General features: G+C 41.4%; 1 protein-coding gene across 2 annotated transcripts; it reads right to left on the bottom strand.

The window, feature by feature from the left end:
- Nucleotides 1-8,714: 8,714 nt before the first annotated feature.
- Nucleotides 8,715-47,113, bottom strand: gabra2a (gamma-aminobutyric acid type A receptor subunit alpha2a). 2 transcript variants are annotated; one of them, XM_034110898.2, is made up of 10 exons: nucleotides 46,768-47,113; nucleotides 46,468-46,544; nucleotides 43,129-43,253; nucleotides 32,698-32,765; nucleotides 20,185-20,405; nucleotides 18,657-18,739; nucleotides 17,126-17,269; nucleotides 15,433-15,585; nucleotides 11,431-11,633; nucleotides 8,715-9,561 (listed from the first exon to the last, which is right to left on the bottom strand). In XM_034110898.2, exons 2-10 carry the CDS (start codon nucleotides 46,533-46,535, stop codon nucleotides 9,259-9,261), a joined length of 1,368 nt encoding a protein of 455 aa, XP_033966789.1. In that variant the 5' UTR covers nucleotides 46,536-46,544; nucleotides 46,768-47,113; the 3' UTR covers nucleotides 8,715-9,258. The 2 variants fall into 2 exon arrangements, with proteins under 2 accessions (XP_033966789.1, XP_033966790.1); XM_034110899.2 differs by lacking the exons at nucleotides 43,129-43,253; nucleotides 46,468-46,544; nucleotides 46,768-47,113 and adding an exon at nucleotides 35,173-35,428.
- Between the last annotated feature and the right edge of the window lie 13,835 nt (nucleotides 47,114-60,948).

The following is a 60,948-nucleotide window of genomic DNA, read 5'->3' as shown; positions in this document are numbered from 1 at the left end:
AAGACATCTATCAATATGTGTGTATACTTCCACCATTACACTGTCGTATTTCTTATACTATCTACATACATAAGAGTATAATTAATGTGTATAATATCAGCTAAAATAAGTGCTTCAACATAGTTAACATTGCAGGAAAGTTGATTGTCAAGTTCCAAAACAAACCAGGCTTAATATTTATCTGTAGATAGATACCCCCAAAGGTTTTTTCCTATTTAAAAGAAGACCTTAACCTAAAGTATTCTTTAATGTTTAAATAAAGCCTTATTAGTTAGCACATCCTCCTATCAGGCACTAAACTGTTTTATTCTAGATATCATTTGAGTATCTTCTTGATATTTTCTATTCTATATTTATATCATTGACCTTCTACTTTCCCACTATTTTGTATGTACTCTTAATATTTAAATGTTTTCATAAAATATAACACATTCAAAAGTGCTTTACAAAAATGAAAGACATTAAGAAAAAGGCATTTTAAACAGTCGTTAAAAGCAACACAATCTTGCTGCATTGCAATTACTCTAAACATGCAATAACGTGCTTTAACCAGTAGGTGGTTTGGGTTAAAAAGCTGTAAAGTTTACAGTGTTAACAAAATAAAATATACTGCTGTTTCTGGTTTAGTTTACGTCGAATATTATTTTGTTATTGTTTTGATATTTGTAACACAAAAGCGATGGAAAAAACTCACAGCAACACAGAAAAGATGGTCTTAACATGACCCAGTGGTCTAGTAGTTAATAAAAAACAATAATATCAAAACAGATTATTACTACTAACTTTATTGTGAATAGTGCTGCGTACCTGGACTCACATTCAGGTTCAGGTCCGGACTCAAGTCCAGAGGTTCAGGTTCAGGTCCGGACTTATAAGTCCGGACCTGAACCCATGGCTTGTGTCAAGTGGTGTGAGTAACTAAAGTGAACTTATTGTGAGCTAATTATCAATTGAAAATTAACTCATAATCAACTCAAATTCAAACTCATCAGGTTTATTGTGCTCCCTTCCAACTTGTGTCTACATTTCTCTACAAAGTACAAATGTGCCACTTAGTCTACAAATGACTTATGACAGCAACTACAGTGAACTACTACAAAGTTCAAACATTTATTTCATTTACCAAACTAAAGTAACCAAACAGTCCCTGAGCTGACTGAGCCTAAATCCCTAAAACGTTGCTGAAAGGTAGAGTGTAGAGTAGACTATACGCATCACACTGTTACACACCTAATATACAGTATAGGCTACACTCTAGTGACTGTACAGTCAGAGTGTACTGTACTGTCTGTGCACCATGTATTTTCTACAACTCTACAATACATACTGTTAGAAATTAAAATCAATGTTGATATGGCGTAATTTTGAATTAAAAACACTAATTTAAATCACTTTTATTCTGAAAAAACCGAAAGTTCACACTATTAACTTAAAACTTTTATTCTGAAAATTCTTCACTTCCGGTTAGCATTAGCATGTGGCGAAATTCTACGTTTTCAAACCGTAAATCGAAGGTGAAATGACATGTGATGTTGTACACTGAGCACACTGGGATTAGCACTCATTTATTGACGCTGAATAACGTTTATCAGGGAATGTTTAAATAACCACAGACACCAGAATATACGTAAGTGCTAGTTTTTTTGCGAGTCCAAGTACCGGTTCCTGACGTTCCGGTTTTAACCGGACTTGAACCGAAACTTTTTACAAGTCCAGTACCGGTTCGGCGTACCGGTACGCAGCACTAATTGTGAAATTAAAACAGAACGGTAAAAGAATAGTTTCCGGTCTATTCTGAGCCCGATCTCTGTAGATAAATAAATAGCTACGACAGATGTGTAATATTTAATGCAGCCAAACCATTTATTACAATGCATTCATGTGATGACTTTCAAAGAGTAAAGCAAGCACTGTTGAATAAAGTATGATTTTCTCCTTTACGAAACCTTTTTTATATGGAATGCAGTTGGAGGTCAACTAATCAAAGAGCTTGAGGACTGATCACGGGGTTTGTCAAGCTAAGCACATGGTGTAGTCCAAAACGATAGCTGAGGATTCTGGGTAGTGTAGTGTCTTCTGCCATCCAAAAACTCCGAAAAAATATTTGTTTCTCCGAATTGAAGGGGGAAATTACAAAAGCATTGCACACAATTCAAACCAATCAATGTTGTGTAATTAACAAGGATAATCTGGTGTTTTTTAGTCGATGAGTAGTGCAGATATCACTGTAAAATCAATCGACAGTAAGGAGAATACTTACTTCCGGGTGTAAAATTCTCCGTTATCCAATGGGAATGGACGCTCGTAATACAATACAGGGGACATGATCATTATCTTTTAAATAACGTTAACTAAAGGGAACAATCTATTTGACACAGCTGAAGCTCTGGCCTTCCTTAAAAACTAACTAATTTAATGAAAATCACAGTTGTATTACACACAATGCACTGTTTGTAATGTAATTTTTACATTCTGACGACATTTTTTTTTATTATGAATACAAATAAAATAAAAGAAGCCTCATTCACTTTACATTGGGGTTGTTTGCGTGGTGCCGACACGTAAATGTAACAAAGTTCGTGACTCCACCACGCATTGTGGTGTTAAGGAGTCGTGGTGGAGTCACGCATTCTGGTGAGATCAGGTTGTGACAAACGGTACGCATTTCAGATTTTTGCCGCGCATGCGTACCTGTGTACCATTTATGTGCACCCTGGTCATTGTTATGTGCTCCCCTGTTGTGTTCTCTGTCTCTCTGCTGTGCAGGTACACCTGGTCCGCCCCTGGCTCCGTCTCCCGCAGGTGTCCTAATTCCATGCAGCTGGGGACTTAAAAGGAGAAGCTGGAGGAGAATAGCTCTCTCCCCGATCCTGATGCTGGGAGAAACTGTTCGGGAACAATCTAGCTGGTGTTTCGGATCTGTAGGTTATGTGTGTTATCATGGTGAACTTGTGTGTTCTGGAGGGTCTGATAGCATAGTTTTTTCGCGGCTTTGTTTTTCCCATAGTGACTTGTTAGACTTTTGGGTAGGGACGTCTGGGTCCTACGGTCCGTGGTGTGGCTGGCCCAAGGCCCCCCTCTGTTTTTGTTTGTTTCTACCAGTCCTCCAGACCTCGTTCTTTTGGCCGGTTGGTCTATGTGTATTACGGCTGTAACCCACAAATAAATGGTCGCCGTTAAGTGCTAAATGTTTGGTGTGTTTTCTTTTATGTTGCGGGTCTCCCCTCGAGCCACTACCACTGAGTAGATGGTGGGTCGTAACCAGTGTTGGGACTAACGTGTTACAAAGTAACGCGTTACTGTGACGCCGTTATTTTTGGCAGTACTCTAACGCATTACTTTTTAAATTCAGTAACTCAGTTACCGTTACTACATGGTGCGTTACTCCGTTACTGCGTTAGTTTTTTTATATATTCAACAGCCAGGTGAACAGAGATGAGAACTGTACTTAAGTACAGTACTTGAGTAAATGTACTTAAGTACTTGTACTTCCTGTGTCACATGCGGAGACGGGCTGTGGGCGTGTTTGTGTTGTTTACTAACAAGACTATGATGGCGGCGGCGGAGCTCAAGTCTAGTTTCTCCACCTGGAGATATTCTCACTATTTCACTTTTGTCGAGCACAAAGAAAAGAACGTTTTAGTTAAATGTAAGTCGTGTCCTGGCGGGTCAAAGAGCCTATCTACTGCCCAAACCAGTCATTCAAATCTCTTAAAACATCTGCAGAAACAACATGCTGGGACGAAGCTAGTAGCTAAGACCACAGAGACTCAGCCGACGCCACTCCACCTCCACCTGCACCTAAGCAACAGCGGCTGGATTTTAACCAAGGGACTGCTAGCCAGGGACAAGTCGATAGAGCCATTGCACGGTATGTTGTAGAACACATGCAGGCTATTGCTCCAGTGGAGTCACCCGCTTTCAGGGAGCTAGTTAGCATGATAGCATGTCCGGGCGGCACACGGCATATGGGACGGAAAACTTTTTCCAACTACCTGGAGAAAGAATATACAAAAATGTAAAGCCAGCTAATATCGATGCTATCCAGATTGCATATAATGCATGTCAAGTTGATCAACAGATTGTATTATTCTCCAATGCAATAACAGTACTGAAATGAAGGCTATAAGGGCATTAATATAATGGGAGCCCTTTTTTTAAGTAACTAAAACGTTACTTTTCACAGTAACGCATTACTTTTTGGTGTAAGTAATCAGTAAAGTAACTGAGTTACTTTTGAAATGAAGTAACTAGTAATGGTAACTAGTTACTGGTTTTCAGTAACTAGCACAACACTGGTCGTAACAGAATAGAAGAAAACGGCACACATTTTAAAAACAAAACGCACGTTAAAAAAAGGTGACTTTGAGATGAGGTAACAGGAAGTGCCTAAATCTAATTTCCGGTTTTTAGGACTCATACTACATTTTGGTTTCGCCCAGGTAAAAACAGAACGACACAGATTTGTTCTCAGTGAATTTCACAATCCTGTATTCATGGTCAGAGGAATCAGGAAGAGCTTTTACACTCCAACATTTTAAAGAAACACGGGGTCAAGTTGGAAAACATAATAATCTCTAGAACAATTCTCATCTAAAATATATAGATTTTAAAAATGGGTTAAACAAAGCACAGAATTTACATATACATATATACATATAAATATATCGAAAACGTTTACACATAAAAAAGGACAAAATGTAAAGAATACAGTATAATTGACACAGTTTCTTTTTCCAAGGTTGAGACTTTTAAATGTGTTGGTCCAGTTTTTCTGCTACATTATATATTAAAAGATTACCATAAATCTACATTTAAATACACAGACACTTTGTATTTCTACACGCATTCTCACCCATTTCTATCCAATCATAATCATCTTCCACAGTGTGACACAGTCTAGAGAGCTGTACAAAGAGTACAGAGTAAGCAGTGAAGCACCGTGCAGCCCTGGGTGTGACTGTGGTGAAGCTGCGGTGTGGAATAAGTTCACAGCAAATTGTTTGATGTGGTAAACATGTTAATAGGAGAGATATGAAAGGTACATTTCAACATAGAGACTGAGAAGTGATCAGAAATCAGTGGAGGGGTTGGTTGATGTTCCGTGCTGCTAAACGCCCCACTGTCTCATGATTATAAAAGTTCCATAATGAAAAAACTGTTCAAAAGTAATTGATTGGGGAAATAAACTCAAGAGACATGTTCTTGTAATTATGGCCTATATTATCTATCACTACTGTAACACACAATTACGATTACATTACATTGCATTTAGCTGACGCTTTTATCCAAAGCGACTTACAATAAGTACATTCGACCAGGAAGACACAACCTTGAAGAAAACAGAATCATATAACTACATCAGGTTTCATAGAGCCAAACAAGTGCTACTCAACTGGCTTTAGATAAGCCAGTCCTTTATTAGTATATAAGTGCTCTGTTAGCAGTTCTTTGTTAGTAATTCTATCGCTCGAAGTGGAGTCGAAAGAGATGAGTTTTCAGTCTGCGCCGGAAGGTGTGTAAGCTTTCTGCTGTCCTGATGTCAATGGGGAGCTCATTCCACCATCTTGGAGCCAGGATAGAAAACCCACGTGTTTTTGCTGATGGGAACTTGGGTCCCCCTCGCAGCGAGGGTGCAGCGAGTCGTTTGGCTGATGCAGAGCGTAGAGCATGCGCTGGGGTGTACAGTTTAACAATGTCCTGGATGTAGGAAGGGCCAGATCCATTCGCAGCATGGTACGCAAGTACCAGTGTCTTGAAGTGGATTCTAGCAGTTACCGGAAGCCAGTGGAGGGAGCGGAGGAGCGGCGTGGTGTGGGAACATTTAGGAAGGTTGAAGACCAGACGAGCCGCTGCATTCTGGATGAGCTGCAGAGGTCGGATGGCACATGCAGGTAGACCAGCCAGGAGGGAGTTGCAGTAGTCTAGGCCTGAGGTGACGAAAGCCTGGACCAGAAGCTGGGTCGCTTTCTGGGTCAGCTGGGGACGTCTTCCTGATGTTGTAGAGCGTGTATCTGCAGCAACGGGTTGTAGCAGCGATGTTTGCAGTGAAGGACAGGTTGTTATCTAGGGTCACACCCAGATTCCTTGCAGTCTGAGTCGGGGAAACAACAGAGGGGCCGATGTTGATGGTCAGGTCAAGAGTGGGACAATCTTTTCCCAGAAGGAAAAGCAGTTCAGTTTTGTCAAGGTTGAGCTTGAGGTGATGAGCGGACATCCACTGAGAGATGTCTGCTAGACAGCAGAGATGCGTGCGACGACCTGGGTCTCTGAGCGGGGGAAGGACAGGATTAGTTGGGTGTCGTCAGCGTAGCAGTGGTATGAAAAACCATGCAGGCTAATGACAGATCCGAGCGAGAAGAGGAGGGGACCAAGAACAGAGCCCTGAGGGACCCCTGTAGTTAATTGACAAGGGTCTGACTCAGACCCTCTCCAAGTTACCCTGTAGGTACGGTCTTTGAGGTATGAGGTGAGGAGGGAAAATGCAGAGCCTGAAACTCCAAGTTCTTGGAGAGTGCAAAGGAGGATCTGATGGTTCACCGTGTCGAATGCAGCAGACAGGTCCCACAGGATGATGACAGAGGAGAGGGAGGCTGCTTTAGCAGTGTGCAGTTCCTCAGTGACAGCAATGAGAGCAGTTTCTGTGGAGTGACCTGCCTTGAAACCAGACTGGTGCGGATCCAGAAGGTTGTTCTGATGGAGATAGCAGGAGAGTTGTTTAAAGACAGCACGTTTAAGTGTTTTAGACCGGAACGGGAGGAGAGAGACAGGCCTGTAGTTTATAACATCAGACGGGTTGAGAGTGGGTTTCTTTAGTAGAGGGTTTACTCTTGCCTCCTTGAGAGTGTGTGGAAAGTGACCAGAAGTTAGAGAAGTGTTGATGAAATGGGTGAGAAAAGGTAGAATATCAGGAGCGATAGTCTGAAGGAGGTTTGAAGGGATAGGGTCCAGTTTGGAGGCAGGAGTTGGAACGAGTCAGAGGAAGGGAGGGCTGAGAGCACCGATGAGGCAAAGGTAGAGGGGAGAGGGAACGGAGGTTAAGGCGGACAGGTGCAGGATGAGAAGAGATTAGTTTGTTATGGGGAAAGGATCCTTAGATAATAACTCTTATTGGTGATTATGAACCGTTTCATGGACTGTGTTAAAGGGGCCCTATTGGACTTATTTCCAGGTTCTTATTTGTATGTAGTGTCTCTGCTGTGACATGTCTCCATGCTTTAATGTTCAAAAAGCTCTTTATTTTTCTCATACTGCCTGTGCTGCACCTTTTTTCACCCTCTATCTGAAACCAGAGCCAAGTTTGTTCTAATTGGTTAGCTGGCCGGCTCTGTTGTGATTGGTCAACCGCTTAGAGATGTTCCGTCCCTTAGCCTACCACATACAATCTGTTGGAGCGTTAGCCAATAGTGTGAGTTCAGACTACAACCATATACATTTTGGAACCTGACAAAAATGTTAGCAAAATATGTCCTATTTACACATCTAGTAGGCATAAATGTAATGATGAATGTTGATCCAATATTCTTTTTTGGTTAACTGGTTTAGTCTCCAATTCCTAACAAATCTGTTTCTTTAGCTGCTACGTCTCTAATGTTGTCTTTAGCTGCCAAATGCTAGCCTAAGTATGTTCCCCAGCTAGTCTCTAACTGTGTCCTTAGCTGCCAAATGCTAACTATGTTCCCCAACAAGTCTCTAACTGTGTCTTTAGCTGCCAAATGCTAACTATGTTCCCCAACTAGTCTCTAACTGTGTCTTTAGCTGCCAAATGCTAACTATAGCCGCGTTCACACTGCGGTACTTTTCCCACAAAGGTTCATGCGAACTCTTTAGTTCTGATGAACTAAGTACAGATCGCGTTCACACCAGAAAAAGTCCCTGGGGGAGGATTAAGCAAATGAAGCCGCTGACGTCACTTCTTCTTCTGCTTTGGGTTTACTGGCAGGCCGCAAACCACTTCACGGCGTATACTGCCGCCCAAAGTCTCCGGCCGGAAGTCCCCGGAGTTGGGGACCTTCCGAGTAAATCGCCAGAACGCCGACACCTCCTCATCTCCACCGCTCCCACGTTTTATTTTGTGTTGCCATAAGTTAGTCTCTCTGCGTTTCTGCGCTGGGCTAATGCTAATAATGCTAATGCGAGGATAATAAAATGGCGGCTTCACAAAACTTTTTGGGAGTTTTACGGGGCGTGGTTTGCAATTCGCCCAGCCAATCAGAAATATAGCTCTTTTCTCAAAAAAGAGCCGCTCGAAAGTCCCTGCTCTCTAGCAGGGACTTTCGAGGGGGTAAAAAGGTTCGCATGAACTACTTTTAGTACCGGCTCTTTTTGGTGTGAACGCGATCATGAACTAAGTTCGCATGAACCTTTGTGGGAAAAGTACTGCAGTGTGAACGCGGCTTATGTTCCCCAACTAGTCTCTTGCTCTGATAAATGCTAAGTATGTTCTCCAGTTATTCTCTAACTGTGTCTTTAGCTGCTAAATGCTAAGTATGTTCTCCAGTTACTCTCTAACTGTGCCTTTAGCTGCTAAATGCTAAGTATGTTCCCCAGTTAGTCTCTACTGTGCCTTTAGCTACTTAATGCTAACGATGTTGTCAAGCTATTCTCTCACTGTGCCTGCTGTGTGCTGCTGAGCATTGAACATTGCAGTGGCTTTATCAGAGCCTTTTCACAAACAAACAGTTGCTGCTGAGTAAGATAAGATAAGACAAGATAGTACTTTATTGATCCCAATTTGGGAAATGTTTGTTTCAAAGACAGTTGGTGACAAATCTCTATGGTTCAATCACTATGAGTTTGATCTTTTGGCGATATCAAGTTTTTGATTACTGCAGCTTTAAACATTGTTTTTTTTCTAGTTTTTGCAGTATTGTTTTCTAATGTTACCAGATCACCAGATTTCAGAAATATCACATTTGGAAACGATAATTAGGAGGACATTTCCTTTTTTTTATGCAATGTATATCTTTTTTTAGATCCAAGAGGAAGTATACGTTTCCGTTCCTCTCTGTTTGGGCATCTGGAACTAAAAGTATCCTGACTTTAACCTTGTAAAGATGCCTGGCTTACGGCTGGTATGATCTCTCAGGATTATTGTAACCCAGTTATGATGTTTACCTGCTTCAATCCAAAAATCAGTACGGCAAGAGAGAACAGATTTCTCAATGCATGTATTGTACACAGCTACTGGCTGATAACATGAATACCAACAGATGTATAAGTCCTGAATTGGTGTGTTTGTAGTGAGTCCTGTACGTTTCATTTGGCATGGTCCATGTCTTTAATGACTGGATCTCTGTTCAGGTAGGTGGCCCAGTAGACCAGGTTAAAGCTTGAGAACAGAACGGGGAACAAGATGCGGGAGATGCGGTCGATCTTGCTGACGCTGTTGAAGGTCTTCTTGTTGTGCTCAGGCTTTGTTTCCGCTGCGGTCTTGTTGTTATCGGTCAGACCGCACTTTGAGATGGTGGGCAGCGTAGAGTCTTTTGTGATGTTGGGAGCGTAGTTAGCCACAGCTACAGCATAGGCGTTGTTCTTCTTCATCACTGCTGCTTCCTTTTTCTGTGTGAAAAAAGGCCACAGGGTTAGGGTTAGACATTTAAAGAAAATATTCCGACTTAAACAATATCAATAATTCGCAATAATGGCAAGCATGATACAGTCAGCATAATGTGTATTTTCATTAACTAGAAAAACTGCCCCATTTTCTCTCCTAAGCAAAAATACTGTTTCCTGTATAATTTTATTTTGTAGGGAAAAGCCCATTTATGAATTATACTATACATAGGCAGTGTAACTGTGTTATTACCCATTTAAATGACTATGAGGCAAAACAAATAGGACAACAAAAGGGAAGTAACTTCTGCTGTTCATTTTAACAGTCGTTTCTATCGTGTTAAGGATCCAATAAGGAAATGTGACACCTCTATACAGAAAGTGTGGCTTTTAATTGACAGAAGCTTAATATATAACAAAATAACCAAAGTATAACTACTTGATTGATCAAATTCAAGGCCACCTAACAATACGCTGAATGAGGTTACAATTCACGTAAAGCCCAAGTAAAGACAACGAGAAAACTACTTGAGTCTGGAAGAGAGCCACTGATTCCCAACTAAGGTGCTGTTTTAGGACTACATACTGGGATATGTTTTTGACTCATGCAGACACACCCATGAGCTGACAGACTGTGTCATTACATGCTGTTCATACAATTGTGTTAGGAATGTGTAATCAACACCAAAGAAGTCAAAGTATTCCCTGAATACCATCAATGGCTGTCAAAAGACTTAATTGCAAAAAGGTGGTATTCCTTTTGGGGACAATGAAGGTGTAAAAGACAACAGAAAGGAACTCGTGGTCAAGATGCACAGGGAACCCTAACCAAGCATGGGAGGGACCTTTGTCTGGTGTACCCCTTGAGCTGGCAGCCATTCTATAAGTCCCATGGTGTTTGGTCTTTAATGTGTCTTCACTGGGCTCTCCTAAACCCGGTTTCACAGCGCGGGCACCGGTTGCTGTGCGCCTAACCATGCATTCATTCTTACTGCCACTTTGCAGCTAATGTTAGCTAATTGCTATCCATATACTGCAGTGTGAACGTGATCCACAGAGGTGTTACAATCAACACCATCCCGGAAGGAACTGCAACTATAACACAGAACTAGTCAGGACCCAAGGCTTATGAAAATGTATTAAAAAACGTTACGGACCCCTGAGCCACTGCCATAAAGCACCAGGAATTGATGATCAACTTGTATTGTATGGCAAGTTTTACAGGTTCAAATAGAATTGTAAATGTACAGTATATATGCTACTGTACAGTACCTTGGCTGAATCGAATAGCTGTTTTAACAAAGAAAAGTGTACCTGCAAACAAGAAGCCTTTGAAAGAGATTGAAATCTGATTGCTTGATACACATCCAGCACTACAACCACATACTGTTTGTACTTTTCTCTCAGTGACAGCCCTAAAAGTAGCTGCTGCCAGTGTCTTGCCCCTCTAGTAATGGCAGCTGAATTGACACTGAAACTGGCCCTCTGTCTTCCTGTCAATTTAAGACGGCGTGAAAGCACCTCCAGAGATTGGGGGTGGGGAACCTCCGAAAACCTTAGTTTTCTCCTGAGTTTAATGCATTTCAATAAACTGGGGAGAGAACTGGGTAAAACCGCAGCAGAGTGATGGAATATGGAAATATATGTTGTACAGAATGAAGCAGTGGAGATATTGTAGTAGAGGTGAGAGGTAGAGGTGTGTTGAAGGGTCGTTGACCATTTTTTGAACTTTGAGAATGTCAGCCCGATCCATTTTGCCGCTGATCATATGAAGGTAGTTTTTGAGCCAACATAACCAAATGATGATGATGAAGGAATGAAGACTGTGCTAATGGCCTTACTGATGGACCCAGAAGAGAAACGGGACAGCTCTACCTTCTCGTTGACAATGGTCTTCCCGTCCCAGGCCCACCCCCGCTTGGTGAAGTAGTTGACGGTAGCAAATTCAATGAGTGCAGAGAAGACGAAGGCATAGCAGACGGCGATGAACCAGTCCATGGCTGTAGCATAGGCCACCTTCGGCAGTGAGTTACGGGCACTGATACTCAGGGTGGTCATTGTGAGGACCGTAGTTACACCTGGGAAGAGAGGGCAAAGCATAGAGGACAATTAAGTATTCAGCATCAAAAAATACATTTAGTAAAAGGCACATGTAGATGTATTGTTCATATGAAAGCTCCCTTTGGCGTTAGAATGTGCCGAAGGTTTGTTTTGTTGCGTTCCTGGTCTGGGTGGAGCTCCGGCTAACATTGAACACCTCACTGTTTACTGCAGAGATCTTTTCCAGATGGCGTAGACTAGGACCATGTGTGGGCACAGCCTCTTCTCAGCGTTTCATCAAAAGACGTTCCCAATGCTTTTTTATACCGTATGCTTGTATGAAAACGATGTCTTGACAACCTGACACCTCTTTTGTAAGACAGAATAACTTTGCCCCCTTGACTTTTATTGGCTACTTTGTTGTATTTTCAACATTAGCTCCAACCAGAAGATTCTTGCTCTCACACTTTGAATGATCGAGCTTCACTGTCTGGTATCCGTACAGCGAGAAGAAGCGGAGGATCCGCATACGGAGATAAAAGAGATAAAAGACGCTCTGCAGCAACATCGAGCGTCTATGTTTCTGTCTGACAGCCATTGCCCAAAAACAATCATCTCCTTACAATTCTGCAGTGACATCACCAGCCATTTTCAGAAGAGTTGCAATATTTTCAAGTGCATGTGCATCATGCGCTCACTACTCTTTGGAACCAATTGAAAAAAGACGCTGGCGCTCAGAAAAAGTCCCAATGTGGAGACAGGCAGAGGTGGCAAAAGTACAAACTCTCTTATTAAAGGTAGGGGAAGTAAGAATGGAGAAACCAGCTCGAGTGCGCTAGAATTTGAAATCACACAACCGGAACAAATCTGCCCCTTCCTTCAGACTTCCTCACAGAGCCCCTCCTCCAACACACACAACGCGCACATGACCAATGAGGGCACGAGATAAGTTTGTGCACAGATGGAAGGCTGACAGGCAGGTAGGCCATCCAATTACTTTAGCCGGACCGGCTCGGATGATTGGTCGTGCTTTTTACAGCGCCACGGCTTCCACAGATGACATTTTTAATGTGTTTATTGTCAAAGCATTTTATATATTCATTGCTATCGGGATGTTAAGAGCATTCCATGGAATATAACAAAGAGTGTTTCTGAAGTGAATTACCTACCCCTCCTTTAAGTAGAAGTACAGATACACTGACACAAAAAAAAGACTTGAAAAGTGAAAAGGAGCTTCATTTCAACTTGTATTAATGGCATTCTGAATGTATTCAGCGTGAACAACAAAAACCTGTATTTGCTGTCGCAAACATTGTAGATGGGTTATTTTGCCTTAATATAGGCCTAAACAAATCAAACACAAATGATTATAGTGCATTCACCACGAATCATTTTGCACCCACAACTTCAAACATCTCCCTCAAGTATGGCCATGGATGTGGGATGTCTTGCTGGTGGTCTGATGAATTGCCTCCGTCCATGTTATCTTCACTGTACTAGCGTTACTCATGGACATTACGCTGTTAGACCTTTCTCCCTTAACGTCTCTGCCAAGCTGTTACGTCACCTACGTCTGTTACGTTGTTTTTGTCTGTCGTGCATGATCTGCACATCACGGCACATCTTCTCTACGAGTTATTGTCACATTCATTTAGTTTTAAATTAGTCTTGTTGTCGGGGAAGGCCCACAATGATGCAACATTAAAATAATTGATAATTCACCTCACATGCATTAAAACGTAAGAAGTAGAAAGTACAGATATTTGTATTAAAATGTAGGGAGTAAATGCGTACTTAAGTAAAGTACATACCTCAAAAAGCACCCGCGAGGTGCAATACCGAACCCGCCCCGCTACCCGCACATATTGCCAATTAGTTCCGCAACCCGACCCGACCCGTCGGCACAAGATCCGCAACCCGACCCGAACCCGCATATGAGCAGTGAAAACGTGCAATTATTAACACATGCAGTTGCATATTTGTCTCAAAAAGCGTGGGATGTTGGTTATTTTCTCCATCTAGGAACCAAAAGCCTCCCAGACGCTGGGTTTCGCTCTTGAGGAAGTGTTATTGAAAGTGCTGTATTCTCCATAGAGAGCTTCACCTCAGCCATTTCGAATGTGGCGCGCTCAGCAGCAGATTGATGCGCTGCAGAGGTTATGATTATGCGCGGTCCCGCGGGGGAGAGGTCTGAGGATTTAAACATTAAACTAAATTATCATTATTTTAATATATTTATTATGCAACACCCGCGACCCGACCCGCATCATCTTTGTTTTACCCAGAACCGAACCCGGAAAAAAGCGTTTGAAAAAATACCACCCGCGAATCACCTTTTTTGCGGGTCACCCGCGGGTACCCGACCCGATGCAGGACTCTGGGGCCCAAGCCTTCTACATTGCTTTGTTTCTTTAATCTTGCGTCCAAGTTAGCTGTCAGTTTGTTTTTGCGATAGTTGGTCATAACACCAGCAGTTTGTAGATTCTGGGGGGCAACACTCTGTATGAAACCTTAAAATGATGAGCTGTGAAGGTTGTGTCTCCAAAAAGTAATTAGCATGTATGGAACGCATACAGAAAATAGATAAGACACTGATCAAGGCAGGTGAACTCATTTGTGATTTGATATCTGACGCTAGGACCTTGCAAAATGACCTTAAGTCACAAAATGCCTTCCACACAACCTTTGCTGCTGCCCTGTTCGTCACCATAGATTAGGATTGCAAACCACGCCCCGTAAAACTCCCAACAAGTTTTGTGAAGCCGCCATTTTATTATCCTCGCATTAGCATTATTAGCATTAGCATTAGCCCAGCGCAGAAACGCAGAGAGACTAACTTATGGCAACACAAAAGAAAACATGGGAGCGGTGGAGATGAGGAGGTGTCGGCGTTCTGGCGATTTACTCGGAAGGCTTCAGTAGAAGCTGCTGTGACTCCCAGCAGCTTCTACTGAAGCCTTCCCCAACTCCGGGGACTTCCGGCCGGGGACTTTGGGCGGCAGTATACGCCGTGAAGTGGTTTGCGGCCTGCCAGTAAACCCAAAGCAGAAGAAGAAGAAGTGACGTCAGCGGCTTCATTTGCCTAATCCTCCCCCAGGGACTTTTTCTGGTGTGAACGCGTCTGTACTTAGTTCATGCGAACTAAAGAGTTCCATGAACTAAGTTCGCATGAACCTTTGTGGGAAAAGTACCGCAGTGTGAACGCGGCTTATGGTACGTTTTGTGGAAAAGGGTGAAATGTTTTAACACGGCAAGGTTTATGGAAAGAGATACAATCTGACCTGGGGTTATTAAAACCCCCTTCAGGGTGTCTGTCTGTTCTGATAGTGTTTGATGGCAGGTACCTGGTCCAGGGGTGTTTTAGGACCTGCATGTGTATATAGTGGCTCTCTTGTATCTCCTTCAGAGCTGCTCACTAATCAGAAGGAGCCTTGCTCGCAATCATTTCAGATCTTTAAAAAGGGTATTATATAAATGTGTTGTTTGTAAATCCATGAATCGCTCTCTGAGTTGCTCCAATACTCATCAAATACATGCCTGCATATTCCTGCTGGAATACTTGGTAACATATTTTTGTAATCTTCCTGATTATGACACGAAGTATGTTTGTTTTGGCGCCATACATTGTGCTGCTAGTGTAATAACATGCATTACATTTCATCATTGGCTTCACTATGTTATCTTTCATATTAAGAGTTGTGTGTTACTTACTGTTGGGTTCCAGATGGAATCATGTGACTTCTGAACGAGTATAATGATACATTTACTGTATCCTACAGCCATGTTTAACATGTATTTCCTTTCTCTTTCTATGACATGTGAATATGAGCCGCTCACCAAAGACCGTCCTGGCGGGCACGGACTCTCTGTTGAGCCAGAAGGAGACCTGAGACAGGATGACGGTCATGATGCAGGGCAGATACGTCTGGATCACAAAGTACCCGATCTTCCTCTTCAGATGGAATTGAGCCGTCATCACCGTGTACTCGCCTGCGGAGAGAGCGTCAGCTGAGTGGGGACGCTCACACACATCACACACACCTGGGTAGTGTTAGCACACTGATACAAGGTGGCATACATAAGGTATGCCTGGTGTTATATTCATGACATACATACACATTTATTTGACTGTGTTTATTTGGAAACTTTTAAATGAGTACACTGTGAATACGACAGTAGACATGCATGAGTCTTGGCGGTGTAGCGCTGTCTCAAATAGCACACGGCTCAAAACAGCTAATGTTTGTACAGAAGTTTGCAAATGAGACACTACTGTATGTGCAGTGTAGGAATATAAGAAAGTACATTCAATATTTAAAACAATTATAATCTTGATTTGTTTTGATTTTATGCTACTTTTTACTTCTTCATTTTAGAAGTCAGTGTTGTACTTTTAACTCCACCACATGTAGTACTTTTACTTTTAGTATCATTTGATGCTTTTGATGTATTTTTGATGAATACGTTTGTACTTTCAGTTCAAATTGGGATTGCAGGACAGAGTATTGTTACAATTAGGTTCTGTATTTGAATAAGCATCTGAGAAAACCCCAAGTGTGCTTTAAAGTGGGCTTCCATCACTCCCTGTGTGTCCTTAAGTGTATCTCTGTGTGTTGAAGTCCCTGTGATGCTGTGAGCTAAGCTGCTGCTGCTCTGTGTTCCCTTTCCACTCCTCCACTTCCTCCAGGCTGAGGATAACAACAACTTCCACGAGTAGAGAAGTGAGAGTACTTAATGCCATACAACACATAGAGAAAGATATTCTCTACCTTCACTTCATTGTCTGCTTCTTGCTCTTGATGCTGTCTTTTCTTCCCTAGCTTTAATAACATGTTGTGTTCCCTATGCTCTCTTCCTCATAGCATCCGTGTTCCTATTTGATCTTCAATGTTTCAAGTTCCCTCGACAGCTTTTGCCAGTTCTAGTTCGGCGTGTATGCATCTCCACCTGCACACAGTGAGAGCACCTGGAGATGGCTCTCGGGCCTGAGCTCCATCACTCATATTAAAATGATAATACATTGTACTTACCAAGCGCTTTTACTAGTGCTCTAAGGTGCTTTACAAAGAGTACAAAAGGAAAGGTCACACAACAATATGTAACACTAGGACACGACATTAACCACACATTAAAAGCTCATCTAAAAAGGTGAGTTGTTGTCAACAGTCACTAGTACACTATAGCATGTTTGGTAATGTGAGGTGGATTCATTTAATTTAAGATAAGATGTACTTTATTAATCACAATTTCAGAAACATTTTTAACAATAAAATATAATTATCTTCAAAAGCAGCCAAAGAAGTAGACCGCAGAGCATTGAGCATTAGACTGTCTCTACTACACTGGAGCTCTTCATAGGGGTTGGGAGAGGTGATGTCGCCGCCTGAGGTATGCATGTGCAGTCTGAAGCAGCCACTGAGACGACCACATGGATATCGGCAAGTGAGAAATGTGGGCAGACCTTGTAATGTGTCCAGGCACTGGTATGGTACTCCTGTGTGTCAGACTGAAGTTAGTGCATGCTGCTCACCAGTGCTGGATTTAATGGTATGATTGCCCATCGTCTTGCCCACCAAGTCGTACTGGTTGAGTCTGGATCCATCAGCCGCCACCACCACTGAGTGGGAGGCATTGAGAGTCCAGATGTAAGTCACCTCTGTCTTAGTGTAGGCATCTGCACAGAGCAAGGAGACATTGAACACACCAGTCCTCCAACTCCCGTCGTGTCAGGTATACACCATTTTAAAACGGAGCATAACGTGGCCGAAATCTGATCAGCTCATTTTCAGACAGGTTTTTCCTGAAACGTTCAGAATCTCTTAACGCAGAGGGGACACTTGTTTTGCATAAAAGACAATGAAAAAGTTGATTTTGCATAATAGGAGACCATTTGATAGTAGCTGGTAATGTTTACAGATCAAATAAAGCAGCTCACCATCCTGACTTCAAGAGAGGTATTATTACACAGAGAGTCCCACCTATTATCCAGTCGTATCACTTCATGAACAGTATAGTATTGGGTGGTTGGTTCAGAAGTTGTATTTTTACACATTTTGTCAAAGAATACAAGAAGTGAATTGTTCTTGTTCGTCACAGTTGTTCTCCTGTGCAGCTGTATAATCAGAAGAAACTGTTTAAACCAGGGGTGTCAAACTCAATGTCTTCTCGGGCCACATTAGCATCATGGTTGCACTCAAAGGGCCAGTATAAAAATATATAAAAATACATATATACATTTTTAATATATATAAAATAATGTATTATATTACATTATTGCCTGTGCATTCGATTATTATCACTACGTCTGAAAGCAGAAGTCAAGGGAAATAATTGCAAGTCTCTTGAGTGAGAATGTCACAAAATGATTTAAAAAGAAAAGCCACATTCTGGGAAAAAAGTGAAAAGAAAAAAAAAGAAATGACATTTTGAAAAGAAGTAACATTTTGAAAAAAAGGCAGATTCTGAGAAAAAAATAATATTTTGAAGAAAAAAAGTCTAATTTGAGGTGCATTGTGGGACATGTAGTTTATGGGCAACGTGCTTCTGTAAAGCGGCATGTAACCGTATAATAAACATATTATATTCTTTGCAAGCTCTTCTGGGGCCGCATAAAATGAAGTCACAGGCCGGATTTGGCCCCCGGGCCTCGAGTTTGACACCCCTGGTTTAAACCAAAGTGTGATATTAAAAACGTGATGTTTATTGTAGATTTCTAGAATGGCTTAGGGACGCTTGTGATTTTGAAGCAAACATTGAAATGCTTGGATTCCCACTGTATTGCTGCGTAGTAATCATTACTGCTATAAAGACAAAGGCAGCAGATGAAGCGATATGATGTTTGAACACAGTGTGCATGAGCTACCACCGCCTCTCGACTGGGGACATGTTGTTATGCAACGAGGATGAGGAGATGGTGTGGATTCTGGGCATCTGCAATACACATCCAAAGCGGCAGAGACTGGATGTATTATTAACACTATCTGGCCGTACCCTGCACACTGCTCCTTTTAAATGATGCAACGGTTAAGGATGCACAGTGTGGAGGACGTGCACACACTTACAGCTGCCGAACTTCAGAGGACAGGAGTGGGAGTCCATTGGGAAGTCCTCGAGGTGCATGGGGCACTCAGCTTGAACCGTTAGCCTAAACACACACACACACATGGATACAGAAATAACAGTTGTGATCTGCTTGGTTTATCGCTGCACAGAGGCATAGCGAGACACTGTCTTCCCGACAACACTCGATTCTCTTCCTAACTACAGTACAGGGCCTCAACAGATACAGCTGAGAGGTCTTGACAAATTCTTCCCATAACATGTGAGGTAGCAAGCTTGCTGCGCACGATGGATTTAGTTTTGTATTCTATTTGAAGGCGCTGGTAAAGACACCTCTGCTTGGCTTTGAAGTCCCCTTTATTACCCAATCCTTTTTGTCAACTGTAAGCATGAGTTATTGTGTTGTTGCCGTGGCCTGAACACTGTGACCATAAAGTCCCACCAGGGAGTCACGTGTAGTCTAAAATCCAGAGTAGAATAATAGTATCTCAACAGTTGTATCATAGTTGTGATTTATTAAATAGAGTGTAGTAGATGATGCACTCTGGTTTATAAGTGTCCGCATGTGTATATTGCCACAACCAACTGCTATCCATAGAGTCACGGTATCTCTAGCGATGTCGGTCACTGGAAGACAAACACATCACTACAGCTATTGGATCCATTGCCATGACATTGGGTCTATTACTAGGAGGACATGTAATGACTTCATATCTCTATGTCCATCCGTGTTTCATCAGGAAGGAAAACATACATTGGTCCAACACTGATTTATGTTTTTCATAGTTCACATTAACTGAGAGGGTTAGTTTAAACATGTTTCCATTATAACTAGTAGTTACCTGTAAAAATATGTTTTTGTTACTTTTGTGTTACCTTAATGTCAAATGCTGTGAAATGAAACACAAGAGCAGATACTAAATCAATTAAAATAAATAAATAATAAAATCTGAGCTGACAGGAAATGCTCTGTTTTAGTTGAACACACACAGTTAAGCTCACACACACTATTTGATGAACACACAGGTTCACCTGCTGAATTACAACAGAACGAATGAAGCAAAGAAAGCAGATTCAGGCAGGAGGCGTATCGACTCACTCTGAAAGGGTTATCCTACAGAACCGCTCGAAGAGAAGAGAGAACATCTGGTCCTTTACAACAAACACTATATGCTCTTTTTAGATGACATCATAATCCTGCTAAGGAAGTCTAAAAGTAATTTAATTACATCATGTTTTTGTAACTATAAAGAAACATAGTTACTTTCTTTTTTGTATCCTGATTAAGTAATCCCATTACATGTAATACTTTACTCCCCAAGCCTGGCTGGTTGACTGGTTTAAATGATATTTGCGGATATACTTAAAGACTTAGTTAGTGATCTAAGTTTTTCCCCTTAAACAACAACACATGCTTATACCGATAGAAAATGTATCTTTGCTTGTCTGGATTGCGAATGTTGAACGACTTCATCGTTGTGTTCTAGTTAGCCATCACTATATTATCACTGGATTGTTAGCGCCGCCTACCTCATAGTGTAGAGCAAGGTTCCGTCCTCCATGAGCCTCAGCAGCTTGTTGGGCATGGTCATGTTGTGGGCGACAGATTTCTTGCCGTTGTGGAAGAACGTGTCAGGCGTCCAGATCTTACTGGCCATCAGGTTGTTTAGAGGCAGAGTGTTCATTGGTCCGTGGAACTTCAATCGCTCATCCTTCCAACTCTGGCGGAAGAAAACATCAATGGTGTACTCCTACGGGAGAGAAAGGGAGACAGAGCAGGGTGAGAAGAGGCTGCACAGCTGCATCTCATCAATGACGTCCTGTTTGGTTAGCTTCAAGCCGTTAGCAGGAGACGGGCCACAGGTGTGCCGCCATGACTCTGGCCCTGAAACCAATGCTAACCAACACTCAGAGGTGCAACATGGTCACTAGTATTGCTCTGTATGTTACTATGGAGTAATCTGTATGAGTGAACAACTTTAAATGAAGTATCAAGTCACAGAGCTGGGCATCACTGCGGCTAAGCTAAAGGTGGCTAATGGTCGTTGTGATGACGTCTCATTTAGACAAACAAAGACTTTCAGACAAGGAAAGTTCTGGAATACTAACTCATTTCTGGGTTTCAAGACTCGTTTCTGGACCAATCTATCGACTTAAGTCTTGTTTTTTTAGGACATTTTAAGGAACATTATTTGCCCAATCACTCCCTATGCTTTTTAAGTCATGTGGATGACTTTGTGTTGTATTTTTACTCTTTGAAATAAATATGATATTTATGCCTTTACTCCACACCAATGGAGGCGAGTTGGTGATGTTCACATCATTGAGAATTGACCATAGAAGGCATGAAATATGGACATGGTCTCCGTCACGCCACGTGGACGGCTCTGACTGAACACACCTGCTACTTACTTACTGGCCACACCATCAATGATGCATCTCTTTAAGCCTTAATATCATTTGTTGTGAGAATTAGCTACGCCACCAAAACGGTATTTGTAACAGTCAGTAAACATGTATATTTCTGATTGGAAGTTTTAACATGTCCATTGACCCCATTTTAACATGGGGTCTATGGACATTGACTTCGGAGCGAATTGTCACCATTGAAGGATTGTGGATAGAAAAGGATATTTCAAAAACATTTCAATGAGTCAGTGTGGATCTATTAGAGCAGTACAAGTATCTTGATCACTTTGAAGACTAACATGTCATCCACATGAGTGCAGGTGAATCTTGCTTGCACTCATTTCTGTTTTCTTTGCAGAGTTCTTCACTTTGATTCTTTGTTTTTTCACAGTTCAGAAACTTTAAAATGGTAAAAAGGAGTTTGCTTCTTGCCTTTCAGCTCTTTGTAGATAACACACATACAGCCGCTCCATCTGTCCGAGCCCACAGGACTGCTGATTTACATTTGTATTATTTCGGATTGGCCCTCTTTATTTTCACTCTGATCTCTCTCCTTGCCTCCCTTTCTTACTTCCTCTCCGTTAAGACTTGCAACACAACATAGTATTTCAGAAACACTGTCCTTCCTTGCTTTTCAAAGTTCATTCTTGAACCAGTTTCCAGTGAAATAAATTGTCCCAAAACTTTCTGTATGGGTATATACACCATCTCAATGAACTGTTATCTAACATGTTGCAGGATCATCTCAGTTCCAATAAGTAGTCCATGTCTATTCATTCCTTTGTGAGATCCAAATCTGAGAAATCATACATGTTTGGGGTACATTGTGTTTTGTCCTGTTGTCCCCGTGTGTCGCGGACACACTGCCTGACCTGTGTGTGAGAGCCAGCTGCTTCCTGAGGACCCGAGGCAAAGTGTCAGCCATGATTTAAATCAATACTCTGGAAGCTTCCAACAGTGTGGAAGCATCCTCACTCTGTCTCTCACATTACTTCACATTATATGTTGAAATACCGTCACACCCAATGAGTTAGCCACTTAGACAGCATCACTACCTACTGACTGCACAGACAGAAATGACATGGTTCAGTCAAATATTAATTAATAATTTCAATTATATTATGAGCTAATATGTGGATTTTAAACTGTTTTTATAAAAACAGGTTTTGTATGTCTTTTTGTAGAACCAGGGTTAATCTGGGCAGACCAATAATCAGAGTCACAGACTCATGAAAGTCTTTCCTACAGAGAAAACATGTTGTTGCTTGTTCTAATGAACATTTAAATGATGTTTATGTATAGCAGACATGCAACCTCTAGCTGTGTGTGAATTATTACTTATTAGTACCAGTGTACACAAACCTATATAACAGACTACAGGAAAGGGAAACCAAAAAGCATAATAGGGCCTCTTTAAACTAGGAAATAATGTCTAATACTAAACTTGTATTACACTCTGCCTAAGGATTGAATTGACAATTCAAAATACCTAAATATACGAGGATGTAGGGCTGCTCAATTAATCGTATTTTAATCACAATTACTATTTTGGCTTGCAACTATTACGAAAACAACGTAATCGAAATAAAACGATTTTTTTTTAAATTATTATAATTATAGTTTTTTTTATATCATTTTTTTATTGGTTTTTCAGTTGAATTATACTTAACGTTCAGGGTAATCAACTGTTAAAAACCTACTGTTCACTTTATTTTTTTAAATAATTGTGATATCAATTATTGACCCAAATAATCGAGATTAAGATGTTTGCCATAATCGAGCAGCCCTACGAGGATGTATCAAATTAATCGTATCTGGACGCTTAAATTGACAAATCTAATCTACAGTCTCTGGACAGAAAAAACCCGCAAAACTTCTTCGTAAAGTCATGCAGAAGACACCGCTTTTTGCTAGCCTAAGAAAATAAGTGGTCATATTTTTCTAAAAGATCCAGGCTGCAGAACCGTATTTGAATGTACAGTATGTGGCGCTAATCCCTTTATGTGTTGACAAAGGCTTTAATTGTGACTTTTGTTCAGCAATGTGCTTCAGGAAGTTTCAATGATTTGCACAGATACATAAATATGTCGAATTATGGGCTTTACATGTTGGAAACCCACTGTGGAAAAACAGGGCTTGCTTGGAGCATCCCTGATGTATGGACAATATGTGGGCAAAACTTCAGAGACACACTGACTCTCAGTCAGGGTGGCTGCTTGATACTGGATTTTATATATATAATTACATAAAACTAAAATATGAAAAAGACACCAGCATTCTGATTTCTGATCACTTCTCCTGGAAACAATGGACAAGTAATTTACAGAGAAAATGTGCATGCTGTAGTAGTATACATTTCAGTTACACTTTAGTAGAACAGTTTGTTTCAAACACCAATGGCTTGTAAAATAGACGACTTTAGAATGTTGACACCTGTCAATCACAATGGGGAAAACGTTATACAGAAATAAGCAGGTGTGTTATGTTTCTGAAGAGTGTCGCTGTATTTCTTCTTTCACAGTATTTGAGTGCGACGGACAGACAGGAAATTATACTCAGCAATGAGAAACCTCACAAACAACGAGGCGGAGGGCACAGCAGGGGGCTGTCCAATCTATCAGGGAAAGGGAAAAGGTGCGTGTGCGCTGTGTGTTACCGCAGAGGGGGTATGAGTGTGTATCAGAGCCCAGCTATCAAAGGCAGAGGGAAGATAGACACAGTGGTGGGGTGAAATTATCCGCTGCAAGTTTGATGGAGACATGTTATGAATTAAACATGAGACCATCTCTCTTTTTTCTTTCTTTTGAAGGTGCTGCCTCGATCACGACCACTTCCATCCATCTGCCCCCCTCGCTTCAGTGCCACTTAAATATTTGAGGAGAGGCAGGTGGGGGTGGGGAAGGGGTTGATGGCTGGGATTGTGCTGGAAAACTGAGAAAAGCTTTTAAGGCATTGTGCGTGTGAGTGTGTGTGCTTGAGAGTTGGAGCACTTTGTTTCCTTGTCAACACACTAGAAGTCTGTATTAAAGACATGAGAAAATCCCAACTATCAGAAACAGTATTGCATTTGTACATTCTCCAACCTCTGTCCATTCTGGCAGTGAGACAATCCATTTATAGCATCACTACGGTGTAAAAGATGGTGGACAAAATCCCCATTCTCTGTTCTGTTAAAAAAATTGATCTAAAATGGACCTTTAACCTAGGCCACAGCTGACTTATCATCCAATCATCAGTTCCGGAGCCCCGAGGTTGACCCTCATTTCCTTTGTGGAATCAATGCACTTCACACAACAACGTATGAACAGTACACAAGCAGCAGGAAGCAGAGCAGTAACTCCTTTATGTTCACAGCTCCACAGGTAACACCATTGATTCTACCATCCTGTCTATTTCACTCTTAAGTTAAATTGGGTGCTGCACTACTTTGAAGTCTAATCCAACACATCCTCACTCCCAGGTCGGCCTATGTTGACGTTATGTCAAGTCCCCTGTGTCGGCTTTTTCCAACGCAAGGGGGGGGGGCCTTAGAGTCGATTTTCAACGCAAGTGGGGGGCCCTTAGCGTCCATATGCTTCTATGGACGCTCATGGAAGCACGGCATTCGTTTGTGTCGACTGCCCTTAAAGGCAATGTGAGCGTCCATTCTCATTGGATAACGGAGAATTGTACACCCGGAAGTGTTAATAATGTCACGAGGCTCAGGACCCAAACACCAGAAACAGATCAGAATTAACAAGGTCTTTTAATTAAGGTCAAACACAAAACGCTCACTTGGAGGATCAAAAACTCTAAACCAAAAAACATCTACATGGACTATCAAAAATATACTTCACACGATCAAGGGATGACTGGCAGGCTTGACGAGACAAGACGAACTGACACAAGACAAAGGGAGACGCAGACTATATATACACACTAGGTAAGGGGACACAGGTGGCAACCATTAAGGGAGGGGCTGACAATCACACTGGCGGGAAAAACACACCAGGGCAGGAATGCTCTGAAACGAGAGGGAAAGGTTACTACAAAATAAAACAGGAAATCACAAGACAAGGCAAAAGACAAAAAGGACTGAACTAAATAAATTAACTTAACACAACTGTCTAGACACCACAGGAAGTAAGTATTCTCCTTACTGTCGATTGATTTTACAGTGATATCTGCACTACTCATCGACTAAAAAACACCAGCTTATCCTTGTTAAATACACAACATTGATTGGTTTAAATTGTGTGCAATGTTTTTGTATTTTTCCCCTTCGATTCGGAGAAACAAATATTTTTTCGGAGTAAAGGATGGCAGAAGACACTACACTACCCAGAATCCCCAGCTATCGTTTGGACTACACCATGTGCTCTGTTTGACATCACGTGATCTGCAAAAAAAAAAACATGGCCGAACTTCGTTTTATTCTTGGTGTAAAATGCCTATTTTAAAGTTAGTTTGGCCATTAAAATGCGTTTTGATGTCATTTGATGCGAGAAATATGAGTTGTTATTTCAGATTATGTGTGCAGTGGATGTACATGATCTTTAGTTTGCTAGTTATTACGAAGATTACTTCAGGAAATTGCGTCCATAACGTTTTCATTGTTACCAAGGTGGTTGCTAGGGACGCTGCTATCGATATTATTTCTGTTATGTTGTGTAACTGTTTAATGGTGTTATCTTTATTGCTACCGTCAATGTATAGTGTTGGTCCACAGCGCAAACATATTAGTTTAACAAAATCCGCATCTAAAGATACGTTATTTTCCCCTGTGCAATTCCAGTCTCACAACTCAGAGCACATCGTCATTAACAAATACCGGAAACAGACCGAAAACATTTAAAAAAATAAATAATAATACTTTATTCCGGGTGTGCTTGCTTTTCTCTTTGAAAGTCATCACATAACGGCATTGTAATACACGGTTCGGCTGCATTACATATTACATATCTGCCGTAGTTCTGTATTTATAGAGCCCTGATGAGAAGACTTCTAGACAAACATGAGGAACTGAAAACGTGACGTGGATCATAAATATATCAGCCATTAAACAACATCTTACATTTCTTTTCACACAATACGTCTCCTTGCAGTATCAACACTAATTCGGCTCACTTTTATATTTGATCCAATTGGTAGATAGGCTGTATTTACACCATAAAGGTGCACAGCTGATATAAAGGGACACCTGGTGGTTAAAGCATGTTATTGAATTTCATTATTTTTATTATTAGATATTAATAGGATCCCTATAAAGTATATTCATTACTCGTTATTCTCTACTAATAGTTAATTAAAGACTGTATGTAATGACTATTTTGCACATCCCTTTCAAGATTTCAAGATTTTCTAAGGTTTATTGACATATCATATAGGCCTACACAACTGTGGTGTAGTTCTGCACTGAATGAAAAACTTGGGTCGCAGGTTCCTCAACAGTGCATTACAAGACATCTATCAATATTTGTGCATACCTCCAGCAATGTTAACTATGTTGAAGCACTTATTTTAACTGATATTATGCATATGTATTATACTCTTATAAGATGTATGTAGATATTTCATCTCCGGCCTTGTCAGGTATTGAACAATCAATAAATAAAGAACACAGAATTGTTAAATATAAAACCCAGAATTTATGTGATTATACTAAATGATTTTCAAATAAACACCACTGAATATTTACAACCATACACATGCTGATGTAACGCAAATGTTCCAACTTGGGATAAAGTATCTTATCTTAAGATGATTGATGGCTACTGCCATATTTGCAAAATGTGCCTCTGAACCTTGACAAGTGCATGTTTCAGGCTTATCAATTAATGTAATGTAATGTAATGTAATGTTATCAATTAACAACAGGGGTCACAAACATACGACCAGCTGTTAAATAAAGCTCTTCTGACCTTAGCTGGCATGTGGGTATATATATTAATACTGCCCATTATGGGCACAAGCAATTTTCACCCATTTATTAATTATATGTTTTAAATGTGAGTGTTTCCTGTCCCCTAAACCTCCAGGGATGTACACAGTTTAATACTGGCAACTTCTTATTATGGGAAATACGAAAACGTCTTTTAAAACTACAACTCCCAGTAGAGACGTGCCATAGAGAACATGTTGCGAAACAGAATAGCCAGCATGTGTAGTTCTGGGGACGGGTGGGGGAGGGGGGGACGCGGTGGACCCGTTCAAATCCAGTTTTGGACAGTCCGTGGTTCCATCCCATTTCAAGTGCTGTTCGAGAATCGGCTTAACCCTCGGAGCACACTCTCCAATCACAGAGCTTGAGGACTATCACGAGCACATGGTGTAGTCCAAACGATAGCTGGGGATTCTGGGTAGTGTAGTGTCTTCTGCCATCCTTTACTCCGAAAAAAGATTTGTTTCTCCGAATCGAAGGGGAAAAATACAAAAGCATTGCACACAATTTAAACCAATCAATGTTGTGTAATTAACAAGGATACTCTGGTGTTTTTTAGTCGATGAGTAGTGCAGATATCACTGTAAAATCAATCGTCAGTAAGAGGAATACTTACATCCGGGTGTACAATTCTCCGTTATCCAATGGGAATGGACGCTCACATTGCCTTTAAGGGCAGTCGACACAAACGAATGCCGTGCTTCCATGAGCGTCCATAGAAGCATATGGACATCCCGGAAAGCTGAAAATGGACGCTAAGGGCCCCCCCCTTGCGTTGAAAATGGACTCTAAGGCCCCCCCCCCTTGCGTTGGAAAAAGCCGACACAGGGGACTTGACATAACGTCAACATAGGCCGACCTGGGAGTGAGGATGTGTTGTCTAATCATGTAGCAACCATAGCTACCCCTATGTACTCTGTCAGAGGAAGGAACATATACAGTACATGGTGACTGTAAAGCTATATCCTGCAATGAGACACACTAAAATGTAGTTTGCTGTTGTCGTTCTGTGTTATTATGTTAAAGAGGACGTATTCTGCAGTATTGTGTGTCTCTACTGTGACATGTCTCCATGATTTAATGTTCAAAAAGCTTTTTATTTTTCTCAACCTCTTTTCACCCTCTGTCTGAAACCAGAGCCCGCTCTGCTGTGATTGGTTCACCGCTTAGGGATGTGTCAGAAATGTCCCGCTCCTTACTAATCAAGTACAATGGGTTGGTGGGCTAGCCAATAAAAGCACAAGTGTTACATAGTGAGGGGGGCGGGCTAAAACTCCCTCTGGAGCAGTGCTTCTCAAAGTGTGGTCCGCGGACCACTGGTGGTCCGTGAGCCAGCGTTTCCGCTAGGGGGTGTCTTGCCGTCATTTGACGCCCTTATTCAGCTCGGGACGTCCTGAACTCGAGCCGAGGGCGTCCAACAATATTTATAATTCGAGATAAGATCGAGAGTTTTTATCGCTTGAAATGACGAAAAGGAAAAAGGACAAGGACATCCCTCTGTTGGAGGGGCAAAGGAGTCTGGTGGGATTCTTTTCGGAGTATTGAAGATCGTTTCCCCGACATCGAAGGTGCCTGCTACCGGACAACACGGAACGTGCGCGATTTGGAAGCAATGAGCGGGGGGGGTTTTAGTGGAGCACGCGTGTGAACTGCGAGCGCCGGAGCCTCGCAGCGGCGATACTGAGGCTCCGCGGTAAACTGTGGTGACATGAAGAGCCGTTTGGGAGCCGAAACAGCCGGCGCTTGAAGAGAGCCGAGCCAAATGACCCCCCCCCCCCCTGGCGGAAACACTGCCGTGAGCGCCCTCTAGTGGTCCGTGAGTATATTGGTAACATTTCACATTTGAAATAAATAACTTCCTTCCAGTTTCCGCACTCTCGCGGAAATATCTCTGCAATGGAGCGAGGCAACACCTTCATCACACATGTTGCCACTTGTTTGTACCATTTTCAGGCGATTTGTAATCTGTTCTAGAAAAACAATGTGTTTTTTGATATTTGTGGAGTTAGGTGGTCCGGGAGTGTTTTTTTTATTGGTTAAGTGGTCCTTGGTATGAAAAAGTTTGAGAAACCCTGCTCTGGAGGGAACTTTTATGATTTTAGCCTTTGCAGATGATTTTCATGCACAATAACCTATATAATGCACGACAGGAGAGGAACACCCCTAAAAACAGAATAGGGCCTCTTTAAAAGGGGATGAGGTGCTTGATGGTAATGACCAGCTGATGTAGTATGATGTGATGGGATACTGTTTGCTCAGTTTTTAGCTTTATATTTCGATACACGTTTTAGCCATTAACCAAGATAAATGAACACAGCCTCTATGTAACGAACGCAGGATTTCCATCTCCAAGAAATATTTGACCCTGTGCCCTGCTGGAGGGTGTGAACTCTCATGCCACGGACTTGTTGGTCAGGATGTTTTGCATCAATTATTTACAGAGGCTTCTCATGATAGATTTTCTCTCAAGTAAGGATGTAATGACATGAAACGTTGATAAGCTCACTGTTAGCTTCCCAACTTTGGGTAATATTCTTGTCAAATCCCTTCTCCGTTATCTTTAGGAAAGCCAAGTCTGAAATTGAAGGTGCAAGTGATTGTCCTTCTCAGAAGACTGTTTAATCAAGGCATTCCTCTGTTTGACAATACTTTGCTTTTAGCATATAAAACTAAGCTAAAGACATGTTTATGCAGATTGCACAGAGTTGCCTGAAGTTCTCCTTGATACGGCTGTCCCAAGGAGTAGAATGACTGGGTCAGCAATTCTCAAGTATGCAAGTTTTTCCACGTGCTGACCCATTCAAGATCCAGCTTGGGTGCATCATCAGGACCATTAAACTGCTTAGGAACCTTGTGGGTACATCACATGTTTAGTCCAAGGAGAATCAAGATGTCTTAATAAGTGTCAAGTGTAGGTATTCCAATCGGCTATTACCCCAAGGAGTTAGAATGTATTTGCTATTGTTCGGAGAGGGATACTTGTCTTTCCATTGAGTGACTATACAATGAACTCCTGAACTCTTCTACCTGCTACATCAGCAACTCCTATGGGTATCGTTAAGATTGTAACGGTACTACTCTTACCGATACTGCTAGTCGATCTGGTACTTTAATAGTATTTGTATCGGTTCTTTTGACTAAAGAAATTGGAAACCGAATTACATTTTTTTAATTTCATCTACAGTGCTAGCACACATAACATACCTGCAGTAAGTAACTAAGTAGATTTACTCAAGTACTGTACTTAAGTACAATGTTGAGGTACTTGTACTTTACTTAAGTATTTCAAGTTTTGCTACATTATACTTCTACTCCACTACAATTCAGAGGAAATTGTGTGTACCTTTACTCCACTACATTTATTTAATATCTTTTAGTTACCTCAACAGCGCTCTCTTGCTGCTGTGAATGGACATGTAGTTTCCATAACAAAATGTTCAATTCGAGAGGCAACAAATCCAATAAATGGCCGATTTTCTGAGCCAAACGTTGGCTTTCAGCTGTTTTGGTCATGGTACCAGGCTGACTTTAGCTGATAAAAGCTGTAAAAGTCTTTGATTGACAAGAAACAGCTACAGATCTCCCACAAAAACATTAGCTGTGCCACCTCGGTCAATCTATTCAAATCCACAAAAAAGTAGACGGCGTTCAACCATGTTGTGGTTTAATGAGATGCATTTTGAACATCATTGCAATCTTAACACAACAGGCAGGACTAAACGATGTGCCATCCTATTAAAATGCTGCACTAGAATCATCTTAAGATTTATAACGGACGGCCAATATATGATAATGATCATTAATATGTAAATACATCACACTGCCCTATATCAGAATGGCATGGCAGTGGATGATCAGATCTCATTTTTAATAACACAGGCTGACCCTTGCCATGTCATCACTCTCACGGTTGGAGTGCCTGGGTTTCCAATGGCAACAGGGCAAGCAGAGCTGACAGGCCTCTGTCTGCAAGATATTATCTGCTGGATCTTTGTGATTTTGTCTTAACTGGCCCAGCGAGGCAACCCTGAGATTTCTTAAAGGATCATGTCAGTCTGGTCAAACCCAACAAAGAGTACATGTATCAGAATAGAAAGTATAAATCACATGACCCCTTTTAAAGGTGGGGTAGGTAAGTTTCAGAAACCGGCTCGAGATACACTTTTTGTTATATTCCATGGAATGCTCTTAACATCCCGATAGCAATGAATATCTGAAGTGCTTTGACAAAAAATCCATAAAAAAATGTCATCTGTGGAACCCGCAATACTGTAAAAAGCACGACCATTGCCGCCCTGTCTGTCAGCCTTCCATCTCGTGCACGCACAAATGTATCTCGTGCCCTCATTGGGCGTGCTGTCATTGGGCGTGCATTGCAGCAGTACTTCAATGACTCGCCAGCAACAGGCGGCCACTTTCACCAGTCTGCTGACGTCATGTGCGCGTTCATGTGTGTTGGAGGAGGTGCTCTGTGAGGAAGTCTGAAGGAAGGGGCGGATTCTTTTCGGCTGTGTACTTTCACATTTTAGTACAATCGAGCCGGTTTCTGAAACTTACCTACCCCACCTTTAAATGTTGCAATATGTCTCACTTACACTTGGTTAACTGGAGCGATTCTCTATCAGTGCAACACCCAATTTAGCACAGTATGCTATTTATATGAATAATTTCTAAAATAATATTTCTAAAAATATCTTCCCTATTTCTAGGAATGTCATTGTCTTTTGAAACAAGCTTGTTCTTCCTGATGAATTTACTTTGTCAGAGGCATTTCTAAATTGCCACAAATGACATTTAGCCAGTGTGTCAAGTTCCATGTTTCATACAAAGCAATTTAGCTAGAAGCAGATTCAAAAGTGCTGTGTTTTGAATGGACATTTATTTTGACAGCTTGGAGTGTTGGGGTCAAGGCTTTCAAGGAGCTGAAGCCATTTCCATTTCACACTTTAGCTGCATCCCAGTGACCACAGTCTTCAGAGGACCCAGGCACTGTGGTCAAGTAAGCAGAAACAAGCGGTCTCACAATTGGTACGGTCTAATCTACGGTGGATTTCCTGTTTATGTAACACGTTGTTACTGACTGCACTGACCGTAGCACTGTTCGGTAGCGCTGTTCCCTAGCACTGTTCGGTAGCGCTGTTCCCTAGCACTGTTCGGTAGCGCTGTTCACTATTGCTGTTCCGTAGTGCTGTTCCGTAGCAGTGTTCCGTGGCTCTACTTTCCAGGTTTCCAGCCGTCAGATACAGCACCACATAACTTTGCTTCGGAACTCGGCTACAGAACAGTGCTACGGAACACTGCTATAGAACAGTGCTACAGAACAGTGCTACTAACAAGCTAACTAAGATGAAATTGAGCCTCAAACTTTCTTTTTTGTTTCTTTCTTGAACCATTTATTGAAGATCCTTTACTGTTTGCGATTGACATTGCAGGCTAAGTAAAGACCATGGCCAGGTAAATTCAAAAGGATTAGTCTGTTCTTTTAGCCAAAAGTGTTGTAACATTAGTTGGGTGGCAACAGTAAATGAGGGTAGTTAAAATGCTTTGTTTCAATTGTCCGCATTTGTAGAAATGGGACAGCCTTGTTCGCGGAAGCTGTGAAGTAATTGGTCTACAAAACTAGACTTTGAAGGCTGCTTAATTGGGACAAAGCTTTTGTATATGTTGTCTTGGATACGGATAAAATGCATTCAGAGGATAGATGTGAGACTTACCATATCGGTGTCAGAAACTGGACCAAAACTGGTTACATAGATGTCAGTCTTCACTTCCGTTACTCTATCTGCAAAGACAAACAGCCAAATTAAAGGTAGAAAAGCACAACCTTAATGAGACAGGACAAATAAGTAGACTGAGTTTTTCTTATGCATCTATATTAATATGGGTTAATTCCGACTTTTATATCTAAAACACTGTTTAAATGCAGTCTATTTACAATGTATCCAAAATAATATTTGTTTCGCCCAAAAAAGCATGTTTGATTCCTTCTTCATACCTGTGGTAGTGTCCAGTACTATGACCAGGGCTGCACAGAACTGGTGCGCAGGTGCGCATGCGCACCTCCGCCAAAAAAAGAGCACCGGGTCATTTGAAAAAAGGTGCATTTGCGTACCAACATTGAGAGAGAGAGAGAGAAGAGAGAGAAGGGAGAAGAGAAAAGAGAGAAGAGAGGAGAGAGAGATATTTGCGAGTTGCATATGAACCCAGGGCCGGCCCGTAGCACTGGTGTTATAGATGTTCGCCTAGGGCGCCAGATAGGGAGGCGCTGCGCTGGCAGTTCTGGGAGGGAAAAAAACATTTTTGACCGTTGGGGCTCATCCTAATCTTCGGTCTTGATGTAACAACATTCATAATTAAGTAAATGAAACACCCTTTTCACACCGGTTACACGTTTCATTCGCCCTGTACGATGGGCGCTGTAAGTGATGTAAATGGGGGATGTTGGCTTATCTGGCGCCCGCAGCTCACAGCCAAAATGCGAGTGAGAGAGAGAGGGTGCACCGGTACCGGCGCTATTGTTATTAGCATCTGGTGCTAGCTGCTCTAACGGAAGAAGAAGATGTTTCTACAATGATGTGGAGGGAGAGTCCTCTCCAGTCAGACTGAGGCTGATAACTACAGCTCAGTGAGGTAAAGGACTCTGAGTGTTTAGATAGTTCACTTTAGTCTAAGTTATCTCAGTGGGTCTCAAACGGTTTGATCACAATTTATGTAAACACATATTTCCAAGGCACTCCTTTATAATTATTGGGATAAACAGGTGTGAAATCATTCCAATGGATACTATAGGACAGTAACCAAAAATATCCTTTAAAACTGGAGAGATAAAAAAAAATGCATAAATATATAAATGTTAAGGTAAAATAAGATATGAATGAACACAAATAAAAGAAGTTACATTAATTTGGTATTGGCTATGGTAGGTTATTGGTTATGTTCACATACTTATGCACGTGTGTTCAGTGTTCACCTCTGCATGTGTGTTCTGTGTTCACCTCTGCATGTGTGTTCAGTGCCGTGTGTCTGGCAAATAAAGTCAAGACCCCCTCAAAAGTTACGGTTTATTTCATGTTAAGGATGAGCACCAAGCAACATCTCCAGGTGCTCCTTTCAGAACCAGGGTAAAAAAGTGATGTGCACCCCTGACTATGACGTATTTCCATTGTTGCGCACACCTACAAAAGCCCAACTTTTGAGGTCAGACCCTCACCCTACTGTCAAATACAGTCTCTTAACAATCCTGAACACTTGTTTTTAAACTATGGTGACAGAAGGAAACAGGAACACCACTTGAAAGACTCATTGCATAGACAACGTGCACTTATGTTCATCCATGAATCATACATCAGTGTTGTGAGAACATGCAGACAGAAAGAGGTGAACCGTGTGATCCCTCTATTTGATCTCGTTTGGACAGAATGTGAAGCCACCAAACATAGATTACGCTTTGAGTGATTCAAGATGTATACAGTATGCAGGCATCTAGAATGATGCATGAACATGACAGTCCTGCACTGCCTCGGGTGCTGTTGGTGACACTGACATCATTTACACTACATCGCACACAAAAAAATGAACTCCACGAGAAAAAACATATTTCATTTCATTTCAGTTGCATGACTCTTAATGTCACCTGAGCTGTAGATTGAGCACAGCCCATACCACTGCATATCTTATAAAGGCCACTGTACACACCACCCTGAACCAAGGTGAGTTTCCCTAACAGTACTATACTGTACTGACATAGATAACGTATAGCATATGATGAATAATCAGGCTGGTTCTAAAGAAACAAATTCATAACCAAAACTATATTAAATAGTATTATATAAAATATGTTTAGATTGTACAATCTTTTTTTTCTGTTTGTGTGTTTTCTCGCCTGTCTTGTATTCATATTATTACTCAATTGAAACAATTATAATAATCAAGCTGGTTCAAAAGGAAGAAAGAAATAGCTGAAACTAACAAATCAAAAGCAATAGTATATGTTAGTATTATTCATGTATTCGAATATGAGTTATGAATATTTGTATTAATTTTTTTTTTTTTTTATTAATTTTTTTTTTGGGAGTGATGCCTAAGTTGATTACATATTATCAAATTGAATAATTCAATGTATATATATACGACTATGCCATAGCTAAATGTGTTAGGTGACGTCTAAAGGTGTGTTTTGCTCCGCTCACCGGTCCCTCACAGCGGGCAGAGCTGCAGGTGCTGATCTCTCTCTCGTGTCCGGTTATACTTCACTCGCGTTTATGTCCAAATCCATCAGATCTAGCTAGTTCTAGCCAAAGATACGGCTGCTGCCCCTCCCTACACGCAGATCACGCAGACTCAAACCTCATCTTAGGCCCAAATGTGGCGCAAATGAGCTCCGCAGCCGTTGCGAGGTTCCGGCGCTAACAGTTCATGAGCGTGCTCCCCCGCCCCCTGTCAACACTCGCGACACATGAGTGGCCAGCCTAAACAACAATAAGCGCTGCTTGGCAACCGTGTGTGGTGGCAAAGTACATAGACATTTTGACATTTAGTTTTGCCGGTATTCAACATTTTACCAGTCATAGTCCGGTAATTATTTACACTCTAAGAAGAGTCCTACACAACAGACATGGCGTCAAAAAGGAGTAATGTGTGGAAATATTTCGACCAGGTAAGTGAGTGCGGTGTAGAGGTCAACCTATGCCAAATTAAACGTATATACATGCTATACCTTGCTATACCCGCAACCTCTGTTCCAGCTGAGGGTCTTCTCTACAGCTAGGCTGATTGTGAATCGCCTCCACACATGAAAGCTGTAGGCCTATAGCTGTCAAACTGTGATCACCAGTTCAATACATTAGACAAATTCGACTTGGTTTCTACACTTATTTGAACATGTATGTATTTGTAAAAAAATATTGGAAAAAAAATGGGTAAAAAAAAAAATGTTACCCAATTTTTTTTTTATAGGATATGTACATTTCGGTTAACCGGTTAACCGTTTTTTGGGGGGTCGAATATTCGAATATACATTTGCTTTCAAATTCCCATCCCTAGTTAGCGTTATTGATTTTTCAGTTTAAAGAAATCCTCCCTTCAGTGAAAGAAATCTGCAAAAAGCATGCTTTTTCTTTACTAAAGGTAGAACACATGACTGTTTAGACAAAATATAATATATCTGTAGTGGCTATTAGGGCTGCACGATTTTGGGAAAAAATCTAATTGCGACTTTTCTGACAAATATTGCGATTCGAATTGCGATATTTGTTTTTAAGCGACCCAACGGAAGTTTATTGTAAAATGCGGCCAGAACTCCGGCTAGGAAGGTCGTATCAACGTGCTCCCGTCTGTAGCACCCCCGCAGCCCGAGCTACGAGTGAAAGAACTAAACTTACATGAAACTTCTGTTGGGTTGCTTTAAAGTCAAGCTTCAGTTTAAGATTCACCCTGTAATAGAAACACGTGATGGAGCAGTGCTAACCTGACTCAGAAACCATCTAAAGCTCCATTGGAAGCCATCTGGAAAGGGCAGGCACTTTCAAAAGCACTTGGCAGGTGATTGGATCAATCTGTCTATCACCTTCTATCATGGGCCACTTCTGATTGATTAACAAATGGCTGGTACATGTGGAGCACAGCACTTCTGATTGGTGTGGATGACTGACACACAATAAAAAATAAAAAATAAATGTTAAAACATTTTGATAATCGCATCATTTCAAATCGCGATTTCGATTTAAAATCGATTAATCGTTCAGCCCTAGTGGCTATACACAGTATAAATTGGTATTTTCCACGAGGTAGGCTACTTTTTAATTGTGAATCAAAAGCCATGTCACATTTTACAAGCACTTTTGTAATAAAATAAATAATCTCGTAGGACATGGTTAATCTACATACAAATAACTGAAGAATGCTATACTTTGATACATTTAACCCAGTGGTTCTCAAACTTTTTCTGTCAGGCCTCCCCTTTGGAGAAAAAAAAAAGTCGGGCCCCCCCAACACAAGTCAGGCTCAGTGGCGGCGCCAGAGATTTATTTTGGGGGTGCTGTGGGGTAGCTTGACGTTTCATAGAGGGTGCTCAGACATTTAGGGTTTCCCATTAATGTACCGGGCGCTACAGTGGAATGTTCTACTGCAACACTCCCCACGCATATACAGAATGTTCCCGCGACTGTTACAATGAAGGCTCGATAATCAGCTCAGAGCATGTAGGTGTAAGCAGGGGTAAAGTGCTATTTTTATAGGTATACAATCTTGAAGTTAAAAGCATCAATCTGGTGCACTTTGAGAGCAACATTGAGAGATCTATGGATACCTCTCTCAACACCCATTTGAAACAGAACTGGAAACAGATTTACTTTTTCTTTATGGATATTTTACAAATCACTTCCCTTTTAAACTTTATTCTTGTTTTACTGTCATATAGTATTTCATACCTGTTTTTAATCTATTCTCTTATTTTTTTATAACTATAATGATCATATAAATGTGTGCCTCGGAAATAATTGTTTACATTAATGGTGACCAAAACGTTTGAGACCCACTGAGATAACACTGAGAGAGTCCTTTAGCTCACTGAGTCTCTCAGTCTGACAGGAGAGGACTCTCCTCCACTGTGTTGTTGAAACAACTCCTTATATCCGTTAGCGTAGCTCGCTAGCACCAGAAGCTAACATCAACGATCTCCGGTACCGGTGTGCTCTCTCTCTCTCTCTCGCTCGCGCACAAAATGGCTCGTTCCGCACACACACAGAGCCGAGCTTTAATGAAACACAGAGACCCAGATGTAATAGTACCGTACTGTATCATATTATTTTCGAATCAATCATTTTTGAAATTATGATTTTTTAATAACCATTTTTCCTCCTGGTCTACCGTGCCTGTCATGCCTCTGCGCCCCCCCATTTTGGGAACCACTGATTTAATCATAAAATGGTGCCATTTAAAATCATTTGTTGGTTCAGAATAATCGGTAATGTAATCTGTAGGGATGTCATGAGAACTGATACTTTGGAACCAAGTCAATGCAAAATGACTGTTATGAACACACACCCAGCCTTGTGTTTTTCATACACAAGCTTAACAATGCATTTTATTCCACGTGACAACTTTACTGCTTGTTTCTCCTCCGCTATGATTGCAGTTGCTGTCACACCTGACTGCACCACACCTCTGTCCTCCAGACAGACAGCTGCGCCTATATTTTACTCTTGCAGTCAACTCCTGCGATTTAACCAAGAACTACAGAAACAACATCCGTATTACAGCTGATTGATTGCAGAGGCAGGCAGAAATACTGGCTAGATTGCAGCCAACTCAATTTAGAATGATGTAAAATGTTCTTTTCACAAAGAAACCACAGATTCACCTTGCTTTGCTGCGCTTCAGACAGAACAAGAACAAGAACAGAACAAGCAAGCCAGAGGACCTACATCTCGGCGCTATGCACAGCAATGATTGTCAACTGGAGGCACAAAGGCCACATCTGGCCCGCAGAAGCTTCCCAACCAGCAGTATACAGTATTACTGTACTTGATTCACAAAATGTGACACAATGCCTCCACTACCACATTTACTACTTGCTATTTCTTTTAGGTTTGTGCAGCACAGCAGTTGTTTTCTATGAGCTGTGGCTGTGGTTGATTCATGATAGAATCACCTGAATCTATTCATTCATACCAAAAAAACACCATGAAGTTTAGTAGATAATACTAATACAGTGAAACAAAACTATTCTCGATACAAAATGTGTTACTTTAATAGACAACTAAAGAAAAACATAAAATCCCAATGACTTTATTATACATTATCTTATTACTGTTTGTTAGGAAGTTAAATATGTCATAATTCCCTCTCCAATATCTATGTTGTAATGCTGTGTAAAACATCTCCTTCAAACAACTTTATTTACTCAAGTTTCTCGCCAAAACTACATTAGAAAAAACACATAATGGAATTATGTTTAACAACATCAGGATAACGCTACAATTTACCAACACGCACGTTTTTGTACTGATTGGAGCTTGAAGCATTATGTGTATCTATAAAACCTTTCTCTGTAGCCTACTGGTAATGTTAGCTGTTAGCTCAGTTATTTAGACTAGCAGGACTGTGATGCTAACAGCCAGAGGTGGGAGTAAGTCCTACATGTGCAAGTCTCAAGTCTTGACCTACAGGTCTCAAGCAAGTCCCAAGTCACTGTGGTGAGAGTCAAGCAAGTCATTGCTCAGGTCAAGAACATCACAAGTCAAGTCATAGGAAATGCTGATGAATAGCCCAGTGTCCAGTTCAAATATTGTGGTTATGAAAATGTTAGTTTTATTTTCAACATAAACAGCAATGGAGAGTGGGGCGCTGAAATGATAACCCCATACGTTCTAAAGGGCTCTAAAGTGAAAACACACGTGGTACATCAACGTGTTGCGCCTCCTGCCCGGCTGGGTCCCAGCACTCCTCCATGGTCTGTCTAAGGGCTCCATATGCCACTGTCTCGTTGTGTTCCTAACTGTGTCTGTGTCAAAGAAATATTGCATCAAATACAACGGAATAGTGCATGTACCAGGGCGCATGATATGTGTGCGTGTGTTTGTATGCAGACATTAAGATTAAACACATTTCTTTCATTTGGGAACACCCACATATGCATATGGAGTTGGCCAGATGTGTGTAAATTACTGTTCATGGTCATTTGAAATCAAATGCCGTTGTCGGACACACACAAACACACCGAACACACACACACACACACACACAGAGCAGAGCACACACACATCATGCGCCTTAGTGACCGGACATCTCCTTCACAAAACGAGTAATAGGGGGATTAATCGGGCAGTTGGATGTGTGTAGAGGTGTGTGTGTGTGTGTGTGTGTGTGTGTGTGGTTAACACGTAGCAGCCTGCGGTCGCTCTTTAGCTGTTCTAATGAAGGTAAACACAGTGAAGGCGTTGCGTAAAAGGCACAGCTCTTTGCGCGCTGGCGCTGCACTTCTCAGAGGCGGAGTTGCACGTCCCGCTGCCTCCTGGTGCTGTAGCGATCTCATGAAGTGAATGAGGGTCCGAATTCGAAATATATCTCAAATGTAATGTATGCACTGCCATTTCCCAACATAAACATTACAGTCTGCAATGAAACGGCTGTCTCCTGTGCGCTCCACTTCCTACTTAGCACTCCGGTAACTTTCTCGTGCGAACGAGATACAGTATCTTTTTTTTTTTCATTGCCCTTTAGGGGCTCCGTACGATACAAAAACAAATATTCCATTTGAAAAAGTCAAGTCCTTTCAAGTCATCTGTCTCAAGTCATGAATACCTCCTATCTCCTCCTATGTGAGAGCTCCTCCTTCTCTCACCTCCCAGGCAGGGACGTGCACAGACATTTGGAGGGGCTATTGCTCTAAACTGGAAAAAGGCACCCCCCCCTTTCATCTCTACCCCTGAAAGCCTTGTCTTGCAAGATATAATGTGATCTTTATTAACCGGAAGATGATCTCTGTTTTGCTGCCTCTCCCTTTCTTTTGCTGCATGCATCCGCAAATCTGCTTCTGCAAAAGCCACGTCCAATGGCTTTATCTTATATTTATCATGCCAATCGTGTGCGATTCACTGCAGCAGTGCTCCTTCATTCTTACTTCCGCCTGCCTCCGCCTGCCCCCACCTGCCTCCACCTGCCTCCACCTGCCCCCACCTGCCTCCACCTGCCTCCACCTGCCCCCACCTGCCTCCACTTGCCTCCACCTGCCTCCAGACTTCCATGTAGACCTACTCTTGTACTTATCGTCATTCAGAAACATGCGACAGCTGAAGCAGTACATAGCATCATTCTGTGGAGAATACTCCAGCCAGGGGTTTTCATCAAACCAGTGGCCCTGAAAAGACCGCCCATCTTGATTTGTTGGGAACTGGACCAGAGGACGACAGGGTCCAATTGAGTTTGAACATTTGACGAAGGCCTCATTGTACTTGATATTGTTCTTCTGAACATGGGCTTGATCGGTGGGGTTTGGAAGCTGTCGCAAAAAAACTAATTCTGAAGAAGCTTTCACTCTTGTGGACTCTGATGGTACTGCCTCATTCTCCATCTCTTCCCTCTCAATCTCCATATCCTCCCCTTCCATCTTGTCATTCTCAATTCCCGTCTCTTCACTCTCAATTCCCGTCTCTTCATTCTCAATTCCCGTCTCTTCATTCTCAATTCCCGTCTCTTCATTCTCAATTCCCGTCTCTTCATTCTCAATTCCCGTCTCTTCATTCTCAATTCCCGTCTCTTCATTCTCAATTCCCGTCTCTTCACTCTCAATTCCCGTCTCTTCATTCTCAATTCCCGTCTCTTCATTCTCAATTCCCGTCTCTTCATTCTCAATTCCTGTCTCTTTCTCCTTATTTTCAGATTCTGTCTCTTTCCTTTCTTCATTCTCTGAGTCTGAACTGCTCTGGCATCATTGTGTTTTGTCTCAGGCTCACCATCTATCAAATACAATTAAGAGAATGTTCTAGAGCTCTTTATAAGGCATTGTTGCCAAGTGTTCAAATAATGAAAGCATTATTACTGTTGTGATCTCCTTTTCACACTATCAAGGAGTTCAAAGATGGAGCTATCTCCAAAAGAAACATTTTACATATATTCATATTCTTAAACAGAATTATTAGTATCAGAATTAAGTAACTTAATTCTTTACTGCTATAAAAACATACAAAGACAACTGAATACTAGTGCTGTCAGTTACATTTTAGATTGGAGAAGGTGATATAGTCATTCATGTGAAAATAAATATGTTGCCTACTTGTATAGAATATGTACAACCTGTTGTAAAGCCTTTGTGAACCAGTTATCTGGCCGTCTTATCCACATTACACTACAGCTAGTAGTATTTCACTAGATCACCAAGCTCTCCAATGCGCTCTGAACTGGAGGCTTGGGTTTAGCCCCAGCAGAGAAATATTAACTTCACTCAGCACAAATAGAGGCTTTGCATTTATCACTGATTTAAATATTTGTTTTAATGAGTTATTAGTGTACTCCAACTTATGTCGTGGCTTCACATAATCACAGTGCTTCACCTGCAGCTGCCCTGCTGGCACCTTTTATCCAGCTCTGCAAAGTTGCAGTCCTTTTAGCTGCCTCCTTCAGATCTCTCTCTCTCTGCCTCAGTCTCCGCTCTCTGTCTTGAAGGCATTCTTAAGCACAGAAATGTAACATTAGGCTATGCATAAAATAACCTAACGACTATTACATGAACTAATTTGAACAGTAATTCATCGTCTCATAACAAAATAAGCTAAGGCGACTACTTGCATTCAGTGACTTAATTTTAAAAATGAAAATAAGGAATATTTTTAGTTTTTTATCATTAAGATATTTAATGTTATAACTATTAAAGAAAATATGGGGACAATTCTGTTTCAATGTAGTTTGACGATTGTAACTGCTGTGCAGACATACTGATAATAATATAGCCCCTCCAAATGTCTGTGCACGTCCGTGGGTCTTTAACGCACCGGCACCAATACAATATGTAAAACATGTAATCACACACATAGCGATATAGAACATAAATAATAAAAACGTACCTGGTTTAAAACCCGTTTGTGGTCATACTGTGGAATGAGTTAACACTGAAACGAGATATTCATTCAAAAGTGTGTGGGCAAGAAGGAGAAGAAGTAAAAATAAGTAGTAGAAGAAGAATAAGGCTGCTAACGCTAAATGCTAACGTTACAATAATTGTATTGCTGTGAACAAGCACCACGCCATTGAAACATCAACTTTGTTACCATTTTATTTCACCTTGCTATGTGTTTATAAAGCACATTTAAAAACGGGGACATTTCTGGGAACAGATTGAGCCGGGGATTGGCCACCAAAGCCAGGCAGGCATTTGGTATGATCACCATAGCCATATGAGGCCGGCTGCCGGAGGGCTTTCCTTTGCTTCCAGCTGTCAGATTGTAAACAAAGTCACGTGACTGGTGGCAGATGACAGCGCTGAGCGCTGACAAGGTGTATGTTATTGCAGCGAGGCGCTACAATACTAATTGTGGGCTTATTATGTTGATTCTGCCACAACAGAGAAAAAAAGACTTTCGCTCTCTCCAGAGGGGCAGGTCAGCCAAAGAGGGGAAATGGGCCGATGCCCGGGCAACATTAGCCCGTACCTGTGCACGCCCCTGCTCCCAGGCCGGGTCTCAGTCTGTTGTCGTATCCATCCAGCAGACTGTCCAGGATCTTGGTGAACGTTGTGATGTTGACGTTACGTGTTGAATTGGAATCTACTCCGGACCTAAACAAGGCAAAATAAGACGGTTGCATGATTATTGAAATCTATGTAAGCTACATAAATAAACTTTACTTAAGTACGACTAAGAACTGTGCAAGATAACACAATTATGTAATGTCCACCTACAATGTAATCCTTGAACCTGCATTGCTGCAGTCTGTCAGCAATTTGACCCAATCTGAAAATCTATTCCATCCGATCTCCCGATGCGTCATCATCATCGCAGCAGCGTTAGAAGACATGCGCGTTTACGAAACAGCGAGGGTGCGGTTACTAGATGCTTTTGGACGATTTAGGCTATGCTGCATATTTGTTACCTTCATTTATTGGATCGAGCAGTGGTTCTCAAATGGGGGTACGCGAACCCCTAGGGGTACGTTGGAGTACTGCAGGAGGTACGTGGGATTTATCTTATGTTAATGAAAGAAAAAAGAATACCAATTTGAGGAAAAGTAAGGAAGTTTGAGCAGTGTGGGTTTTATATGAACAGAGTTACACATATTTCAAAACGCGAAGTGTAATAACTGCAGTGGCCTCCCTGTCAGAATGACAAAGGTCCTCAGTGAAGCACGAGCCCATGTTTCACTACATTAAGTACAACTTATTAAAAAGATAAGTTCAATGCAACTAATGTCGTCGTAGTGTTATTGCATGATGTTAAAATTGGTTGGCCATGAATTTAGTGATGGATTGTAAACACTTGAAATGTAGCATTTAAGTGTTTCTCAGTTACAAGGTTGATGTTTTAATAAATCAGACTCTGATGGTGCAGCGCTGTGCTGTACCTCTTTATAGGCATTTCTTCCCTAACAATCTTTTTCTGCGCTGATCAGGGGGTACTTGGCTGAATCTTTTTTTCAAAGGGGGTACATTATTGAAAAAAGTTTGAGAATCACTGGGATAGAGCATCCCTTTATGTGAGACAAGCGATTGGACCGGTATAGTAGCGATATAGTAAAGGATATATTTAGGATAGGAAGGATTACAATCGAATAATAATTCAAATAGCAAACAAGTATAACGTTTTTTTTTAAATAACACCGTTTTAAAGGGACAGACAAAGCCCTGAGCTCCAATTCGAAGTGCATGGGGAATTTAAGGAGAATTTAGACTTAAAGTATAATTAATTAGCAGGTGCCTCATATATCTAGGTACATATGTGAGACAGAGCCACACATAGGTCATACACAGTATAGCAGATCAAGCATTAATGCTATCAGTTGAAGTGAGCTGATCTTCTGAGGTTCTTTTATTGAAAGAGATTATTATGTGGATCTGGTAGGTAAGTTTGAGAAACCGGCTCGAGATACACTTTTTGTTATATTCCATGGAATGCTCTTAACATCCGATAGCAATGAATATCTTAAGTGCTTTGACAAAAGATCCATAAAACATGTCATGTGTGGAAGCCGTGGTGCTGTAAAAAGCACGACCAATCATCTGAGCCGGCCCTGCTAAAGTAACTGGATGGCCTACCTGCCTGTCAGCCTTCCATCTGTGCACAGACTTATCTCGTGCCCTCATTGGTCATGTGCGCGTTCGTGTGTGTTGGAGGAGGGGCTCTGTGAGGAAGGGGCAGATTTTCTCCGGTCGTGTATTTTCAAATGCTAGCGCACTCGAGCCGGTTTCTCCAACTTACCTACCCCACCTTTAAATTGCATTTTAATTTTGCTCGCGACTTGCTAGATAACCACGATCGGTCAGGGTATTTACAGGGTAGCAGATGAATACATACTGCCCAATAACCCTATACATTTAACAGTGTAACACTTATTTCCACACCCGAATGGTGGTATGTTATGAAATAGTGAAAAAAACACAGGTATATCTATTTGTAAAATGCTGTGTAAATCAAAGCAACTGCAATCATGGCCAGTCAGTTTACTTTCCCAAATTAGTGATTGTTGGGTGTAGAAGCTTTTTTAAATGTAGGCCAACGTGCACCATCCGGATAATTATAGTGCATTTTGCAATACTTTGCATTTGGCACTAATGCACACAAAAAAAGTGTATAGAAGTCCGTAGATTAAGACACAGCGATAAACGTACCCTTTTACACATGAATTATTTAGCTTTCTTCTCCTCATGTTGTGATAATCTGTACCCATTCAGTGTTGGTACGAGTGTTACCTTCTCTGTATGTATCAGTATGTACAATATGACTACACTGCACTTATGGAAGAATAACTCCATATGTAAAATGAGACTAATCTTTTTTATCTGCCATAATGAGTGTGGACAAATGGAGTTTACTTGCAGCTTTTTACATATTTTATAAATATATAATTAGTACTATATTCATTAGTAAACAAGAGTCTACCGTAGTAAAGTATTGTTTGATCAACAGTTTTATAAAGGTAATGACGATCAGAGAAAGAGCATTTCTGACAAAATTGGCAAATGTTCTGTTTGGAAAATGTAAATGTTCATTATCACAATAGCAGGGGCAGTGGTGGAATGTAATGTTACGACAGTAAGTACATGTACTCAAGTATTGTACTTAATTACAATATTGAGGTACTTGTAGTTTATTGTATTGTTTATTTTATGTTACTTTATACTTGTACTCCACTACATGTATCTGACAGCTTTGGTTAAAGGTTACTTCACAGATGTACATGATTAGTTACAAAATATATAAATCAACTTGTAAATATCAAACTGTATTTCTTTCACCATTGATTACAGACTGGTAGCCTATATTCATTTTACTATCAAAATGAAACAGATTGATAGAGTTCCAATGCTTGTATTAATATGCGTAGGATATTTGTAAGATTAGTGAAAACTCTTGAGGTTGATATTGATTCCTATAAACATATGTTAGGTTTAATATCGATGCGCCGAATTCACCAGCACGACATAACACATACTATGAAACTGCAGCAGCTTGGAGAACGAGTGAGTTTTTTTCCGATGTGCAGATTATTTTTAAATTGACAGAATTATGAACGGAGTCTGGTGTGGTGCTTTCTGCATGAAAGGATGAACTGTGCGCTCGGAGCAGCAAATACTCATTATTCTAAATCCCTATGTTCAATGCGGTTCATTAAAGTCGGTAATAGTCCATTAGTAGCAGTTGAGCACGCTTCTATTTAACAACACATCCCGATAAACCTATTGTTGGAAATATCAGACCCGCGCACGCGCCAGTCTGCCGAGAGCTTGTAGTTTCCTGGTAATTCATAAACACACATTTCACTGACATACAACTTACCGTGTCTGCCACAGAATGGTCAAAGACACCAGCACGGACGTGAAATATGGGCTCCATCGTCCTCTCATCGCGGAAACCTGCAGAAAAGAGGGGAAACCGCTCAGCGCGCGCGCTTTTCCACAAACCACCATCCAGCTGTTGAACGGAACACACCGAGATGTGTCTCAATGAATAGACACTACACCAGCTCAGCTCCTCACTCTGTTCAGCTCTTTTAAAACAGAACTCCCTCTACCTCAACAACCAAGGTTTTTTTTAATAATTCGCCTACGTATATGTCATTCGAGCGGGTATGCCTACCTGAGTCGCGACAGGTGCCCTTTATGTTGCCAGGAGAAACTGAGAAGTGACAGTAGAGATGAAGAAGGCTTTGGTAGAAAAAAGAGAGTAGTAACCCAGAAAGAAGAGCTCCTCCAGCAGTCCCCACAGCTGCTGACACTTTACGGAGCGTCCACACTACAGCTCCAAAAATAGCTTGGAGCTGGGCGTGTCTGGAGCTTGGGGATTTTATTCAAGCAACACGGCCAACAACCAATCACATGAATCTCCCGCCCCCGACATACAAAGCAAAAAACCCCGGGGATTTTATGCGAGCAATATATATATAAACTCCCCAAACAGGCGAAAACCTACCAGTTTCACCCACTGTCTCTGCCACCTCCCTCCATGCCTGGTTCCCCCGGTTTGTATCCCGGGAGGTGAAGAGGGTCTGGTCATACAAAACCGGGTGATTCGCTACGGCGATAGTTAGTTTCTCCTCCGACTTTTTTTGAAATATAGAAATGAACGGCGGGATATCTCTCCCAGCTTAGACGCGGTTTGATTGGCTAGTGCTTCAGCTGTCAGATTTTGGGAAACGGGATTTGATTGGCTGGCGCTGGCTACTCCGGCGTCCAGGCGACCAGAAGTTGAACAATGTTCAACTTCTGGTCGCCTGAGACGCCTCGCTCAGCTACCCACAATTCAGTTCGGCGAAAAAGCGCGGCTACGTGACGTCACCCCATTGAAAGTGAATGGGCAGCTTGGAGCTGCTTGGAGCTTTCGACGCTGTAGTGTAGACGGGCCGTAACGCAGCGTCCACACTACAGCTCCAAAAATAGCTTGGAGCTGGGCGTGTCTGGAGCTTGGGGATTTTATTCAAGCAACACGACCAACAACCAATCACATGAATCTCCCGCCCCCGACATACAAAGCAAAAACCCCCGGGGATTTTATGCGAGCAATATATATATAAACTCCCCAAACAGGCGAAAACCTACCAGTTCCCCCACTGCCTCTGCCACCTCCCTCCATGCTGGTTCCTCCGGTTTGTGTCCCGGTAGGTGAAGAGGGTCTGGTCATACAAAACCGGGTGATTGCTACGGTGATAGTTAGTTTCTCCTCCGACTTTTTTTGAAATATAGAAATGAACGGCGGGATATCTCTCCCAGCTTAGACGCGGTTTGATTGGCTGGCGCTTCAGCTGTCAGATTTTGGGAAACGGGATTTGATTGGCTGGCGCTGGCTACTCCGGCGTCCAGGCGACCAGAAGTTGAACAATGTTCAACTTCTGGTCGCCTGGGTCGCCTGAGACGCCTCGCTCTGCTACCCACAATTCAGTTCGGCGAAAAAGCGCGGCTACGTGACGTCACCCCATTGAAAGTGAATGGGCAGCTTGGAGCTGCTTGGAGCTTTCGACGCTGTAGTGTAGACGGGCCGTAACCCGGAGCTCAGAGTCCTGATGTGGCTCCACGCTCGCAAGAAGACATACTGAGGCGGTCCACTTCCTGCTAATGAGGAATTCCTTAGTGCACGCGGTGACTGGCAATCGCGCGAAAAAAGCAGCGGGCAAAAATAGCATGTTGTGTTAGGTGGTATAATGTGGAAAATGTATTTCCGTTCATTCAAACAGAAAGAGAAAAGAGAGCTTGGCCACATTATTGATCAAGACCACAACATAAATTTAAATCCAGATACAGATCCTTTGATTTAGGAGAGAATTAGGGCAAATATTCAGTTCTGACTAAAAGTACGTTTTTCTTTTCTGAGATAACATTCAGAATTCAGAATTTTGAGGGCAAAAAATAAAGGTTAAAGTCACAAAAACAATTCAGAATTCAACCTCAAAAGATAAATATAATACTTTTTGGTCAAAACTCAGTACATTTGTACATGTGGCCCGACATCCTCTGCCATACTTGAACACCTCAAGCGAGAAACATTAATGGAAATGCATTTACTTTATTTGTTTGTTACTCAGTTACCACTGGAAATCAATTCAGTGACAGCCTCAGGAGCATGCCATTGTGTTTAGCTTCTAAAGACAGTAAAGGCTTTGCTTTACAATTCAGGCTTGGATTTACTCAGCCAGATACACCTGGGTAAAACTGGCCAAACACTGGAACTGGAACTAAATCTCACCCCAAATATTCATCTCTAAACAAATGTGTTAGTGCTGGGTCAAGAGCCAGTTTACGTGCGGTCCTTCAGTGGCACCCACCAAACTGATACAGGTAACCGTACTGGGCCAGATCTCCCTGGGTGTTTGTACAGACTGATGGTGCAGTGGATAGATTCCTTAGTTTCTGCTGAGGTCCAGTGGTTACATTTCTGACCATGTGCTGGTCAGAACACCACCATTACCTTTGGGTGTGGTAAAAGGTGCAACAGGGGGCAATTACACTCATATTAAATGTGTGGGATGGTATTTTTGAACTAGATTTACAAAATTGTACTTCATACTCCACTACATTTCAGAAGCCAACAGTGGACGTTTCACTCCACTACATGTATGTGACAGCTATAGTTATAGGTACTTTATCTATATCAAAATTGAGTATCAAGCAGCAGTATATTAAGTAATTAGATACCTTTACCAACTATGATTGACACATTAATGCATCAATAATCACAATCAGCAGTTATCAGTAGTTATTATATGATTCTGAAATGGGTCATTATGCATACAAGTACTTTTACTTTTGAAACTTTAAGTTGTAATTTGATGCAAATACTGTTCTACTTTTGAATAACTTTGAATGGATCAACATGGGTTTTACTTTTAACATATCTTTAACTCAAAAAAGCACCAATACCATATTGTATGTGCTTTGTCCACCAAGACATTTAAATAAAGCATCATTTGGTGTTGTGGTGCTGACAAAGAGTTATTGGTAATCTCAGAGGACCCAACACATCACCCTGTGGAATGCAGATCCACTGTTATTTCCACCACTGTGTGAACACACTTTGAGAAGCAGAAACACAGCGTGAGATGAACTGCAGAGGCATGGTGACTCGAAAGGTCATAAACGTCTCCAGTAATAGTCCCTGACGGCAGCAACCTTCACAAACAGTGCTCGCTGTTCAAAAACACACTGGGATATAAATTGAGAAAGATGCTCCAAGATCAGATCCCAGCATATGTCAGGGGGCAGGAGCAAGGAAAGAGCAATACTTACTTTATTAAATACACCAGATACAAACAATGAACCTGCAGAAGGTCAAGTGCTCAGTAAATAAGGCTGGAGCCAAACGAGAACGGTAACGCAAACAAACCGAAATCGTTATCAAAAAAGTCTTCCGTCCACACGCAAATAGGCACCAGAAACGTGTCCTTCCACACGAGACCGCTCGACCTGCTGGAGACGCTGTAGTACATATGCCGGGCCTGTAAGTGGCGCTGTACTTCCGCCACAAAATACACACGAAAAGCAGCGAAGAAGACTTCCGAGCATGGTTTCCATGGTTGCCCTTCTGTTTATTCTCCGCGGTGGATTTAGCAGCAGAGGTGGGGAGAGGCAGAGCTCTTTTTCTCCGTTTCGTTCTATCTCTGATCGCTCTCTCCTGTCCGATTAGACTTCAGTCGCGTTTATGTCCATATCGATCAGATCTAGCTAGTTAGAGCTAATGATATGACTGCCTGAGTGTCAAAGGACACCTAAACAATAAGCAACATTTTGACGAGAATTTTAGATTTCAGTAAATACAGTCCATGCTCATAAGTGTTGCTTCAAGAAACATCCAATCTGACGACCTAAAGCTCTAGAAGATTAAAAAGCTGAACGGACCAAACTGACAATTTAGCTTTTCTGATAATCATTCGTAGGGCGACTTTGGCGGCGAGTGACTGTAGTCGTCTTTCAATCGGAGGGCTGTGAGTTTGATCCCAGCCCAGTGCTGTCGATACATGTTGATACTACACTGAACAAAAATATAAATGCAACACTTTTGTTTTTCCTCCCATTTTTCATGAGATGAACTCAAAGATCTAAAACATTTTCTATAAACACAAAATAACCAATTCTCTCAAATATTGTTCACTAATCTGAAAAAATCTGTGATAGTGAGCACTTCTCCTTTGCCGAGATAATCCATCCCACCTCACAGGTGTGGCATATCAAGATGCTGATTAGACAGCATGATTATTGCACAGGTGTGCCTTAGGCTGGCCACAATAAAAGGCCACTCTGAAACGTGCAGTTTTGCTTTATTGGGGGGGTCTGGGGGGGTCCGGAAACCAGTCAGTATCTGGTGTGACCACCATTTGCCTCACGCAGTGCAACACATCTCCTTCGCATAGAGTTGATCAGGTTGTTGATTGTGGCCTGTGGAATGTTGGTCCTCTCCTCTTCAATGGCTGTGCCAAGTTGCTGGATATTGGCAGGAACTGGAACACGCTGTCGTATACGCCGATCCAGAGCATCCCAAACATGCTCAATGGGTGATATGTCCGGTGAGTATGCTGGCCATGCAAGAACTGGGATGTTTTCAGCCTCCAGGAATTGTGTACAGATCCTTGCAACATGGGGCCGTGCATTATCATGCTGCAACATGAGGTGATGGTCGTGGATGAATGGCACAACAATGGGCCTCAGGATCTCGTCACGGTATCTCTGTGCATTCACAATGCCATCAATAAAATGCACCTGTGTTCGTCGTCCATAACATACGCCTGCCCATTAGGGCTGTTCATCTTCACTGGTCTCACGATTCGATTCGATTACGATTATCCTGTCAACGATTCGATTCAATTCGATATCCCGATGCATCACGATTCATACCAATGCGTTGCATCCTCAATTTTCTATATTACTGCACATGGTTTATTTTTCATCAATGCATACATGCAGTAAATACATATGAACTCTCTTTTTATTATTTAGAAAGTGCTTCAGAAATCAATAACAAAAATGTCTTGACATTAATTTATAAACCAAAATAAATGAATTGTATAGGTCTAGCCTCCGTGTGTGAAGTTGTTCCATCCTCAAAAACAAAAAATAATACTTCTGCAGTCTAGCTGCAGCTTCTAGCCACGGTCTTCTGTTAAGAAAGGACACTGAATGTCCTGAATGTGGCATCACACACAGGATTTGAGTCTGAACACAGCAGACAACAGGAGTATTTACAACAGCATACAAACTAAAATACTGCATGTGGGTGCACACTTACATTCTCTGTCTTACTGTTACATAAATCACATGAATGTATGAGATTAAGTTAGCTTCATTGTATCTCAGTGATTAAGTGAATAATAAAGTAATCAGCCTGTCACTCATTATTTTCAGGGAGGGGGCGGGGTTTGGAGGAACAGAGGAGACGGTGATCGCGGAAGCTTTTTTCCTCCTGCCTTCACAAACTTTACACACGTATATATCGTCTGAAAATTGCTAGAGGGCATTCATACTCTGCAATCCAAGACTTAATTAAATCCACCAAAAACCTGACATGATTGTAACGTGATTATTTTTAAAAAACATAAATCCCTGTGTCTCTGAACTTCAGCGACATGGAGTGATTCAGAGCGGGTCATTCTGCTGTTGGTTCTGGACTGGTGTTCTTGTGTTGGTGGATAAAGCAGACTGCTCCGTGTTTGGTGTTGCTGTGCCGCTGTCACGTCTGTTCCCTGATCTCTGCGTCACCGACCGATTTGATATTAAAGTGACAGAAAAAAAAACGTTATAGTAAAGCCGCAGCCGTAAAATCAGGAAGCAACGTTACTACGCTCTAATCGATTATCTTCCATCACTGCATTGATACCGAATCGTCCACGTCCGCATCGCAATGCATCGTAGAAACGATTATGCCCATACCATAACCCCACCACCACCATGGGCCACTCGATTCACAACATTCACATCAGAAAACCGCTCACCCAGACGACGCCACACACGCTGTCTGCCATCTGCCCTGAACAGTGAAAACCGGGATTCATCCGTGAAGAGAACACCTCTCCAACGTGCCAGACGCCATCGAATGTGAGCATTTGCCCACTCAAGTCGGTTACGACGACGAACCGGAGTCAGGTCGAGACCCCGATGAGGACGACGAGCATGCAGATGAGCTTCCCTGAGACGGTTTCTGACAGTTTGTGCAGGAATTCTTTAGTTATGCAAACCGATTGTTGCAGCAGCTGTCCGAGTGGCTGGTCTTAGACGATCTTGGAGGTGAACATGCTGGATGTGGAGGTCTTGGGCTGGTGTGGTTACACGTGGTCTGCGGTTGTGAGGCTGGTTAGATGTACTGCCAAATTCTCTGAAACGCCTTTGGAGACGGCTTATGGTAGAGAAAGGAACATTCAATTCACGAGCAACAGCTCTAGTGGACATTCTTGCTGTCAGCATGCCAATTGCACGCTCCCTCAAAACTTGCGACATCTGTGGCATTGTGCTGTGTGATAAAACTGAAACTTTTAGAGTGGCCTTTTATTGTGGCCAGCCTAAGGCACACCTGTGCAATAATCATGCTGTCTAATCAGCATCTTGATATGCCACACCTGTGAGGTGGGATGGATTATCTCGGCAAAGGAGAAGTGCTCACTATCACAGATTTTTTCAGATTTGTGAACAATATTTGAGAGAAATGGTTATTTTGTGTATAAATAAAATGTTTTAGATTTTGGAGTTCATCTCATGGAAAAATGGGAGCAAAAACAAAAGTGTTGCGTTTATATTTTTGTTCCAACCTGATCTCACCAGAATGCGTGACTCCACCACGACTCCTTAACACCGCATTGCGTGGTGGTGTCACGAACTTTGTTACAATTACGTGTCGGCACCACGCAAACAACCCCAATGTAAAGTGAATGAGGCTCTTTTGTCGTGGTGCACACACGCATTTCTACAACGTCCTGACATGCAGTGAGCTTGTATACTATAAAACGTTTTTAAAATCTACTTTATAGCTTGTAGTAACTCACGGGAGGCTTCTTTTATTTTATTTGTATTGATAATAATTTTTATTTTTCGTCAGAATGTATTATGGTGCATTAGTTACGAATTTTTGGTCTAAAAAAACAGTGCATTGTGTGTAATACAACTTTTTATTAAATTAGTTAGTTTTTAAGGAAGGCCAGAGCTTCAGCTGTGTCAAATAGATTGTTCCCTTTAGTTAACGTTTTTTAAAAGAACATTATATTCCGATTTGATAATGTCCCCTTTATTGTATTACGGAGAGCAATGTGAGCGTCCATTCCCATTGGATAACGCAGGATTTTACACCCGGAAGTAAGTATTCTCTTTACTGTCGATTGATTTTACAGTGATATCTGCACTACTCATCAACTCAAAAACACCAGATTATCCTTGTTGATTACACAACATTGATTGGTTTAAATTGTGTACAATGCTTTTGTAATTTTCCCCTTCGATTCGGAGAAACAAATATTTGTTCAGTTTAGGATGGCCGAAGACACTACACTACCCAGAATCCTCAGCTATTGTCTGCGTTGCCTCAAGCTCTGTGATTGGTTGACTGCATTCCATATAAAACAAAAGTTTCGTAAAAGATAAATCATACTTTATTCAGCAGTGCTTGCTTTACTCTTTGAAAGTCATCACATGAATGCATTGTAATAAATGGTTTGGCTGCATTAAATATTACACATCTGTCGTAGTTCTGTATTTGTATTTATCTACAGAGATCTGGCTCAGAATAGACCGGAAACTATTCTTTTACCGTTCTGTTTTAATTTCACAATAAAGTTAGTAGTAATAATTTGTTTTGATATTATTGTTTTTTATTAACTACTCATGTTAAGACCATCTTTTCTGTGTTGCTGTGGGGTTTTTCCATCGCTTTTGTGTTACAAATATCAAAACAGTAACTAAATATATCCGTCGTAAACTAAACCAGAAACAGCAGTATATTTTATTTTGTTAACACTGTAAATTTGACAGATTTTTTAACCCAAACCACCTACTGGTTAAAGCACGTTATTACACGTTTAGAGTAATATTGAAATCTTGAAAAGGGATGTCCAAAATAGCAATTATATACAGTTTTTAATTAACTATTTGTAGAGAATAACGAGTAATGTATATACTTTATAGGGATCTGCAGATACATATTTAGTCTTCTCAAGCACCAACAATCATTACATTACATTGCATTTAGCTGACGCTTTTATCCAAAGCGACTTACAATAAGTGCGTTCGACCAACAAAATACAAGCTTGAAGAAAACAGAATCATAAAGTACATCAGGCTTCATAGAGCAAAAACATTTCAAGTGCTACTCAACTGGCTTTAGATAAGCCAGTCCTCCAATCAAATATCTCTCCTGATTGTTGGCACTTGACAATCACCTTCCCTGAATTTTACTCAGGTGTAACTAAAGTTGCTGCGGTCTGCTGGGGGGGCAGCATCAGAGCCGGTGACACCAGCAGGATCAATAAAGTGATCAGGAAAGCTGGGTCTGTCATCGGCATCAAGCTGGACCCCTTTGAAGCTGTGGTGGAGAGGAGGACACTGAACAGGCTGTTGTCCATGATGGATAACCCACCCATCCTCTCCACCTGCAGCTGGACAGTCAACGGAGCTCCTTCTCCAACAGACTGCTGCAGCTCCGCTGTCACAAGGACCCATACAGGAGCACATTCCTGCCCACTGCAATAACTCTATACAATAAATCACCTCTGGCTGGAAGAGAACTCTCTGCTCCATAGTTTCTCTAATACAACCTCGCTGTACATTGTACACATATATAATCTGTTCAATATTTGATATTCCATCTTCCATTGTCATATATTTTTGAATATGTATATTTGCATATATAATATCTACATGTATATTTTCTATTTCAACACGTATATTTTCTATTTTCTTTTCTTTCTATTCTTGTTTATTTGTGGTTTTGTTTTATTGTAAAATGCCTTGTTTTTTATGCTGCTGCAACAAAAACAATGTCTCAAATTGGGATCAATAAAGTACCATCTTATCTTATCTTACATCCGGACTAAAACCACCAGACTCAGGGACAGTTTCATCTCACATGCCATAAGACTATTAAACACCTGAACTTTGAAATAACATCCATAGCATTCATCTGGCTGCTACTTAGAAATGATTTGTCTAATATATCATATTCCAATCCCTTGTATAGACTCTTATTGCACTATTTCACTTTTTACTATTTTTCTTTTTGTATTGACTTGCACTATTTTTTCTGTTTATCTGCTTTATTGTGTTGCACTGTTGGAGGAGCCTGTGACCTAAGGGGGGGGGGGGGGGGGGTAGGAGACTCGACTCCTGTTTTGAATAGTGTGCAGTCGATGGGTTTCATTCCATTTCAAAATGCTGTTTGTCGCTCAGTGTAAACTTCACCATTGTCAAGCAAAGCACATGGTGTAGTCCCAAACGATAGCTGAGGATTCTGGGTAGTGTAGTGTCTTCGGCCATCCTAAACTGAACACATATTTGTTTCTCCGAATCGAAGGGGAAAATTACAAAAGCATTGTACACAATTTAAACCAACCAATGTTGTGTAATCAACAAGGATAATCTGGTGTTTTTGAGTTGATGAGTCGTGCAGATATCACTGTAAAATCAATCGACAGTAAAGAGTATACTTACTTCCGGGTGTAAAATCCTGCGTTATCCAATGGGAATGGACGCTCACATTGCTCTCCGTAATACAATAAAGGGGACATGATCAAATCGGAATATAATGTTCTTTTAAAAAACGTTAACTAAAGGGAACAATCTATTGGACACAGCTGAAGCTCTGGCCTTCCTTAAAAACTAACTAATTTAATAAAAATCACAGTTGTATTACACACAATGCACTGTTTTTTTAGACCAAAAATTCGTAACTAATGCACCATAATACATTCTGACGAAAAATAAAAATTATTATGAATACAAATAAAATAAAAGAAGCCTCCTTACATTGGGGTTGTTTGCGTGGTGCCGACACGTAATTGTAACAAAGTTCGTGACTCCACCACGCAATGCGGTGTTAAGGAGTCGTGGTGGAGTCACGCATTCTGGTGAGATCAGGTTGTTTTGTTCAGTGTACATCACACTACCAGATTTTTAAACCCGAGTTGGGTCAATGGTGTGTGAATGTGTTGTATGATTGTTAGCTTATAAATATGGCACATAGCTCTGTGTGAATGATGGCTTCATGTAGGGGACACGCTTTGAGGGGTTGTAAAGACTGGATAAAGAACCGTCCATTTACCATTTACTATCATACATTGAAACAACCGTGCAAAATGTTGCCTAGCCTGATTTGCTAACAGTGTCTTTACTTAATTTCTGGTGGTGGAATTGCGGAAGCTACATTGTGTGTGCCTTTTTATTTTCATTTGTACAATTCATGGTATTGGGATGACAAAGAAAGGCAGACAAAGAAAGAGATGTTGGAGACAGATCAGGGATGCAGTGGGAAGAAGCCATTATCTGTGACTGTAGGCTGTTAGCTCTGCCATTCAGAACCAGTAAAAACACTTTTGATTGTGTACATTCAATCCCTGTTCACACACGACTGCGTGGCCACACACAGCTCCAACACCACCGTGAAGTTTACTGACGACACGACCGTCATCGGCCAGATCACCGATGGCGACGAGACGGCGTACAGAGAGGAGGTCGGAAACCTGACATCTTGGTGCCAGGATAACAACCTCCATCTCAACGTCCGCAAAACCAAGGAGCTGATTGTGGATTACAGGAAGCAGCAGAGAGAGGGACACGCCCCCATCGCATCAATGGGACTACGGTGGAGAGAGTCAGCAGCTTCAGGTTCCTCAGTGTCCACATCACTGAGGACCTGACATGGACTCTTCACACCACCACCATCACCAAGAAAGCTCGACAGCGGCTCTTCTTCCTCCGCAGGCGGAGGAGGTTCAACATGGACTCCAGGATACTCTGCAACTTCTACAGGTGCTCCATAGAGAGGATCCTGACCTTCTACAGGTGCTCCATAGAGAGCATCCTGACCTTCTACAGGTGCTCCATAGAGAGCATCCTGACCTTCTACAGGTGCTCCATAGAGAGCATCCTGACCTTCTACAGGTGCTCCATAGAGAGGATCCTGACCTTCTACAGGTGCTCCATAGAGAGGATCCTGACCTTCTACAGGTGCTCCATAGAGAGCATCCTGACCTTCTACAGGTGCACCATAGAGAGGATCCTGTCTGGCTGCATCACGGCCTGGTACGGCAGCTGCACCGCCCTCAATCGTAAGGCTTTACAGAGGGTGGTGAAAGCTGCACTGAACATCACCAGGACGGAGCTGCCATCCATGGAGGACCTCTACTCCCAGCGGCTCAGGAAGAAAGCCCTCAGGATTATAAAAGACCCCCATCACCCCAGCCACACACTGTTCTGTCTGCTGCTGTCTGGCAGGCGGTACCGCAGCATCCGGACTAAAACCACCAGACTCAGGGACAGTTTCATCCCACAGGCAATAAGACTGCTAAACACCTGAACTGTTGAAACAACATCCATTACATTCATCTGCTACTTAGTAATTATTTATCTAATATATCATTCCAATAGCTTGCATATAGACTCTTATTTCACTATTTCACTTTTTTTAAACTATTCCTTTCTTTTTGTATTTACTTTTTAATATTTACTTGCACTATATTTTTCTGTTTTTCTGTATTATTGTGTTTCACTGTTGGAGGAGCCTGTGACCTAAGATGTTCATCGACATAACTACACTGTAGCTGTGTTCGTATGACTAATAAAGAACCTTGAAGCTTGAAGCTATCTGATGCTTTTCTCCAAAGTGACTTACATTATGTGCATTTAACCATGAAGTTACAAACTCAAGAAAGCAAGAATCCTGCAAACACATTAGCTATCAATGGGCCAAACCATTATAAGTGCTGCTGCATTCGCTTCCACAACATTTCTAATTGATACATACTAAAGTGAGTTTGTCCTGATATCAGTGGGGAACCTGTTGCAGCATTTTGGAACCAGGATTGTAAACAGGTGTTCTAGTTGAGGGGGGTAACCTGGGTCCACCTCGCAGAGAAGAAATAGTGAGCCGATTGGAAGACGGAGAGAGAAACGAGCAGGCTGGAACGTATGGTTTTCAAATGTCCTGGATGTAGGAAGGGTCTGATCCATTCACAGCACTGTAGTCCAGTGAGTATGTTGAAGCAGATTTGGGCAGCTACTAGCAGCCAGTGAAGGGAGGGGAGGAGTGGGTTAGGGTTAGGAGAACATAGGGAGGGGGAAGAACAGATGGAGATGACAGGAGCCTGGACCAGAGCCTGAGTTGCCGTCAGTATCAGTAGGGTTGACTAGTTAACTAGTGTTCGATATGCAGATAAAGCAGACGGGACAATGAGAAACTCCTGAGTTCTGATTGGTTGGTATGTTTTTATATTGAAGGGGAGAGCCAATAAAAAGCTTCAAATCGCACTTCTTCCCACCTCTCCATTAGCATGTAATGGTACTTGTGAGCATGTTGGCCTTCATTATTATTACTAGTGAACATTTTAAGCTTCACTAGAAAATAGTGTGATGCGTGAGAATTTAATAATAATAATACATTTAATTTCTAAGCGCTTTTTCAGGTGTTCACTTTACAGTGGTATTAAAAAGGAAATAAAATATGTGCTGGCTCCGTCTCCCCAATAGATCAACTAGTATACATTTTGAGCCTCATTAGTTAAGAGGAAAAGAGTTAGGGTTAGGAATATGGAATAGATACTCAAACGGCTTCCCATATGTATCCTCCTGATGTGATAGGGAGTGTGTCTGAGGAGCAGGTGGTCTCAGAAACGCTAGCAAAGAAGGACAGTCGGTCGGCCAGGATCACACACAGATTCCTTGCAGCATGAGTTAGTGCAGTGGTTCTCAAACTTTTTCTGTCATTCCCCACTTTGAACAGGTGGGCCTTTTCAAGCCCCACCTGTTCCTCATCGCTCCAATAAAATGGTAGGCCAAGCTTAAAATTGTCAAATGTATCGTTCTATAACAGGGGTCTCCAACTTTTTTTAGGATGAGGGCTACTTTCAAAAAATAAAACAAGTCGTGAGCTGCTTTTACTCTTCTTTTTTGTTTTTTTTGCAGTGTATATATTTAGCACATTTTAACATTATTATATGCTACCTTTAACCTTTGAGTGCTGTTTGGGTCTGTGGGACCCGTTTTCAGTGTTTACTCAAATAAAATGTATGCAATTTAATTATTTTAACCTGCTTTATTTGGTGGTGGACGTCACATCCTCTATGGGGGTCCGGGGGCATGCACCCCCAGGAAGGTTTTTTTTAAATGTTGAAGTTAAATGCATCAATCTGGTGCACTTTGAGCTAGGGCTGCTCAATTAAATCGTATTTTAATCGCAATTACAATTTTGGCTTGCAACGATTATGAAAACAACATAATCGAAATAAAACGATTTTATTTATTTTTTAAATAGGTTTTTCAGTTGAATTATACTTAAAGTTCAGGGTAATCAACTGTTAAAAACATACTTTTCAAATTATTTTCTTCAATAAATGGATGTTTTCAAAGTAAATGGTTAATTGTTTTTAATAATCGTGATATCAATTATTGACCCAAATAATCGAGATTATGATTTTTGCCATAATGGAGCAGTCCTACTTTGAGCCCAACATGAATTTATGGATACAGCTCTCAACACTCAGATGAAAGGGAGCTGTATACTTTTCAATAATCCAAACATCTTTAGAATATGATCACAACAAATCATTTAAACTTGTTTATTCTTATCTTATGTTACCTAGTTAGCATTCTTTTTTTTTATTCATGCATATTTGACTAATCACTCCCCTTTTAAACTTTTTACTGTCCTATAGTACACATTGGAATGATTTCTTACTTTATTTTGTACAACTTTATTAAATAGATAAAGGTGTGCTCTCTCTCTTGCTCTCTCACTCTCTCGCTCCACATTGCTTTTCTTCCCGACTGCAACGCTGTTGTGTGTGTCTGTGAGAGTAGTTCATGTGTGTATGAGAGATTTTTACCAGTGGCGAGCCTGTCTCTGAGGGCCTAAGATATTCTACAAAATAATATTTAAAAACATTAAAACAAATTATATTTTTCTTTATATATTTTTTTTAAATATGTTTTTAGTAATATTTGTCAATAGTTTTACCAAAAATAACTTGATTAAATTGTATTTAAAATAACATTTCCAAAGAAATAAATCCTTTGAATCTGCCTATTCAGTTTCTGTTTGAATGTGAAGGGTTAAATGAAAGAAGCTCCTCTCTGCGAGTCTGTG

The sequence above is a fragment of the Pseudochaenichthys georgianus genome, chromosome 22 (assembly GCF_902827115.2).
Source record: "Pseudochaenichthys georgianus chromosome 22, fPseGeo1.2, whole genome shotgun sequence".
NCBI classification, from domain to species: Eukaryota; Metazoa; Chordata; class Actinopteri; order Perciformes; family Channichthyidae; genus Pseudochaenichthys; species Pseudochaenichthys georgianus.
This window is presented reverse-complemented; position numbering and strand designations above follow the sequence as displayed.

What these genes read in the sequence shown, in the direction of transcription:
- gabra2a (XM_034110898.2), bottom strand. Translation starts at nt 46,535, where the DNA reads ATGAGAGGACGATGGAGCCCATATTTCACGTCCGTGCTGGTGTCTTTG. An exon ending in CAGTTTCTGACACCGATATG is followed by an intron (nt 20,406 to 32,697) that starts GTAAGTCTCACA and finishes TCTCTCCCGTAG; the next exon opens with GAGTACACCATTGATGTTTT. An exon ending in ACCTTGCTCTACACTATGAG is followed by an intron (nt 18,740 to 20,184) that starts GTAGGCGGCGCT and finishes GTGTGTGTTTAG; the next exon opens with GCTAACGGTTCAAGCTGAGT.